The following is a 72,089-nucleotide window of genomic DNA, read 5'->3' as shown; positions in this document are numbered from 1 at the left end:
ATAGTTAACAAAAGGTTGATTAAGGGTACAAACTGTTCAATATACTGCTATTTGTATTGAAGCTGGTTTGTGCGAGTCAGGGAGCAGTGATCTCATATGCTTAATTTGTCTAGGCAGGTTATCTTCTATTTTTGGATAATGCCTAAGTGGGATTTGTTCAATATACTGCTATTTGTATTGAAGCTGGTTTGTGCGAGTCAGGGAGCAGTGATCTCATATGCTTAATTTGTCTAGGCAGGTTATCTTCTATTTTTGGATAATGCCTAAGTGGGATTTGGTTGATAAGTACCTCATTTCATCTTAGAAATTTAGCATGAGTAGCTTAGATGTTAATTACTTAATTTAGCATGAAATTAACTTTATATATGTTCCATCATTGAGAGTTGTTGTCTTGGTTGATAAAATGTTACAGTACCTTATTTCATGGTATCTTTGCTGCTCTTGTATAATTCCTTTATATTGTTTAGGGCGCTTGGCTAGGTATTGGAGCTGTTTTGTATTGATGTATTACCAATATACTGCTATTTGTATTGAAATTGTTCAATTATGTCATTAAATAAGAGTAATCAACCATGTAGTATATTCTTAATTTTTCAGGGACTTCTTGGAAATATTAGAATGGTGCTGGCTTGGCGAGAAATCCTAAAGCGTTCAAGTCGTGTCTTGGTTGCTGCATTATTTCTTCTTCTGCATAGTATTATTAAGTGTAGGGATAGGCATAGGATTATTAAGTGTAGGGATAGGTGGGTGATTATCATTAGCAGGTATAGCACCTTTGTATTAGCCTTTGGTGTTCTTATTATTTATGTATCAGCATAACTTTGTTTTGGTGGGTGAGTCTTGTGTATTGAATATCTATATGTATGTCCAGCCCTACAATCTTTGTATACATATTTTGCTTCAATTCAATTTTGTTTTTCCAAAAAGAAAGATATATATGAGAGTTTTTATTTCACCATATCATATTGGAAAAATTGACAGCTGAAGGTGTATTTTTTGTTTTTTAAAAAAAGAACTTACAATAGCAATTTTACAAAAAGCGCTGTTAAAGCGTATAGAATATGATTAATGAAAATCAAGGGTATTATTTTTTAAATTCCAGAGCATGTCAAAAGCAAAAAAAAAAAAAAAAAAAGTAATGACATACGAGAGCGCTTTTTGCACGGGCGCTATTAAAAGTTGACCTAGATTATTTAAAAAAACGGACATATAATAGCGCTTTGGGGACACGGGCGCTATTAAATATGTACCTATGATAACGTTTATAAAGCAAAGCGCTATTAAAGCACCGTTTCAAAAGATATCCTGGGCAGTGTTAACAGCATACTATAGCGCGTTTTACTAAAAGCGCTGTTAAAAATGCACATTTGATAGCGTTTTAAAATGCTATTGTAAGCACCCAGACTTATAATAGCCGTATCAGTAATAGCGCTTTAAAACGCTATCAAAAGTCAAAACAAACGCTATTAAATGGGCTTTTTTGTAGTAGTGTATGTTAGCCCCGTTTCCAATACTCCACCTACAACCGTTCATAAGAATTTGTCTAGCTTTCCAAATACCCCTACAAGCATAACTAATACTATAAATTATATATTAATTAAACATACTTTTTTATGTCATTTCATATTTATATATGCTAGTTCAATTGCTAATTTTATCTAATACTATAAATTCAATTAATTATGAACTAATATTTACATTAATACTTGAACTAATATGTGTACCGAGTTACTTATAATCATCGATAATAAACTCTAAATTAATATTTACATTAATATTTGTACAAATATGTATACTGAGTGATTTAAAATCATTAATAATACATTTAAATTAGTACCATATATATATAAAAAATATTTTTTTGGGGTGGGGGTGGGCCATGGCCCACCTCAACCCACCCCTAGGTCCGCTAATGACCACTATCAAATGTTGTTGTTAATCACGCTTTATAATTTTGTAATTTTTATGTTTTTGTGAAAGGAGTTCAAATATGTATACAAATAGTTTAGTTGGCTTGTTGTTGAAATCTCTAAAAGGAAAGAAATAATAAAGAAAGAAATCTCTTGAGCTAGCTGGTTGTGGTGGTCTCCTGCGTGACTCTAATGGGAGATGGCTAACAGGATACTCTCGCAAAATTGGAATATGTGATGCTCTTGGCGCTGAGATGTGGGGGATGTACTTGGGTATGCAAATTGCATGGAGACAAGGTTTCAACAATCTTCAAGTGGAAAGCGACTCAAAAATGCTAGTTAACATGATCACGGGGAAGGCCAGAATCAATGGTAAACCACCTACGTTGGTTCGTCGTATTCAGAAGCTTTTAAAGTTGAATTGGCAGGTGCAGATCAATCATACCTGGCGGGAGGGAAATAGATGTGCCGATTGACTGGCAAATTTTAGTTTTTCTTTGAATTCTTTTCAAATTCATGTTATGGAAACTCGTCCTAGTGGGATCTCAAGTCTCCTTTTTGATGACATTTCCAGGGCTTGCATGCCTAGGAACATTCGTGTAATTGTTTAGTTTTCTTTTGGGCTTTGGCCCTCTTTCTTTACCAAAAAAAAAAAAAAAAAAATTTGACGCAAAAAAAAATCTTCGTTTGAGGTAGTTTCAACAAGATAAAATTATTAACATTGTGGTGGTTAGAGACTAAAGAAAAACTTTATGTTCGAATTAAATATATGGTGGTATAATAGTTTGTTTGAGGTGTAGAAATTGAATAATGAGAAGTAGGTGCTTTTATATTGTTTTTTTTAAACTCTTGTATTTTCAATAATTAAACACAGTACACACCTTTGATGGGGAATTAGCACAATAATAATAATAATAATAACGAGCAATATGCAGCGGAAATAAAATTCCCCAAACTTGTAAGAACCTTGAGGATCAACAACAAATAATATGGCAGACAATAAAACAAAATAAAGACATCGGAATTTTAACGTGGAAAACCCTCGATGTGAGAGTAAAAAACCACGGGTCGTCCAGACCAAAGAAATAGCTCCACTATAATCAAATATGGGTATAAAAGAGTCTCAAAGTGATGCACAAAACAAGTGCTAACAACCAATTACACAACAAAACACAAAAGCTTTCAAAACAAGAACTAGAAGATTAAAAAATTCCCAAAAATACTGATGCACTGCGATCAAAATATCTCACGATCCAGAACTGATTTCGACGATCCGAACGGTGAAAGTGTATCCCCGGAAGCTGCGAACACGCCCTCCAAATTTGAGCCAATTCCAACGGTTAACGAATCGGGAATCACAGTTTTAGTGAGACTGCTGTGTGGAATACGAGATTAACTTTCTCTCCTCTTTTCTCTCTTTTTGAAGGTTGTTCTTTCACAAATTTTACTCTCTTGATGACCACTCTCCACTTATATAAGTGAGACATAATGGACTAATAAAATTGGACTTTTCTCCGCATAGGAAGGGAGCCCAAAACCCAGCAACCTTATGCTTAATTTTTATATATATTTCATTTGACATCTAAAAAAATATTTAATTTAAAAGTTATGCATGATGGTTTGTGTTTGGATGATAATAAAGCATTTTATTAATTAATCTTAAAATTATTCTCAAAACATTTTCCTCACTGGCTATAGGAGTTTACCCATTCTTCGCTTTGAATTCCTCACTTGATTTGTGTGACAATACGATAAGTCCTTCAATTTCTCGGTCAAAAAAATCCTTCAATTTATTTAGGTGAGAAATACTCTATAGTCTCTGCTATTAGTATTTGATAATTCTAGAATGAGAACAAGCTATATGAATATATTTGTATATGATACTCACAAGTAACTTGTAATCAACTTTTATTACATGCATGCAACTTATTCTTATCAGTTATCACCCCCAAATTATTAAGGAGTGAATTAGAAAAAATCATTTATTTTTTTTTAAAAAAAACTTGGTTAAATTTTCAATAAAACAATTCTAATAATACATAGTTCAGTTACAAAATATAAATAGAATCTTAGTGAATACGTCACAAAATACATAGTTCAATCACAAATCTCCCACGAATGTGTCTTAATAGCTTATTGTGTTGTAAGAAAAGATAATAGGGGAAGAAAAATAATTTTTTTTTTTTATGAATTTCAATTTTTAAAAAAAATTAAATTTATGGATTATTTATATGATACAAATTTTCAATTCAATGATAAATTTTATAAAATTAATCTTCCTTATAATATTATTTATTAGTTATACACTAGGCACTACTTAAGAGACTTTTGACAAATCTTATAATTCTATATTATCTCTCATTGAAAAATGGTTTACATTACGATTTACGAGCATGCATGCGGCTGGACAAAACGACATCAAATTATTTTAACTTTTTTTTTTGACAATACAAATTATTTTAACTTAAAGGTCAATTGAACTTACTTCATACTACTAAGTTGAGCAAAAACTTGATCTTGAATTCAACACTCTTATCTATACGTTGAGACGAATACAGAAAAATATTTATCAAGCTGCGGCAGGACTGAGGTCACTCAAAAGACTTTCGTAGTTAAAAAACTAAATTCAAATCTTTGATTATTACTTTTCCAAACGCAAAGTATTATTTATTAGTTTTCTTGCTGAATTTTCTTCTAATGAATTTATTTTTCTAACCCTAATCGATCGTTTATGTTGTTCGTAATCTTAACCATTAATAATATATAAGTTTGTCACACACACACACACACATATATATATATATATATATATATATATATATATATATATATATATATATATATATATATATATATATATACACACATTTGATCCCTTACGTTTATTTAAGTTTCAATTTGGTCTCTTACGTTTAAAAAGTATCAATTTGGTCCCTTAAGTTTATTTTTGATTTCAAGTTAGTCTTTTTCGTTAGTTTTGTCACTGACGGTCGGCTCTGCAAGTGCACAGAATCGCTACCAAGTAATAAAGTGATAAGTTTATCGTTCTCCACAGGGATTGTGCCAAGGTTACTAGTTTCGCTTAGGAATATGATAGTTGCCTTCGCTTTGTTTGTTTAGAAGGTATCTTTGCGGGTACTTTAGTAAAATGCAGGAAATAAATGACTGAAAAGTAAATGTGTGTTTGTGACCACACAGGGTGATTAAGTGTGGTCGGATCCCTCCCTTACTCCTGCTTGGTTGCTCAATTATATTTTCCCCTTCTAGGATTAAGACTATTGAGAATAGGTGTGACACTTATTATATGTGTCTATTCCTATTACACGCTCTACAAAGCCTAGTTAGAGGTTACCTTTACTTTATTTAGACATCATTATCCAGGACTCCACTTTGTTGTCGAAACGTAGGTCTCATCACCCTGGTGACCCCTAAATTATAAGTTGTCACGTTACCTAGAACTAGTCACCTACCCACAGGCATACTCTGCAAGATAGAAATTATCGTTTTGTTTCAATCCTATACTAAGACCTCAGATACTGAATTTAATGCTCTCATGTTGGCCCTAGCAAGTTGTCCTTCGTTCGGGATTACTAGCTTCGTTTCCTATGCGATATCCACTAGGTCCTTAGATTTTATTCTAAAGTGGTCAGTATTAAAATAACTAAAACCAGACAATCAAAAGAGTTTCCATTGGAAATAATTGAATTTACATAATATAAACAGTACAACCAAGCATTCGTAAGGGAGTTTCTCGACTCCACCTAACCTAGGAAAAATAAATTGCAAAGACAGAAAGAAAAAAAAGAACCTTGTTGGCCTTGGAGTTCCTTGACCTCCTTGCCTCCTCCTTAGAGTTCTCCTACTCTAGAGTGAATATTCAAAGTGTTGAATATTTTGGAATGAAGTGGAATGAATAATTGTGAAGGAGTAAGACTTTATTTATAGTTTTGCAGCTAGATTTAGACTTTTTCTGCACACCCATCGCACTCATCGTGGCCACGATGGCGTGTATTTTCGCCTCATCGTGACCACGATGGATCCTATCGTGGTGCGATGGAAGATCTTCTCAGGATTTTCTGCGTATTTTTCAAGTCATCATCGTGCCACAATGACAAGCCATCGTGCCACGATGGTAATTTTTTTTGCAGATTTTCTTCAATTTTATCCGTTTCTCATCGCGCCACGCCCAGTCTCATTGTGGGTACAATGGTGTGCTGCTTTATTCCATTTTTTGCCCTTTTTTGCTGCTTTTTTTCTTGCTTCTGATCCTTGTGTCTTCATTTTTCCCGATATTTGCTTGCTTTTAGTCTTTAATTAATATAAAAACTATACTAATCTACTACTAAAAACATCACATAATTGACTGTCAATATAACTCTATTTGCTTGTTTATTTTTTTAATAAATTAGATTCACTTTAGTTTGACATTAGAATCGATTCAGCCTCCTACCCTTTTTATTTATTTTTAAAAGTAGAGCCGCATAGTATTACTACTGCTCCTAATTTCCTAAACATGTAAACCACAATATACTATTTTTAAAATTGCTATTTTTTATGTTTAGTTATTTGTTTTAAGAATATAATTTTATTATTTTAACTATATAACTATATTAAAAAAAAAAATTATACGGACGTACTCATACCTTAATTTTTTTAAAAACACCGTACCACATACTAGTACCGGATACTGATACCGTACCCGCACATATGCAACATAGAATAGGAGTATATCAAAAGATTCAGATACATAAGAAAAATGTTAAAAAGGTAATAACAGAAAGCAATATTATAACGTACAGCAAGTCTACATTTGGCAAATAGCAATACGTTGACATATATGGACTTTGATTTTTTTTTTTTTCCTATATAGATCTGATGTGTATATGTGGACTTTACCTACATGTTGTACGAGAGATGTTACATATCGTTACCGTTGATTTTCCCCTCCAATTACAAACAAACAAACAATAATACACATCCCGGTATAAAATACTTGATGAACCATTAATTTAACTAACGTACACACATGCAGCTTATATTAAAATATGAAAACATTGAACTCTAGATATACGATATGACAAGAAGTTTATTTATTTTTTAATTTTCACAATTTTAACTTGGTCTTTGAAATTATTCTCCACTTGTAGTCTACGTCTTCTCTAAGTTATTTTTGTGTATGTTAAAAATTTATAAAACTTGTATCACCTTATATTTCAGTCAGTATAAATAAGGCTAACATGATACAAGCTTAACCAATCTAAATTTTAACACCAAAAATAGGTCCAGAAAATTAAACTACAAGAGTGAAAAATGTATAACTTTATAAATAATACAAATTAAAACTTAAACAAGAACTTAAATATTGAACCGAAAAAAGACTTGGTAGTATTTTTCAATCACGACATGATACATGTCATGCTGTAAACGAAAATAACATCAAACACAAACAATATTCATAGTACAATTGTTAAGTTTTCTCTTATATTTTGCCCATCATAGGTTCAGTCGTGAATTGACTTCCGTCTGCAAAAATTTCTTCAGATCCTGAAGTGGAAGGATAATGAAACACGTAGACATTATATTCCACGTGAGCATCACCTTTATGGTAATCAACCGAATGTGTTTTCGCTTGAATATAGCCACGTGCAAATCGAAATTCCCCTGTTCCACCAATTATAGGCATTTCCCTAACGGGGGCTCCAATTGTGTTGCGCCCCAACACACTTAGTGTGCTACCGTTGTATTTTCCTTCTGTAAACGCAAAGGTCATTCCCATAACAAGTTCTAATTCAAGCACAGCATCTTGAGACACGGTTAAGTAAAAACCTTGAGCTTTTCCAATTTGATTGGATTCAAGCTCAGGTCCAACGGTTAGTGGGTCTTCCAAAACCACTATGGCTCCAAATGGTAAGGGTGATTTGGATTTACCGTTTAAGGGAGACTCGGAGGATATGACTACAGTGGGCTTTGGGCCTGTAACGATGTCATGCAAGAAGAAATGGATGTGAGTGAGTTTTTCTTGCTTGAAACCAAGGAATGAAGGAGAGATATTTTGGTAGTAAGTGGCATTGACAAAGGAAGAGAAGAGAAAGGTTGTGAAGAAGGCTATGGCTATGGATAAGAGGGTTTTGGAGTTAGCCATAGTGATATTATTATGTGAAGTAAGTTTTGTTGGTACTTACTTAGCTAGCTAGTGATGCTTAATTCCAAGGAGAAGAGGATTGTATTTATAGAAGTATTTGGAGTGAGTATCTATATATATCTAGTGTATACTGTGCATGATGCCGGTCTAAGGATCAAAATTGAATTCAAAGAATATATAGTCAAAAACAAAAACAATTGAATTCAAAGTTAAAGTGATTAAATAATCATTAATCCAAAGTATAGAGTGTAATACGTTTCGTCGTTATTTTTTTGTTCTATATTGCAATCAAGGAATAATAAGCCTAGAGAAAAATAATCAATTCAAAAATAGGAGTAATTGTTGTTTCAAGTTTTCTTACATTTTTTGGTTCAAAAAAAAAAAGTTTTCTTACATTTTTTCTTAAACTTTTATTGAAACAAATTGCTACACAGATAGGAATAACCTACTCTTCCCTTTAATAATTTGGGGTATTTGTCCAACAACCAATGAGAACAAACCACATATATAGATTTTCATGTGGTACCTACAACTAACTTGTAACAAACTTTTATTTAACATGTACGTATATAGTTTGTTCTTATTGATTGATGAGTAAATACTTCCAAATTATCATTGAAAAAAGTTTTAAATTTTGAAGAAATTAATTAATGCACGAATTTATGAGTTCCTTAACATATGTTAGCTTAGTTCAGTTGGTAGGGACATCGCATTATATATGCATGAGTTGGTGTTCAAATCTCGAACACTTCACTTATTCACTTTTATACAATTAGATAAAAACTTATTTCTACCAAAAATCAAATTCAAATTCTCCTAACAACTTGTTTTAGGAAAAATTCATTAACCGGTTGAAGTCAATTACTATTTTAAGGTCTATTTTTTTTTTCATTTATAATGGAGTAGATAATCGAACTCAGGACCTCATGCATACTACTCAAATCTCTCACCACTAGTACTATTTTAAGGTCTATTGACAATAGAGTGTTCACTGTTCACTTTAATTTTTTTTTTTTATAAGTAAAGACCATCTAAGCATCAAAGATTGAGTAGTTGTTCCAACGACATTGATACATCTAAACATTCCTATCCTATACTTATAACTCACTTTAAATCCATTTTTGAGACAAAAGTCTTTCGATTTTCAAAGATTTTTTTTTTTATTGACACATATTCATTCATTCATTTTCCTGATCAATTATAATCACTGACCTTTTTAATTTAAATTATAGCATTCAAATAATATTTAAATACTGTATCACTAATCAGTAAGTTCTATCTCTCAATTGAAAATACTAATATTATTGAATTAGATATTTTCTCTCATATTTGACTTCAAAATCTCGAAATTTACTGGCAGATTTATTGGCGGATGTTAGAATATTTTCTAATATTCTGTGGGCTGCAATCAATTGTGGGTTTTGGTTTTAATAAAAACGGGTTGATGTTGTTGTGATCCATTTGATGATGCTTAAGCCCGATAATTGTGATCAGTAATAATGGGCTTGAACACTAATTCTGATTTGTGTAGAAACAAAGTGTAGGCCCAACTCTAAAGTCCATGATGGGTGGTACTAGGGTTGTTATCTTATAAATAGATAGGCTAGGTCCCCTTTGCCGTCACGTTGTAAAAGCTAGCAATAAGCTGAACGCTCATTTGTTGTCTTCCCCATCAAAGACCTCAAAGACTGGAGCATGTGATTAGGCAGAGGAAGACCTTGTCTAGTATATCGATGTTTTCGATATTGGTGCGTTTCCGGTAACGATGGTTTGTGATTATGATTATCAAGTAAGTGTGTTCTAATTTCATATAATATATCGATCTCTAAATTGTTAATTATTACATGTGGTATCAGAGCCTAATATTATATGAGTTAGAACCTTTTTTTTTTTTTTTGCTGAATTAGAATTTGTTAAAACCATAATTTGATTTTGGGTTTATGTTCGGCTACTGCCGTTCGATCTTTATATTGGTTTTTTCAAATTTGATGTTCGGTGTTGAATTTTGTTGGAATTTGATCGATGCTTTATGCATCTCTCATTAGATATGTGCTTTATGAATCACCGTTTCTGGTCGAATATATAATTCTTTGGATCATACGACTCGGATCATAAGTGTTTTTATAATTTGTATTTTTTTTTTTTTTTTAATCGTGAAACCATAAAATTTTACTTTGGTTTAATATTGCTATATGAATCGTATGATCGGTGATTTATACATGGGGTTGCATATTGATTGAGTTTTGTAGAGTGAAACCAACGCAATTATTTTTATATTGATATCCTTCGGTAGATAAACCGTAAATAAATTGGTATGGCTATGCAACTCTTTGAACCAAAATCGTGTGCGGTGTGTTTTTATTTTTATTCATTTTATTAAATGAGAGATTGAAGAATCAAAATCGTTTACAAATATTGTTTTAAGAATTTTGTCAAGCACATGGTTTTATATATGACTAGTTTTGTGTACTAGTTCTATGCTCAATTCAGTCATATATTTTCTTGTTGAAAATTCAAATTGATCAAAAGGCACTATTTTTTAAACAAAATTTCTTGAGGAATTCGGTTGTTTGATGCATCATAATTCACACATATTATACCGAAAGATCATATGTTTTTATGGAACCAATCAAGAGACATCACCAATTTGCTTTTTCGAAATTCCGAGAATAAGTTCGGTTCTATGTAAGGGTGAATCCCTATTTTTCATTGATTTGCGATTTGTGAATCCCTATCATTTTGATTATTTCTCAAATCAATGAATGACAGTATAAATACATTAAAAAACAGGATGGATTTTTGTTTCAAGTTTGATTGTAGAAAAGGAACATTAAGGAAAAGAAAGGAAGTAGAAATCACTGATTGATTTAGAACTCTAATTTTGGTTGAAAAATCAAAGAAGAAAGATTCTGGGCATTTATATATCATTTTCTCCCACTGATTTGCTTAGTGATGATTTTATTTGTTTTTTAATTTTCCTTATTTTTATTGACACTTTGATAAATATCACTCTCCCAAATTATGTGTCATATTAAGGAATTTATTCCATAATCATCTAATTCGATTTTTGTTTTATTTATGGAATAAAATTGTGATTTCATTTATGCCCAAATTTTCCTTATATATAATCAATTCAAGAATATTTGATTGATTTGAAAATTATATTATTAGTTTTTAGGAATGAGATTATTTTGTTAAATTTTTAAGTATTTTGTGTTGATTAATGTGAGAATCGTATACAATTTTTTTTTAAAATTATATTCTCAAGTTTCGAGCCTAAAACATTATTTAAGAAAATCTCTTTTAAAGTTGTAACACTAATATTGTTAAATATTTTGTTAAGGTGTTACAAGTGGGAAATTAGTTTAGACTCAATTTTATTAATTATCACACCAAATATTTTAAGTTGCCTTGTGTTTTCTAACATGTTCACTTTTAAAAATTACTTATAATGTTTGTGAGCAATTATTAATTAAGGCAATTGGAAATTGAATTATCCTTGTATTGTTTATTATTAGAGTCGTTTTATTATGATATAACGGTTTATTGTTGATTTGTGAACTGTTTGAGATGACACCGTAAAAGACTTCATGGTACTCTCGGATCATCAAAGTTCATTGACTCTATTTGCAAGGATGTAAGTCACACTCTTGAAGGTTAGTTGTGCAATTATTTTTCATGTTGTGACTTATTATACAATTGCATATAAGGAGAAATTTGTTTTCAATATCGTCTACTCCTTTTGAAATAATAAATGTGCAATTATATATGAAATTTTATTGTTATTTTCCAGAATATTCTAAAATTAGAAACTCTCTAATCATTGATTGATTTTTTGTTGTATACTCCAATTTTAAAAACTTTACTTTATTGAGTGGGAGTATTTTAAGTTTAATATTTTGAGAGTTTTATTCTGGATAAAATACAATTTTAAATTTAGTGTGACATTACTTGTCATGTCCATTGTGTGATAGAGAAAATAGTTGAATATTTGTTTAAATATTTTAACACTTTTGGATTAGTAATTCAACTATAATTCTCTATCAAGTGGGAGAGTTTTACATCCCAACTATTTATAAATGTTTATAGAGACTTATATTGAGGAGTCCTATGTTATTTATAAAAGTTCGGGACTATTTGCTTTATATCCTCAATAATATTTCAAATGAAGTCTCATATTATTCCGCTGCATAAATTATGTATTTATTATATTGAGTTGATTGTTTCACAGTAATGATCTCTTATGAGTTGACTGTTTAACAGTAATGAGCTCTCTCCCCAAATAATAGCACATAATATATTAATATTTTTTGTGCTTTTCTAATACCACTACGAATGAATAAACGACATGTTCAAAATGCAAATTAAAATAATGAGTGATCAGTTTAGATGCATTTAAATGATGCATATTTTTACTGAGTCGTATTTTGACAAGAGACAAGAGATAATGATTCCTATGCAAGAGATTTCATGCATTGATACAGGCCGTCACCATCAAAATGAGACCGTTTATATTATTGATTTGATGAAATTTTCTTTGTAGTTTGAGGAATGTCTTTAATTATTGATTCCTATGCAAGAGATTTCATGCATTGATAGGCCGTTACCATCAAATTGGGACCGCTTATATTATTGATTTGATGAAATTTTCTTTGTAGCTCGAGAAATGTTTTTAATTGTGACATGTGATTTTCTGCCTAAAGGTGATGATTATATGTTATAATTAAAAATTAATTTGAGATGAAGTTATTGGAGAATGCGTTGAACGGAGAAATTTGTCAGCCCAAAGGTGACAACTTTCAAAGCTCAAGGTATACTCATTGATTAACTCATATGAGGTTTTGACTAGGGTTTTTATCCTTAGTTTGTACATTCTGCCCAAAGGTGATTGTACTATTATATTGGCCTCGTTGTGATAGCTTCTTGATTTTGAGCTATATCTTGTCTTAAAATAATTGACTCATGAGGTTTTGATTGAAACATTGATCTTAGTTTGTGCATTCTGCCTAAAGGTGATTGCACTATTATATTGGCCTCTTATGATAATATTAATCCAATTTGGTTTTGATTCAAAAAAATGAATTTCTCCAGTTATGTTTCCATTGAAATGTTGAACATCATAGATCACTTGATTAGTGGGAGATAACTTATATTCTTTTGATACACTTGATTAGTGGGAGTTTAAAATTTTATATTAACTCCTTCATAATGTTGAAATTATTTTAATCAAATATAAATAAATATTATAGCTCAGTGTTGTTGGGATCACTATGCCGGTGATCAACACTATTTTGGAGCTGAGGCATTATGTGTAAACATAAATAAATTTAAGCTCAGTGTTGTCGGGATCACTTAGCCGGTGATCAATACTATTTTGGAGCTGAGGCATTATGGTATCTTAAGGACCATGTAATTTCTCTGGCTTTAATGCATTTGAGAGAATTTATGTCTAAAATATTGGAGCTCGATGTTGATTAGATCATTATACCGCGGTAGTCAACATTGTTTTGGAGCTTGGACTTGTGGTATCTTATGGATCATAGAATTTCTCTGGCTTTAAGGCATTTGAGAGAAATTGAGGACTGACGAAGAAAATGATAGTATGGTTGAGATCACAAACATGTCATTTTCTCGCTACACTCTACACGAATGACTAATCGACGGAGTTTGGTGGTATTTGTAACTATGGAAGGTATTGTATCAATAACGATATAATTGCCGCCATGATTCGATATTATTTAACTTTTGTTGGATGGAGTCTTAATTAGATGTTGCATCTTGGGATCTTTGTGGCCACGTTAAAATATGTTGTCAACCCGAGAGTCGTTTTCAAAATGTTTTCTTCAAATTAAATATACACAATTGATTTTGCCCAAGTGGGAGAATGTTAGAATATTTTCTAATATTCTGTGGGTTGCAATCAATTGTGGGTTTTGGTTTTAATAAAAACGGGTTGATGTTGTTGTGATCCATTTGATGATGCTTAAGCCCGATAATTGTGATCAGTAATAATGGGCTTGAACACTAATTCTGATTTGTGTAGAAACAAAGTGTAGGCCCAACTCTAAAGTCCATGATGGGTGGTACTAGGGTTGTTATCTTATAAATAGATAGGCTAGGTCCCCTTTGCCGTCACGTTGTAAAAGCTAGCAATAAGCTGAACGCTCATTTGTTGTCTTCCCCATCAAAGATCTCAAAGACTGGAGCATGTGATTAGGCAGAGGAAGACCTTGTCTAGTATATCAAGTAAGTGTGTTCTAATTTCATATAATATATCGATCTCTAAATTGTTAATTATTACAGCGGATACACACATATTATCCGCATTTACTGGCGGATTTTTCCGCCACAAAATTTAGTGGCGTTCGTTTTAGTGGCAGACATGTTCCGCCACTAAATTGTTAGTTAGTGAGGGAAAAATGCACTTAGTGAGGGAATAATTCCGCCAAAAAAGGGGTTTTTCTTGTAGTGTGATCGCAGTTGCGGGGATCGAATTGCGGTCTTTCATATTAAGTTCAATGTCAATCACCATTGAACCAACTAATGATTGATATATTTTTATTAATTTTGGACAATGACCATGTTACTATTAAATAATCCGCCACTCTGTTATTGACTCTCTCAAACAAAATATTTTATGGTTTTAGCTTTGAATATTTTCAAAACATGATCACTCGTGGAGTTTCCCGGTCAAGATCTCGTGTATTGATCACGTAGTATAAGTATTTTGTTTATATAAAGTAGTTATAAACTATTATATGTAATGAATTCTAAAAACTAGTTATGAGATCTTTTCATGATCAAAAGAAATAAATTATCAGATATTTTCTAATGTTATATATCACCTATCAGTGCAAGTTACTTTCTCCATGCATTTTATCATAGAACTATTTGTTCTTTAATAATTTTTTAACACACGATTAATGTTGCATTGAATTTTGATATAATAGGAACAATTTTTCTTTTACAAAACCAACAAGTAAAAATGAATGGAGAAACCGATTATTAGTTGGTTTAGTGGTGATTGACACTGAATTTAGTAGGAGGATCACGGTTCGATGCCCGTAACTGCGATCGAGAGGAAACTGAAACTAGAAGAATGTAATAAATTGACTGCGGGAACTGCATGCAGTGTCTTATGAATTCCGTAAGAATGTTTTTATTGTAAATATAAACGGCAAGTATACTGTATACATTTGGCAAATAGCAGTACATTGACATGGACTTTAATTTTTTCTATACAAATTTGTATATATATATATATATATGGACTTTACAATTGCACATTACATACCATTGATTAATTTTCCCCCTCCAAACTAACAATGATACACAACCCAATATAAAACAATTAACGACACATTAATTCAACTAACGTAGCAGCTTATATTAAAATATTATTACTCTAAAAAGTTGAACTCTAAGGTATGACAACAAGTTTATTTATCTTTTTACAATTTTAACGTGGTCTAGAATTATTCTCCACTTGAAAGTCAATATAAAGCTTGTTTTTGTGTAAGTTAAAAAATTATTAAACTTGTATCACCTCATATTTCTGTCAATAAAGCTAATTAACATGATACAAGCTTAACAAATTTAAATTTTAACACACAATAAATAGGTCGAGAAAATTAAACTACAAGAGTGAAAAATATATAGCATTATAAATAATACAAATTTAAATTCAAACAAAAACTTAAATATCGTACCAAAAAACACTTGGCATTATTTTCCAACGACAACATGACACATGTCATGTTGTAAACGAAAACTAACAGCAAATACAAACAATATTCATAATACAGTACTTAAGGTTTCTCCTTAAAAGTTTTATATTTTGCCAATCATAGGTTCTGTTGTGAATCGACTTCCGTCGGCAAAAATCTCTTGAGATACTGAGGTGGAAGGATAATGAAACACATAGACATTATATTCTACGTGAGCATCACCTTTATGGTAATCAACCGAATGTGTTTTCGCCTGAATAAAGCCACGTGCGAATCGAAATTCCCCTGTTCCACCAATTATAGGCATTTCCCTAATGGGGGCGCTGATTGTGTTGCGCCCCAACACACTTAGTGTGCTACCATTGTATTTCCCTTCCGTAAACGCAAAGGTCATTCCCATAACTAGTTCTAATTCAAGCACAGCATCTTGAGACACGGTTAAGTAAAAACCTTGAGCTTTTCCAATTTGATTGGATTTAAGCTCAGGTCCAACAGTTAGCGGGTCTTCCAAAACCACTATAGACCCAAATGGTAAGGGTGATTTGGATTTACCGTTTAAGGGAGATTCAGAGGATATGACTACAGTGGGCTTTGGGCCTGTAACGATATCATGCAAGAAAAAATGGATGTGAGTGAGTTTTTCTTGTTTGAAACCAAGGAATGAAGGAGAAATATTTTGGTAATAAGTGGCGTTGACAAAGGAAGAGAAGAGAAAGGTTGTGAAGAAGGCTATGGATAAGAGGGTTTTGAAGTTAGCCATAGTGATATTATTATGTGAAATAAGTGATTAGGAATAAGTTGTTGGTACTTAGTGATGCTTAATTCCGAGGAGAATGAGGATTGTATATTTATAGAGAGTTGTAGTAGTATCTATCTAGTGTCTACTGTGCATGATGCTCGGTCTAAGGATCAAAAATTGAATTCAAAGAATAGTAAAAAATAGGATAATAATTTGAATTCAATGTTAATTAAATTGATTAAGTAATCAATCCAAATTCCAAAGTATAGTATGTACAAGTTTCGTCGTTTTATTTTTTTTGTTTTTACATTATATTGCAGTCATGGAATAATAAACCTCGAGAAAATATTTCGTGTATGCATGGATGAGATCATGGGAATAATCAATTGAAAAATATATAGGACTATAGGAGTAATCCTTATCTCCCAAAAAAAGAAAAGATACAGGAGTAATGGTTTATTTCAAGTTATGGTGCGAGAGACAGGATATTGATAAAATTATCCTATCCTATTATAATTCTTTGTTTGGTGTACCAGTTAAAACAAACATATACTTATCCTATCCTTATTTTATTTTTATTCTTATTTTAAGCTAGGTTAGCAACATGATAAATTAGGCTAATCATATTCGCGCTTGTCCCGGTCTTCGATTCCTGATTAAGGCATTTTTTTTTTTGGTCAAGCCTGATTAAGGCATTTTGCTGCATTTTTTTTATATTATGACGCTTGCTATGATATATGCATATAAATTTTTATTATTTATTAATATATTAATATTGATCCACACGTGTTGCTTGATTGCTCACCCACATACTTTTCTTTTACTAAGCTTTTTATGTCTATATTATATTATTATATTCAAATTATATCAAGAACATGTTAAAATAATCTCCGGACAAAAAGTGAAACATAATTTTTTTACGACATGAAACAGAAAAATTTAAGAGGACAAACATATCTGATTTTTATTTTTAGGAACTAAAAATCTTAAAGTACAAAACACTTATTCAACCATTTTTTAATATCAATTAAAATATTAAATTATTTTATTTTATAAAAAATGTGTATACAATAATTTTGTCATTACTTCTTTTATTGTTCTTAATGTTTATTAAAAATATAAAATTATTTGGTTTATAAAAAATGTATTTTCTTCACAAGAATAGTTTTTTCATTTAAATATAACACTAGCAGGACACCCGTGCGTCCGCACGGGAATCGCGGCGTTGCCGCTCCTCTAAAATGAATATAATATTTGGTAAACAAAATAGAAAGGATATAATATTTGGTAAACAAAATAGAAAAAACACAATGGTAAAACCATCACAAAAAAACCTTAGGTCTCCGTATTAATATAGGAATATAAATATAGATAATGTAGAAATTATGAAAAAAATAGGCTACCTTATTAATATATTAGTAAAAACATAGGTCTCGTAAAAATCACCAAAAAACTTATGTCCATGTATTAATATATGAGTATAAATATAGCCACGTGAAAATTATTAAAAAATAGGCAATCGTATTAATATGTTAGTGAAAATATAGGTCTCACAACAATCATCAAAATAATTATGTCACTATATTAAATGTGAGTATAACCTGTAAAATTGTAAAAAAAAAATAGACAACTTAATTTTGGTGAACACTTCGGTACACATATTATGTGGATGTGTACCGGTACACGGCTGAGGTGGTTAACAAGTGGCAAATATTTAATGCAGATTTTGTTTCTTTATTAAGTTTTCTATATTAAATCCTACTTTTTAATATTTGCAAATGTATCCTTTACATAAATGTAATCACTAATTATGTCCCACAATAAATCAAAGTATGCATCAAATCTTTCAACTTAAATTTTCAAATTTTTTTTAAGCAAATATTTTCTTTTTACAAGATTCAAATATTATAATATTATTATATATCCTGTAAAATATATGATTTTTTATTATTTAACAACATCTGGTATTTTCTTTAAAAAAAACAACGGATAAATTTATATTTTTTTTGCATCTAACGAAGATTTTAATATTTCAATATTATTTATATTTCCATTTTTTTAATATCATTAGTTTGTAATGTTTAATATTTATTTACCTTTGAACCATTAATAGATATAATTATATATTATTTTATGTAAAAAAAAACTTATAATTCTTAGTGTGTGTATATATATATTGACTCCAGGAGTAAGTCTCCATTGATTTACTAAATAACTCGATATCGGCATTATATTTCTTTAATCCAACAGTTGAATTCAAATATCTCATTGAGTAGATCAACTCCACAATTTTTTTTTAAAATTCAAAATCGTTTGATACTTTTTTTGACAACTTTAATTGAACGTACGATAAACTTTTAAAAAAAAACGTTGAATTTCAATTGTCTGAATACATAACTATATATTTTTAATTTTTATAAAAATTTGTGGAGTTGATCTACTCAATAAGATCTTTGAATTCAACGGTTGGATTGAAGAAATATAATGGCGATATCGAGTTATTAAAGTGGGTTAAATACAACTAAATTAAATTTTTCGTATACATAAAAAAAATTTGTGTTTTCATCTCTTCAAACTGTTTATGCATGCAGATAGAGTCATGGTGTTAAGTTGACGTGTATTTTATGATAATTTTGCAAATATGTATAGAGCATTATAAAAAGTTTGTCCAAAAATAAAGAGCACGATATTTGATTTTTAGGTCAAATGATTTTTTAGACAAAAGGAAAAATATATTAAGTAAAAATAAAAAATACAGAGACCGGAGGACATTAAACCTAGCCTGGCTAAAACCTAAACGGGAATACAACGTGATCAAACAAACAAGGTAGAACAACCCTAATCAATCTAACAATACAAACAAATAAGATTTTATGCAATATTATATAAGTTTTTCAAGGTAGTTTATGAGAAATCAGCTTATAAAGATACAATTCTTGTTGGTGAAAACTTATCAAAATAACATAAATTTTATTTATTTGAATAAGTTATTTTCATAAACTAAAAAATAAGCTGAATTCAATCGGGCCCATAATAACAAATAGGTTCAATTAACAAGATGATTATTTGTCTTGTTGGTAAGTTGTATGTGTTGTTAACGTATAGTCTGAGTTCTAATTCTAATCCATCATGGGCCAAATTTTATAACGCTCTATACATATTTGCAAAATCATCATAAATACACATAAACTTAACAACATGACTAAAATTGCATGCGAAAAATTAAATTTAGTAATTTTGCAGAGGCAAAAAACTTATTTAACCCTATCAAATATTACCAATCACTAAAAATTAACAGACTTACAATAAAATATTTAAACATATTAAAAATTATAAGTTTTTTTTACAAGAAAATAATTGTATTTAATAATTATATGTATTAATTGTTAAACGGTAAATAAATATTAAACTTTATACACTACTAATATTAAAAAAATTGAAAGGAAATAATAATAAAAAAAAAGTTATTAAAATCATACGTGTTTTTTAAAGAAAAAATATCAAAATGTTGTTAAAAATACTAAAATCATATTATTTTATAGGATATTAAAAATATTTTTTTAAATGGAAATTAAATAATATTAAAATATTTGAATCTTGTTAAAAAAAATGAAAATCTAGATCGAAAGATTTGATGCATGTTTTGATTTATTGTGGGACATAATTAGTGATTACATTTATGTGAAGGATGCATTTGCAAATATTAAAAAATAGGATTTAATATAGAAAGCATAATAAAGAAACAAAATCTGCATTAAATATTTGCCACTTGTTAACCACCTCAGCGATGTACCGGTACACATCCACATAATATGTGTACCGAAGAATTCACCCTTAATTTTTATTTTATTTTTGTTACAAACAACTTAATTAATATATATTAAATGTATAAGTCCCGTAGAAACCACACAAACAAAAAAGTTTCTATATTAATATATGAGTTTAAATATAGGTCCCGCAGATGTTATAAAAGAACGGACAAACTTATTAATATGAGTAAAACACATAGGTCCCCATGTACCAAAAAAAAACACATAGGTCCCCAGAAAGATTAGGATCTCGTTTTAATATATAATTATAAATATAGGTCTAAAAACAATAGTAAAAAAAACTTCAGTAATAAGAGTAAAAAATAGGCCTCGCAGAAATTACAAAAAGATTAGATATTTGTATTAATATATGATCATAAATATATGTAATGTAGAAATTATGAAAGAATGACAACTTTATTAATATATGATTAAAAATATAAGTCTCGTAGAAATCAGAAAAAAAAAAAAAAAAAAAGGTTCTCGCATTAATATCTGAGTATAAATTTAGGTCCTACATAAATTATTAAAGATCAGGAAACCTTATTAATAAGAGGAAAATCATAGGTCCCGCAGAATTCACACAAAAGATTATGTCCCCGTAAAAATATATGAGTATAATACATAAAATTATAAAAAAAAAATAAACATCTTTATTAATAGAGTCAGGATCCGTTGACACCAACTAGTTTGACACCAAATGTTACACCTCTCAATAACGTTTTAACCGATATAAATTTTATAAAATCCACCGTTGGATTGAAAGTTTACATCATATAGATCATTTGTGTAAAATTTCAGACAAATCCAAAATCATTTGATATGCTATTGAGACACATAAAGATTAACGGCATTTAAAAAAATACAAAAACCGTTAATTTTGATGTATCTCAATAACATATCAAATGATTTTGGATTTATTTGAAATTTTACACAAATGATCTATATGATGTAAACTTTCAATCCAACGGTGGATTTTATAAAATTTATATCGGTTAAAACGTTATTGAGAGGTGTAACATTTGGTGTCAAACTAGTTGGTGTCAACGGATCCTGACTCTTATTAATATATGATTAAAAATATAATGGCCGTAGATATAACAAAAAAAAGGGTTCCCGTATTAATATGAATATAACCCGTTGTTTACGTGAAAATTTGGTAAACAACCGCTAGTTTAAGTATTTAAACTCGCGAGACCAACTAGAAATCTCAGGACAATTTTGTGTTTTGTTTATTTAGAAAAATGTTTGAATGTTCGTTTTCAGAGAAAAAACAAACATTTAAGAATTAAATCGTTTCAAACAATCAAAGAAAGTGCAGGTTCGAATCGCCTCAAAAACAGCAGTTTCTTAAGAAAACACTTAAATTAAACTAAAGAACATTGCTGAAAAGTAAATTGCATTGAAAATAAAGCAATTACAAGTAAATGGTTCACAAAACATACATTTCTCCTCAGATATTCCTTTCGTTCGAACGCTGAGTACTTAGAATTTCAGAGAAAGCTTTATGTAAAATTTTGTGACCCTTGTTCTGAATGAAAAACTGCTATAAATACTAAAGCAAAGTGGTAACCGCCTCTCGATCATCTGGACGGTCTTTCGTTTGCCACGTCGACCCACGTTCTCCACTTTCAATCTTCATTCCTTCAGCGCGCGCCAATGTTTATTGGGCCTTTACCACTCCTTTTGGGCCTGGCCCAACTAGCCTTTCGACTCCATTTGCCCTTTCGACAAGCTTTTACAAAGCTTTTTCCAACCATGTCCTTCTAAGCCTTCGAGACTTTCTTTCATTTCGACATGATCGAAACTTCGACACAATATTTGAAAGCCACATTTTACTAATATAACCTTCAAATAAATAATGGACCTACTAATTAATTTTTAATTAATAAGCACCAAATTTATGCCCAACACCCGTAAAATTATTTAAAAAAATAGATAACATAATATATTAGTAAAAACACAAGTTCCATGAGAGTCGCAAAAAATAGTAGATTTTCGTATTAATATATAAGTATAAATATAGACTTTGTTGATGGTATTGAATAGTTTTTTCATTTAAATATAACATGTATCTTATCATGTCAATATCAAGTGTGCAACAAACATTTGATATGATAAAATAATGCTATCATTTTTTTATCATGTGTGCACCAAACACATGACAGGATACATGTTTATCCTGTCACTATCCTATCATATCCTTATCCAGCTTCTTATCATATCATATCTCTATTCTATCCTGCGCATCAAAACGAACCCTTAAATTTTTTTTCTTAAACTCTTATTAATCAAACTACTAATGAAATTTAAATACATGTCATACCATCAATGTGATGGTAGTATTACTAATTTTGTTCTTCATATTCCTCAATCTCAATGGTGGGACACGGTTCCTCTTAGTATTGGTAATGTCTTTGCTAGAAATAGATTTTGTTTCTCTAAATATAGATTTTATTAATCTTGTTTGGAATACTGCACTATTTTTTCCTTCACCTAGTTTTTCCCTCGGGGTTTTACATGTAAGGTTTCTAATGAGGCAGTTGTATATTTTCAAGCTCCCACTTGTGTTTCAGTCTAGTCCCCAAGTTTTTTGTATTTGTTTTTAATAATATATATTGTTTCTTGGGTTAGTAATGTTGGAAAAATATTATGACATAGAATTATTATCAAATAAATAAATAAGAGAAATTATTATTACAGATAAATAGACTTATAATAAAATAAAATATAGAATGAGAAGAACTTATCGATTTGACTGAGGCGTGCAAATGCACTGGGCTTAAGAGTATTTCGCCACCACAGGTAAGTTACCCGGTGCAGTTGGTCTCATAGCTAATACCCTCCAGGATACAACAGTCACATCTTGCTAGCACTGCACGTGAATTAGCAAGGTCTCATAGAACTACTTTTTGGATACTCAAGGGAACTTGTAGTATTATTATTATAATTTTCTAATATAACTCTTGTTGTCTACCTTATTCATTCTACTCCCTATATCATTTTAACCATCGTGTCCCTTATATAATAAGAATTTCTAGGATACCTCTTGCATTCACTTGCCAACCAATAAATCTCATTAATATGGATTAATGAGTAATACAACCAATGAAATAGAAACGGCTAACTTGAATAACCAATTATGAAACGTGCATTATTATTAATAATTAAAAAATAATGATTCTTAAACTTAAAAATAAATTACATATAAAATATCCTACAATCCCCCACAATTTATTTTAAAGTTTTAGATTTTAAGTTTTAGGTGTTCCCAAGAGCGTGAAAAATCAACGCATAAGCACCAGTGTCTTTTGGACTATGAACTAGCACATAGAGCAAATGAAATTTGATCCACTAGAATGTCGGTGAGATTATAACCTCTATGAACCTCATTCCGTATGTGAAACAGTGACTTCATCACTCACATTGATCTTTCGTCCAAAGTTGTTCAACGCGGTTTGGTGCATTTTGGCCTTGCACCTATACCTGGATTTCATGAGTGGCTCTAGAAAGACTGCCCAAGCTTTCATAAAGGCGGCCCCACCTCAACACTCATATAGGTGAATCTATCAAGTGTACACCACAGTCAAGCACACCACTCATTCATGAGCTATAGATTCATTAAGAGATTAAACTCAACCTCCAACGCTGTAGTATACACTATCCTACACCATACTACACCATAGGGATGAACTCAAATAGAAATTGGATAGTGTCTTCTCAAATTGACAAGTGACTTGTTCTTACCCATATGAACATAGCCTTGCAAATTTTCACAATCTATGTTGGGTTACCATCACTTTCAATTTTTGTAGTGGACATAAATCCATCCCCCTCGATGTGTATATCATCCACTAGTTTCTTGCTTAGTGGGATTATCACTGGATCCTTTATATATATCATTCAACAGCTGTTTCACAAAATTATACATTGACTAAGACGTCTCTTAATCAATATTCATCCATGATATATTATCATAGGTTTACTTAGATAAATTCTAAGCAACAACATTCTCACAAAAAGAGAAATTCAATCTATGTTTAGATTTATTGTACAGGTATACTTGAAAATTTTCAAGCGACAACGCCCCCACGTTTGGTAGAATTAATTTTCCAAACAAATTATTTATCCAGGTCTACTTGGAAAAATTTGAAGCGACAAACCCCCACATTGGAAAAATTAATCCACACAAATATTAATTTTCTTATCGAAAGTTTTGTTAATCATCATTGTATTATTCTAATACAATGGATACTCCACAATATATATATTTTTCTATATTACATAATATCTCTTAAATATTAAAATCTTGGGCTCAAATATGCCCAATGGTTTTTCAATACATAACAGATGCAATTATCCTTTCTTTGAATAGGGAGAGACGTTGCCAAATTTCAATATTGCTATGCTTCAGTGGCAACTAAAACTCAAATTATGATTAGTGCACACAATAGATATTAGGCAAAATAATCTTTCATGATAAAAACTTTATCAAACAATACTTTTGATATACACACACATTAACTTTAATTCTCCAATATAAAAATACCCCCACATCAAAATATATTTCACACAAATTCAAGTGAACATCAATTTAATTTCTACTCAATAAAATTTCAACCGTAAATTTATTATCAATTTTGCACAATTAAATCAATTAAACTATTGAAAGTAAATAATATTAAAACCGGTAAAGAATACCAATTAAAAATTTATCACCATGTTATAATATGCAATCAACAAGGATGAACATACATCAATCTATAGCTACACAACTTTTAAAATTAACAAACCATGTTTAACAAAACCATAGCTCTATTTTATTGAAAGTCGACAGTGATATTCAAAACCACAAGTGTGTGCACATATCAATAAATTGTATCACATTTCAACTATACTCATGCTTGCATCCATAACATTCTCTTAAGCAAAGACATGACATGAAATGTTTTTCGGTGGAAATATGAATAGCACTCAAACATCAAGACATGGTAACACAAATAAATCATCCTTGAACAAAGAAAATTAAATGAGTAGGTATAACTTTCAGAAATAGTGACAATACCCCACAGCTAGAAGCGTAAGCCATTCGCCTGAGAAGAAGCAGCGCACCGAACGAATGCTTCCAACATTATACCATCTATGTTTCATAAGCAGCTTGCTGCATCATTTAAATAACAACTAGTGCACACTATACGTGATTAATAGTGAACGATTAAATATATAGTATTATGTTATCACGGAGTGCAAAACCAAATTGTAAGTCATATAGAGATAGAAATGCTTTCAAACTATTCTCATGGTCACCATATATCAAACAATCTTTAATTAATTATATATGAGGCCAAAAACAAATTTCTCCAACATCATATCATACTGATCAAACATATCAATAGAATAAAGAAAGAGCTCTTCAAATTTAATCACAAATTCATACACATTCAAATCAATTAATCAATACTATGACAGATTATCTGAAGCTAAAATCAATCCACAAGATAAATTATCATGTTAGACAAACTCCAAACTTACATACATAGTATATAGTATTAACATAGGTATAAAATAACTATACCATAACAATAAGCAATTCAATATTAAACCAGCATGAATAGTATTGAATGTACACAACATTTTAAAGTCTAAAATCACATAGTGTTAGACGTCAATGACACTTAAATATAAAACCTTTTCTAAAACATTGACGTCTTTAATTTCAATGCCCACATATACTTTTGAATAAACAGGACTAGTAATTTTATTCAGCTAGAATTAGGAACACTGATCGAGCAAATCATAGCAAACATAAATAGACACCCAAACTCATGTACATAGTTTGCAGTTAACACTAATAAATCATATTTGAGCAAGGAAAAATAGATAAAGTGAAATAATTAGATAGAACCTGGATGAAACTCATTCATCATTTCTCTATACAATCAAGATCAGCATGCTCCTAGAGTGAGTAGCCTCAAAATTTGCTTTCCATCGATATCATATCTAACTTCATTTCTTAAACTAAAATTCTTCCTTTTCATCAACAAATAATTCTATTACCAAATCAAAATTAAAATTAATAATAATTCTATGCCAAAGAAATACTCTTAAGATTGTTGGAAAAATATTATGACATAGAATTATTATCAAATAAATAAATAAGAGAAATTATTATTACAGATAAATAGACTTATAATAAAATAAAATATAGAATGAGAAGAACTTATCGATTTGACTGAGGCGTGCAAATGCACTGGGCTTAAGAGTATTTCGCCACCACAGGTAAGTTACCCGGTGCAGTTGGTCTCATAGCTAATACCCTCCAGGATACAACAGTCACATCTTGCTAGCACTGCACGTGAATTAGCAAGGTCTCATAGAACTACTTTTTGGATACTCAAGGGAACTTGTAGTATTATTATTATAATTTTCTAATATAACTCTTGTTGTCTACCTTATTCATTCTACTCCCTATATCATTTTAACCATCGTGTCCCTTATATAATAAGAATTTCTAGGATACCTCTTGCATTCACTTGCCAACCAATAAATCTCATTAATATGGATTAATGAGTAATACAACCAATGAAATAGAAACGGCTAACTTGAATAACCAATTATGAAACGTGCATTATTATTAATAATTAAAAAATAATGATTCTTAAACTTAAAAATAAATTACATATAAAATATCCTACAATCCTACAAGTAAAGGAGTATCGACCTAGTTGAAATATCTTTACATATCTCAACTAAGCTTTTCTCTTCTCTTAAAAAAAATACAGGTCATTCCAATATCAGAGCCGACCCAAGGGCAAGGCCATCAAGACAACCGCATGTGTTTTAGGCCTCCAAAAATATTAAAACAATTACTTAATAAAAGGCCTCATATTCATTTTTTGGGAAAAAAATCTCATGTTCTACTATTTTCTAAACTAAATTAATAGAATAGCTTATCTAAAATGAATTTTCTCTCCACAAACATTCACTTACTTCATTATCAATTAAGAAAATAGGAAAAACTAACTAATTGTATTGGTTTAATAAATAATTTTATTTTTATAATAATAATAATAATAATAATAATAATAATAATGTATTTTTTTAAAATCTATGAAATATTAATTTTGTTTTTTAAAATCTATGAAATATTAATTTTGTTTTTTAAAATATATGAAAAATATTTTTATGAATTTTAAGTCTCGTTCTTAAATTCGCCTTCGGCCACCTAATGTGTTGAGCCAGCCCTGACCAATATGTACAAGGATATGTTAAACCATTCGTAAAAATATATATTAATTATAAAAAAAAAATATTTAAACCGTTAAGAATTTAAATGCATGAATTTTAAGATAATATTGTTATATCCAGTTCTTTAATTTGTGTTGCACATCCGCATATGTCATCATTTTTCTTCAAATGCAAGGTATTTTGTTTCTTATATTTAGAGGGAGGGGAAGGAAGGTAATGCATTTTAATTAATACGTGTTTGGTTCAAAAGAGAGGAGAAGAGGGGAGGTGAGACATTTTAATTGAATATATGTTTGGTTCACAAGGGGGAGGAGAGGAGTTTTATAATTAATTTACAATTTCAACCTTATAATAAGAATATGCACAGTTCCAAAATAAAAATTATACTGTTCAAAAATAAACATAGGTGCATTGTTGTGTGTATTAATGTGCGGTGTGGATTATTAAAAAATAATAAGAATTGTATGTAACAAAAGTTTCAGAGTAAGTTCTTAGAAAAAATTTAGTGATAACTTGTAAATAAAAAAGAAAAAAAATTGTATCATGAAAGAATAAAATCCAAACATAAGAATAAAATACATAAGTTTTTCTAAAAAATATACTACCACATAATAGTTTGATAGAGAAAATAGCAACGTACAGTAATAGATAAGGAATTGATAGAAAAAAAATAAGAAATTAAATTGTGGATTAGTTGTAACAACGTAAATTGATAGAAAATAGCAACGTAATTGATATAGAAGAAATAAAACATTTCTGTCAAAAAAAAAAAACAAAAAAAACAAAAAAACAAGAAATTGACAAAGTGATAAAACGAAGATCATAAGGATAGTTTTGGAAATAAAATGAATAAATGTGGATAATAATGACATTTTAATTAAATATTAAATAGCTTACCTCCCATCTCCTCCAAAACCTTCTAATTTGGGGAGAAGCAAAAAATGGATCTAGGAGGGATTTTACTCACCTCCTCTCCCCTCCCCTTCCCTCCTAAAAATTGAACCAAACATAAAAAATTAAAAATATCCCTTACCTTCCCTCCCCTCCATTTACCTCGAACCAAATGTGATTTTTTTAAAATATTTTTTATAAAAATGATAGGAGGAAATAGTAATTAATCTCTTAAAATTATACCGTTATATTTGTCTAGTTTCCTGTAATGTTATAATTTTCTGCGAAAATTTTGGATAGCTTAAACTTTTTGAATCATATTATTACCTCTGTCCCTAATTATACGATCATGTTTGGCCACTGCACGTACGTTAATGCACAATTTTGATCACTAATATTTTTAATTGTCTATTGATAAAAATTATAAAAATTTAATATTTTGAAAATACTCATCAAAACAAATTGAACAAGATCTTATATATTAATTGTTAATATTTTCATTTATATATTATTAAAAAAGTACAGTCAAAACAAGATAAATGAATAATACATTTTTGTCAAACATGATCTTATAATTAAGGATCGAGTTAGTAATAATTAACATATAAGTGTGTTTTTTTTCTTTGACGCAACATATAAGTGTTAGTATTAAATAAATTTGGCCAGCTTACATAACATAGGACAAGAAACGTTTTTATAAATTTTTGACAATGTTACTATATATTAAAAAATTTGCCACTTGTTGTAAAAAAAAATAAAAAATTTGCCACTCTTTTATTGACTCAGACATATTTTTAAGGTTTTTTTAGCTTTGAATATTTTCAAAACATGATCACTTATGGAGTTTCCCGGTCAAGATATCCTGTATTGAATTCTGCTTACTTTTTATGCTTTCTTTTTATTTTTGTACTAGTTGATATACATATTTTATTGTTTTTCTTATAAAAACTACTTATTGATTTATTCATATAAAACTATGTATATTGAATTCTAGCAATTATTTAATTATGAGATATTTTCATGTTATTAGTGAAAATTACTATCTCCATTCAATTTTACTCGCAGTTGATATATCTCAATATATTTTTTCAAAATAGACTTTTGAGCCAATATTAGACTTAACTCAGTTGATATATCTCAATATATTTTTTCAAGTGTGAGTCTTTCCACGTCAATGATCCATCACCATTCAATTATTGTCCCCCCAACCGAGCTTTGATACCACTATTGGGCCGTCCATGGGGAACCTCACTTATATGTAAAATCTTTTGACACCACACATTCATGTAAAATCTTAAGGCATTGAGTTTATAGGTCATCTCACTTATATGTTGCTTAACATCAACTTTTCATACCTGATGGATCTTACCATCTGTTGGACCGTAGAAGGGGAGCCTCAGTAGGGTTGGATGAAAAGATTGGGCCAAAAGCAACCACACAAGTGATTTTTTTTATATCACACTTTCACTTAAAATCTTAAGGCATTAGATTTATGGATCTTCTAATTTATATGTTATTCAACATCAACTCTTCCAACTAATGTAGGATGTAACTCACACTTGACACATCTTAAAAGTAAATAACATTTATTTTAAAATAATTTATTTTGTTAAGATAACCACTCATTTTAAAATAGATAGAGTATCTTTTATAATTTAATTTGGGCATTTTAAATGAGTAATGGCTTCACTTATTATGACATTGCCTTGGATCGTATTACATATACTCCCTCCTTCTCCATTTTGAGTTTTGCCCACTTATTAAAATGATGATTGATTTGTGTTAATTTCAATGATAAAATAAGTTTTATTTACTTAAATATTCTTATTTGTCGTAGTTAGTATATTAGTTAGATGAGTTGAAAATACAATAAATAAACTATTACTAGTATTGTATTATCTTGATATTCTAAAGGGATCCATGTAATTTGAGATATTAAAAGTTTGAAAAGAGACACTTATATTAATCTTAAAACATAAACTTAGATTTTATTAAATAAATAAAATACACTTATTTTTTACTACATCAATTTCTTTGAATATGAGCATCTCTGTCCGCTTCAATCTCATGAGCTTCCTTGCACTTGAAACACCTCATGATGTTGATACTTCCTTCTATGATTGTCCAGTTTTTTTTGGGTACCAAAAGTCTCAGAACATACATCGCACCTAAAAAGGGTAGGAAAACACTTGAAAGTCCTAATGGGGGATGAAGGAGTAGATGAGAAACAATTTCCCATATTGAGTTATGGTGAAAATTGTACGTTGAGTTACGTAGTTGAAGGAGTAGTTTAAAAAAGGTGTATCTTTGGGAAGATTTCCATGGGATGATTGACTTGTTATGGAACTCTATCTACAATTAGTTGTATATGAATATAAGCTATGGGAAGATTTTACCTTGGATACTCTTTACAAGTCCCTATCTATATGACAACACACTACCTTTCTCTACTGCATGATGGTCCTTCCTCCCTTTGAAAACAATGTCGAACTCCCAATCACCAAGCAATAAAGGAGAAGACAAGAATTGATGTTGAAATTAAAGATGGCAGAAATTTATGATTCAGACTCCTTGGCGTGAAAATCTTTTCATGTTCTTTTTGGTGGATGGGGTTTAGCTTCACTCTCTCCAATCCAACTAGGTTCAATTATTCCCCGTCGCAATTATGTTTAATTAATTGCACGTTCGAATTAGTAGTATTTTCGACACATAATATATAAATTAATAGATTAAACTTACTCTACCCTTTTATAATTTGAAAGTATTTATTCATCGACCAATGAGAACAAGCACATAAGTGGTTTTGCATACCCACAATTAACTTGTAACAAACTTTTGGATTTGCATATAAATATACTAAGCATAAGTTACCCGTACAATAGATGGGTTAGTTTTTGCTTATAAAAATATAAATTGTTTTTCATGATATAATGTTTTTAAAAGTATTTAAATAATAATTAGCAATTAAATATACATATTTTTTTATAATAAATTTGAATATACATTTGATTACCCTATTTTTGAAGGTGTATATAATTTTTTTTGTGTTAATCCTCCGGTTCATATAAAAAAATAATTGTTCCACCAAGGAACTGAAGAATGTATATAAAATTTTATACGCAATGCTCAGAGATCGAATGTTCGAATATTAAATCAATTATGATAGGCGTGACTTTGTCAGGGATGTTCTTTGTGATATTTTTAAGCGCGCAGGTGTATCGGTGAAGAAAGAAGCGCTTGTGAACTTTTTGACCGACCCACAAGAAGAGAGATCGACACTTAGACCTGTAGATGTTCTCGTTTATGGTTGGATAGGAGGTAAGCATGCATGTGTGGACTTGACTGGAGTTTCCCCACTTGTAGAATTGAGAACGGAGGATTTTATTGTGGGTCAAGCGGCCCTCAAAACTGCTTCAAGCAAAGTGGCCAAACATGAAAAAGCGTGTTCTGACAATCAACATGCTTTTATACCTTTCGCATTTGACACCTTTGGCTTCTTAGCACCAGATGTTGTTGATCTTTTGAAAAGAGTTCAGGGTCATGCATAACAATGTTGTCTCTCCTAGGTCTATGAATGTTGTTTTCAAAAGGATTGGCTTTGCCATTCAGAAAGGGCTAGCGGCACAGCTTGTTGCCCGTTTACCTTTCGTTAATATGTAATTATGTTTGATATATTAGCAGACGGCAGAGCTACAATATGAAAATTGAATTTTCTGCAACCTTATACTTAGTGAGCTTATCTAGAGTATATTATCTGTATGGAGAGGTGGAACAGACGGTTTGTTGGATGAAGTGGGAGACGATGTGTTTACTGATAGAGGGAGTTGGTTTAGGAGTAAAGAATGAAAATGAACTCAGAGTATAAGCTAAAACAAATAAAATATGGCAAATGCTAAATAGTGTCCCCGGACACTTTTTAAGTCCTTAAATAGTAAGTTTTTTATAGAATTTTATCGGAATGCGTAAAGTCAACGCATTGGAAATTGTAGTGTTTAATTTTTTGAATGAAAAGTTTCTTTAAATGGAATGCTTAAAGAGTGCCCCGGGGCACTCGTTAGCAATACCCATAAAATATATACCAAGATGGTATGGTTACATGTGAGTGCCTCCAATGCAAAAACCCAAAAGTCTAACCAAGTTCTTGTGCCCCACATGACCAGCCTCAACTTCCACTCTAAATTCCTTTTCAGCTTGTCCACTGCATGATGAGCATATTGCGATACAGTTACAGAGAGTCATATACCTCTAGAATCATTATATTGTGATCGCAGTTAATGATAGCATTTACTACTTCGGAAAGAACTACGTTCAGAACAATAATAGCAAGAATGTTCAAGCAGTGGATAATAAGGATATACCAGAATGTGAAGTAATTGATGTCATTGCAAAGTTCCTAAGCCTTGTAATCTCTGTGATAGTAGTTGCCTTCAAGTTTTCAGGAAACGCGTCTCTTCCAAGCTTTTGAACATCATCATTTCCAATGCAACGCAAAGCATTTTCACATGCCTATTTGCCAAACAGTAATTAAGCAACAAAAACAAAAGAAACTGAAATTTCGATTTTCAAACTAGAAGTATCAAAGACTACATAATTTTACATCACAATTTTATAATATCATGCATTCAATTTATTCAAAACTAATAAGCCTGTTTGATAAAAAACATTAACTAAGCTAAATCTCAAATTGCACATTATTACAAACAAATAAAACACCTTAATCGTTACCTTAACTGCAACTGCATGAAAACATTCTGCGGATTTGATTTCTCGCATAGCTAAAGCCTCGTATCTCAAAGCCAAACAACTCTTCAAATTCGAAATTCGAAAACACAAAAGCAAAATACGAATTAGCATATTGTTATACAAACAATTGATATAGAAATTGATGCTTATAAAATAAAATAAAAAATTGATATACAAATTGAATCATTACAATATTATTAGATCTATGTTATTCCTAGAGTTACGATTTCAAAACTTTTTGTGTGAAATACGAACAAATCAAATACATGAAGAATTCTAGAAGATTCTGAAACTCGTAAGTAGTAGAAGTACCTCTAGATTCTGAACATGACACCAATTTTTTTGAAGTCTACACTTTGTTGATCCCTACACATTTAAAATCTATAGAACATAAAAAATCATGCACTTCTCCAAATTCATTAAATTAAAGTTGCAGTTTTTCACATGATTAATTAAGATAAACATTTTTTCACAACACTTTTTTATTAAATTAAAGTGATTAGTTTCTTCTCTAAAGCATATAATATTTAATAATATGTCATTTTTTTCTTCTATTTGACACTTTCTCACCACATATATACAAAATTAATTCATCATACCATAAAATTACATATGATATACATTAATCAAAGTTAAAAACAGTGGTAATCATGACCCTTCTTCTCACTAGAAGTTGGTAAAATTGATTATACCTGAGGTGTAGATCTTCACTATAGTTACTCTATAGTTAAAATTGATTGGAAATAAAATGCAATAGTATTAATAAGATCAGTAGTGCATCCAGATCAGTTACTCTATAATGGAAACAATCATATAATTGCAAAATGTGATACTTGTCTTGTCTCCAGGATCATGCTTATTGACATATTTGAGAAGTTTGATCTCATCAAGGCAAGGTCTCCAGAAGCTCCAACTACAGTTATACTAAGGTTTGATCCTGTGGATTCAGAGTCTGAAAAGGAAAATGATTCTTCAACTTGTTGAGGCTGACCATCTTCTTTGGCCATTGAACTTCCAGCTAAACCTGCATAAATATTTTAATATATGACTTTAGCTAAACATTTTATCGCTGTAACACTATAACTATAACTTCAATCAAATATTGCACTAATATTTACCAGTCATATAAACACTTATTGCAAACAAGTAAATGAGTCAGCAACATATAGGACATGAGGACAGAGACCAAGATGTTTAAGGAGCAGATGACACAGAATGATGTGATCCAATGACAAACCAAAAACAAAAGAAACTAGAATTATATAGATATACCAATAACATCCACAATTTAATGTGTATGATGAGGACGAAACAAAAGACATATAGTTGCATAAGCTGATTGAAGTATAAGTAGACAGTATGAGAGAATAGGTTCCAAACAACAACAAACAAAAGAGGGAAAAGGAAAAGGAAAAAAAGAAGCCACCACAACGATGTATTGAACATTCAAGATAACCATACCTCGGAAACTCCAACTAGGTGCTTCATGAGGGTTTTATAGACTCCTGTTGCAGAGCCAAGCTGAGCTAAATAAGCCATCATAAATAGCAGATGAGGAATCATCTTAGAAGAAGAAATAGTATATATATAAACTAACTTTAGGCATAGACTAAAATATGCAGCTGAGTTTTTTTGGTTATTATCATATCATAAATATGATGCAAATTTAGTTTCATTTCAGGGTGTGTGAGATATGATAGATCAGATGTTGCCAATTAGGAATTTGTGTCATATCCTAATTATTGGCAATGGTAATTAACATTTACAAAATTCACATTCAGAAATTTTGTCAGATGCTAATTATTGGCAAAAGTATAAGGGCATGTCATAGGATTAGGATTATTGTCTTCAAGGTAGGAGCAGACAGAGAAGCCAGACCTGTTTTTTGGTGACAATGTACACTCTTGAGCTTGCAAATTTTAATGCATCAGTAATACCAAGATAGAATCTGGAGGTAAATCATCCACAAATTAACAATCTGAACTTTAAAATTCATAACAAGATATGTTTATTTAGTAAGAAGGTGCAGATTTGCATGTAGAGCTCAAGATACTTGTGTAAGAACAAAATCTTATTTTAATGTAAGATACTTGACAATATTTCGTACTAAATAGAGTATCATTGAAGAACAACAATTTGTTAAAATTTTGCGGCACTGTAACGCTATAACATTTTATTGGACTACCTATTAGCTTGAATCCATCCAGTGAAATCCTTCTCCAACCAATCATCTCTGACCTTTCCAAACAGTTCTATCTGATCATCCCTATTCTCTTTCCACTATTCCATGACAATAGGCTTCAATTGGAAGGCAAAGACCTGCACCAAAAATAAATGAAGCCACGGTCTATAGTTCTATACTCACCGGAGATTTTCTGATGGAAGAAACTCTTGTCTCGAGCAACAACCTCACAAGTAAAAGAGGCATAAATATTCAAACCAGCCACAAAGTTAGTAGTTTCTGGTACACACAGTCTAACTCTAAAGTGGGGTAGAATAAATAACCAATCGGTAATAACAAGATAAAATAAAACAAAACTAGCCATAATTAAATTATTTACTGTAATCATTTGTTCAACAATCCAATCTTCTGTGGCTGAATCCACATTGTCAAACAAGGTTGGCCATCTCAACTTTGCAGCCTACAAATCATCAAACAAAATATGAAAATTGCTGGTTACAATCAGAAACTTTCTACTATTTTCAGTTGTTTTCATCAATTTTTATTTGTAACAAAATCGTAGAAGATACAAGGTGAGAGAGCAATAACCTTGAGAGCAGAGATAGTTGTCTCTCTACAGGTAAATTTCGCATACCCATTAACCATACTAGTCGACGAGTAAATGTCTCTGGTTTCCATTCTATCAAAAAGCTCTTTAGCATCAACCAAACTACCACCTTTCACATACATATCCAACAAGGCATTGTGCAAACTGCAAACTCAAGCTACATCTCATATTCTTCTCTTCTATTTTTCCACAAACTCTCTTCCCCATTTCAAGGTCACCAATCTCAGAGCAAGCTGAAAGCACCGCAATCAAAGTCACCTCATTAGGCTCAACATCACCTAACAACATCAATTTGAACAACTCCATAGCCTGATCTGAACAGTTATGCGCCGCATACCCATCAATCATAGTAGTCCAAGTAACTTTCATCAAACACTTGGTGTGCATTTTTCAACAAACCACATTCAGAGTAAAAATGAATGAACGCATTTCTCACAAGCAACTGAGAATCAAACCCGATTTTCCAAACAACAGAATGCACAAATTCTCCTACAAAAAACCCTTTAAATTGCTCACAAGCCTTAAGCGCAAAAACAAAGCTTCTAGAATCCATTTCAACTCTTAGTCGAATCATAAACAAAAAGAAAGAAAATGCAACAATGGGTATTCGAGCATTTCAATTATTCTTCTGCTTGCACTTGAAACACCGGATGACACTTCATATGATCGTCTAGTTTTTTTCTGGTACCAAACGTATGGATCAGTGCTAGTGGTGGTGGTTAGTTTCAAAAACTGTGTATATTTGAATTGGTGTTGAATGGGTAGAAAAAAGTATAGAAGATGTACCTTCTATATATAGTGGACTTTTATTTTATTTTATTTTTGACACAAGTGGATTTTTAATGCGTAAATATATATACTAATTAACATATTATAATTAATAAAACGGGACAACAAGTTCTTAGAGTAGGCACCCAAAATCTCACGGACGGCACAGCACTGATTCGACTCATAGTTAATACTCCTTAATAACATACAGTAAGTGGAGTAAAAAATAGACGTTTTGCCTTCTTTTTTTTTTTCTTTTTTTTTCTAATCACAGACATTCAGACAAAGACAAATATATCTAAAATTATTCAGTTTTTTGTGATTTTTGATTTTTTTTTTTTTTTGATTGGTTTGAACTTTAAGCACTCCTAGTTGTTAAAATACACTCTTTGTTGCTAAACTCATCAAATTTTAACCACAATTGAAAATTGTTCTTTAAGACCCTTAAAATTGTCTTTGATATTGTGAGTATATGAGGTGATCCAAAGAGCAATTTTTTTTTTTCGTACTCCAATATACTTTGAAATTCTAAAAATACTCAACTTTGTATTTTAAAAATTGGACAGAATTTGACTGAATTTTAGAATTTAAAATTTAAAAACATGAACCCATAAAAAGAATGTGTATAAAGTATATTTAGGTTTGTGGTATCATCAGAGTTTGGATATCTCTATTTTTTATTTTTTCCATTTTCTCCGTTACTATATAGTTTTGAAAATATAAATACGAAAATATAACATTAAATGAATCAAAATCTCTTTTATACTCTTCAAAATATTAAAAAAAATTGGTAATGGAAGAAATGAAAATCATAGAAAAATGAAGAGGATCCTTACTCATATCATCATCAACACACTCAAGGCCTATTAAGAGAGATATTTAGGGTTCATTTGTAATGATTTATTTTTAAGTTTGTGCGAAATAATTTATACAAATAAATTGCCTTTTATGTATTACAATATTATAAGTTTTTCAAGCAAATTTTTGAGAAAATAACTTATAAAGATACGATTTTTGTAAGTAAAAAACTTATAAATTAACATAAAAATTTATTTATTTGCATAAATTATTTTCAAAACTAAAAAAATAGAGAAAAAAGAATATGCACCGACAGTGTAAAATATTTGTACACTGTCAACCAATATCAATCATGTTTTCCGCCACATTATCGCACTAAACCCCACTTTCTTAATATGATGTGAAATAATGTTTCATTCTTATTGATTGTCAGTGTAAATTTGTGTAGTCTTTAAACTCAAAAAAATCAAATCCTTATTAAAAAAAAAATCAAATCTTAACGGGCCTTAATAAAATAAACGGCCCATTAAGCAAAGGGATTACTAAACGCACGTGCGCATTGTGAAATACATGAAGAATATAAAAAACTCATTCTTTCTTTTTCTTCTTCAAGAAACAAGAACAAAACACGCACAAGAACACATTCTGGAATTTATGGTGTTGGGTGGATCAAAGAAACTTGTATTATGCTCGATTCGCTACGGTAATTTTTTCTCAATCTTCAATCTTCCGCTTCATAAAATCAAAATCCTTTTTTTTTTTTTATATTTATGAAAATGAGGGTATAAACCCTAAATTAACCTTACCCATTTTTCTCAATCTTATCATTCAAGAACATTCAATCTTTTACTTGAGAAAAATAAAAGAACCTTAATTGTGCAAAAAGTGTTTGGTACCAATCTTTTAAAAGACAGTTTTTGGACGCTATGATAATGGAGTTTCACATGCTTTTGGAATTTTCATTCCAACATATTTTTCCCTATCTGATTTATATATTCGATACATACTGGGAATAATGGTGGGATTTTCATTACAACATATCGGTTTAAGATTGATACCGCTTTTTTAATTCCTCATAATTCAAGAACATTCAATCTTCTGCCGGAAACAGGAAAAGTTAATTGAGGAAATCATGTTCTGTCCCAATAAATTTCAATCTTCTGCTTATTGGAAATTTCATTCCAACATAATTGGTTTATAGTCGAGGAATCGTCGATTTTTTTATTCTAGAGTATTTAAGAACTTTCAATTTTCTGCTTTGAAAAAAAAATGAAGCTTCAATTTTCAATTTTTGTAAGGGATTGGATGGTGGCTTCGATGACCCTTAGTCCCTAAATTCAATTTTTGAACTGCAATTAGATGCGATTTTGCATTATGAACTTAATGACCCTTGTCCCTAATGTTTCATAAGTTTTATAATGGATGGATGACTCAGTGACCCCTAAGGAAAATGCATTATGAATTCTTTATTCATAATGGAAAAATTGGATGGTGGCTTAATGATCCTAGTCCCTGAATGTAAAATCTGGTTGTTGCCTTAATTGCTACTCAAGAAATATTCTCTCTATCGGTGGCCTCTTTTCTATTCAAAAAATTATGATTTTTTATTCATAATAAATAGTGCATGAATGGATCTATATATTCTGCTTCGATGACCCTTAGTCCCTAAATTAAATTTTGCAACTGCAATTAGATGTGATTTTGCATTATGAACTTAATGACCCTTGTTCTTAATGTTTCATAAGTTTTATAAGGGATTGATGCCTCAGTGACCCCTGAGAAAAATGCATTATGAATTCTTTATTCATAATGGAAATTTTAATATGAAATTTTATTCAAAATGTGGATGGTGTCTATTGTCTTTTTATGACCCTAATTGTGAAACTGTCACTAGTTGGTATGCACGAGCTCACTAACTCCAAATTCGACAATGGGATGGATGATGCCTTAATGTGAAAGATAGTTGTTGCCTCAAATGCAATTTTAATATAAAAGACATGGATAATATTGTGCTTTGATGACCCTAGTCCCTAAATGTAATTTTTTGCAACTACCATATGAAGTGATTTTGCAAATGCAAAAGGAAGTGCTTCCTTGTGTTTGATTAGCCTACTAATAAGGGTTTCAAAGGAATTCTCAATTCTTTGGAGTCTAAACTATTTCTTATAATATCTATCTGGTATATATGGCATTATGCAGACAACCTATGCCATATAAGGGTGTTTGCATTGTGATCAATGGAGGAATCCATAATAAAGTTGTGTCTGTTAGTCTTTTTTACTGCGACCTATTGTGAAATCTGATAAAATTTGGTGGGTATTGGTATAAGAATCAGATAGTAGCACTATATTTGTGTTGATAATCATACATGTAAGTCTTGGATTTAGTAACTGAAAAAAGGTAGAATCTTGCCCATTTTTATCATTCAATACAATTCAATCTTCTGGTTGATAAATATGAAACCTTTTATTGGCGAACATAGTGATGTCCAGGTTCAACATGCTAATAAGGTGGTTAATTTCCAAGGTTCAACGGTGATTTTGAAACTGAAATCTCACGGAACTATTAGTGGAGGACTGTAACTGAAGTTCAAAGCATGCTGGTGGATAAAGGAAGTTTGATGGTTAATTTCCAATGCACCAATGTAAATATAAGGAATCTCTTTATGGGCTTAATTTGAAGGTTATTGGTTGAGAAGGGTGTTTGTGTTTGTTTGAAAAAGGTGGAGGGAGAGAAGATGGAGGGTGAAGAAGGAGGTGGTGTGAGGTTGAGCAAGAGATTCAATGATGACAAAGGTGGAGGAGAGGTTGATTATAAGGCTAAATCGGGTACCGCTTGGAGACATAATTTTCTTAACCAAAATTCCTGGCATCCTTTTGTTGTATCCTAATCAATGGCATAAGTGGATTGCTGAACAAACTCATGCTCAGCGCGAACAGAAAACTGAAGAGGTTGCTTGTGAGGCAAGTAGCTTTCCTGCTTATTATTCCCTTTCCATTTCGCTCAATTCTGATGTCAATTACAGTATTACATAACCCTCTTATTGTGTTTTGCAGTATGCTCAGGAGCAAGAGTTTTATCGCCAGACAGCTCTTTTCTCCAAGAAGGATAAGGAAAAGGTTTCAATTTGCACCATACCCTTTTTTTTTTGTTACTTTGTTTCTCTTTTGTTGGCTGCAATATGGTTTTTCATATTTGTGTTTTTTGTGTGTGTGTAGGTGGAGCTTATGCAAGCTGTTAGCTTATGTATGTTCGTCCTCCTGGTTACAATCCTGAAAGTGCTAAGGCTGTAGAGAAGAATGATGAGAAGAAAAAAGAAGATATGGTGAATAAGGAGCCCACACAAACCAATCCCGATGGACCTTCCTCTTCATTGTACTTCTTCCTCACTTTGCCATGTTTTCTTTCCCCTTTCAATCTAGTTTCTCTGTGATTTTTTTTTCTTTCATTTCTGGTGTCATTGAATGTGTTTGTGAATTACTTAATTCCTAGGCCGCCACATGGAGAAGAAAAAACCAAGGCCAAAAGATGTTTTTGGCTGTGCTCTACCAACTGAAGAAGAATTCGAAGTTTTTAAAAATGCGCCAAGGTATGTCAATTAGTAATTTTGTTGTTGTTTTCTTGCATGGATAATTTTTTCTCACGGCATTTCTGATTAGTTGGGTTGCTTGGTGTTGCAAACCAGAAGATGGAAATTCTCCCCTCATATTTAGTTGCAATTACTGTAGAGATACGTATTATATATTATACGCAATTTCCTGATCACACTAGGATCTTGGATATTGGTTTTTTATAGCATAAGCCTCTTCGAGATTGCCATTGTTGAGGTTTTTTTCTCTATTATCTGTTGAATATGACAAACACAACACAGGGGCAAGCTTACAAATTTGTGACCGACTCACTTGGCTGCTATTGTGTTTGTGTGTGTGTTTTTAATTGGCTAGGAACAACATAGAGTTGAAGTAAGGATAAGCTGGAATTGTTGGTGAAAAATGTCCCAGTAGATGAGCATGTATTTTATTCTCTATATTTTGTCTAATGTTGAATGGATAGAGTAGACCTGTTCTTTTCAAAAACCTTTATTTTCCCTCTGTTAAGTTAATGATAAAAGAAATAATAAATTAGTTTCGCCATCTATGTTGTCTATAGCGGCGCTATAGCGTGCAATGGCGGAAACACATAGCGGAGCCGGTGGCCACTGTGACGCCTTCAGCCTGCGAGGCGCCTTGCACAGCTGCATATTATGTCTGCTATTAAGTTTTCAGGGCCAAGTTTCGAACCTTATTTTTAAAACGTTGTCTATTTTTTAAAAGGTATAATTGTCCTTTCGAACCCTTTAAGTGATCTAATACTTCATTTACTATTTCAATTCCCACATTTTCTTTCATCTTCCCTTCATTTCTGATAGAAACCAACTTATATATAAGAAAGAAATAAGGAAAATCCCTTAGATTACAAGAATGATATCGCAGAACTTCGAGGGTCTGCACCTCCCAATGCCAAAATGACCCCTTTCCACTTAAATTCCCAGATACCCTCTTTCCCAATCATCCCTTTTATTTATATTTCAACACTTATGTGACAGTTATTTTCTATAAAAACTGTCTAGTCTTATCTAATTACTGTTTATGACAGTTATTTTCTATAAAAACTGCTAACTAATGATAAAAACTACTTCAGGCTCATATCTAATTACTAACAAAATGTTTTTATAATAATTACTAACAAGGCCCATTATTATTGATATCCTAATTAAGGCCCATATCTAACGATACTCCCCCCCCCCCCCCCCCCCCCCCTCCTCCTCCTCCTAAACTATCACCTTGTCCTCAAGGTGATTAAAATATAAAAAACAATTACAAAACTACTTTACTAGCATTGTCATTAAAACCAATGTGTTTTCTCAATCTTGCAGCCCAATTTAACCCCCTGGGTCCCACGGATGAGAGGACAAATCACATTTGTTGGCCTTCCCCTGCAAGTTGGTGAACGCGGGGAATCTCTTTGTCGTCTTTGTGCGACAGACAACAACACCCATGTCTGGCAGTTTCAGCGGTAGAAATATAGTAAACATGCAAGAATTCTTTTTTTTTTTCTCTCAACCACCGACTCTTCCCCTCCACCAGCAAACTTGCGGCCTCCTTCTTTATCAGGGTTCTCTTCTGTGCGCTCTTTTTTCCGACCATGGATGTTCTGATTTCTTGATACTTTTCTTGATTTCACATTCAAACTTAGTTCTTGATTCCCTACCGAATCAGTTTCTTGATACTAAATCAGAACCGCCTTTGTAAAATTAATGAACATTTTTTTTTCAAGAGAAACTGATATGCTATGTGCCGAGACCCTCAGGTTGAAAGATAAACTTTGTTTGCTATGGTAATTTTTTATTTTCATTCCACATGTTTGCATTGATTCATATTCAGATACTCATTTTCTCATTCTTGATTATTTTTTTGTATCCATCATTCTTGATTATTCTACAACATTCAATCTTCTGCTTGATAGAAAGAAAATAACGTTACTAATTGAGCAAAAGGTGGTCTGTCCTAAGACCCTATTTGGTACCAATATTTTGAAAGGTAGAACTTTTTTGCTTGCTACAGTAATTTTGGAACTTTCAAGCCAATATATTTGCATTGATACATGTTGTTATACCCATTTTTTTATTTAGTCAAGAACATGCAATCTTTTGTTTGAAAAAAGGTAGAGCCTTGCCCATTTTTCTCATTCTTGATTATTCAAGAAATTCAATCTTCTGCTTGAGAAAAATAAAAGAACCTTGTTAATCGAGCCTTGGTACCAATATTTTGAAAGATTAACTTTTTCGTTTGCTATAGTGTAATTTTGGAAACTTCCATTCCAATACATTTGCATTGATACTTGTTGGGATACCCATCTTTTTCATTTTTAACTAGTCAAGAATATTCAATCTTCTGCTTGAAAAAAGGTAGGACCTATTTTTCTCATTCTTGATTATTCAAGAACATTCAATCAAACTTTAATTGAGCAAATGCACTTTGTCCCAAGAATATTTTGAATGTTATTTTTTTTTCGTTTGCTATGGTAATTATAGGATTTTCATTCCAACATATTGGTTTACGATTGATACCTGTTGTGATACGTGATACCGATTTCTTAATTCTTGATAATTCAAGAACATTCGATCTTCTGCTTGAAAACAAGAAACCTTAATTGAGGAAACATGTTCAGTCCCTAGAATCTTCAATCTTCTGCTTATTGGAAATTTCATTCCATCATATTTTTCCCATCTGGTTTATAATCGATACATGGTGGGAACGATGTTGGGCTGCCGATTTTATCATTCTTGATTATTCAATAACCTTTAACCTGCTGCTCCGATAAATAGTGAACCTTCAAATTTTGTAAGGGATATGATGTCTTGATGCCCAAACAATGCTGGATAAATTACTTAATGACCCAAGTTTCCTTGATTGCAACTCAAGCAATTGTCTCTATCGATGTCCTCTTTTCTGTCAACAATAAATTATAAACTTCATTCATAATGCATGAATGGATATCTCCCTAAGTTCAATTTACTATTACAACTAGAAGTGATTGTGTTATGAACGTAATGACCCTAATCGTGAAATGTCACTGAGATGATGTATAAGGCACAAATGTTAGCATTTGTGCTTTGATGACGTAGTCCCTAAATGTAATTTTGCAACTACAATATGAAGTGATTTTGCAAATGCAAAATGGAGTGCATGCTTGTGTTGGATTAGCCTATTGATAAGGGTTTCAAAGGAATACACTAAGGAAGAAACAAATCAACTAAAGCAAAGTACAAAGAAACTAACTCTTTGGATATCTATTTTGATTTAATTCCTACTTTTTATAATTCGACCCAACTGGAGCTTTTTCGTTCTGATTATAGTAAGGAATTCATACTTGATGTTCTCAACCACTGTCCTAAGCTTCAAAGGCTTGACCTTGTTGAGGTTTGTTAAGGATCTTAATTCATTTATCTTTTCATACCATACTCTTAGAATTTGGGTTGGATCTAATTCATTCAGTGTGGAACCTATAACGCGCACCTTTATGTTTTTTATCTTATGTGCACTATTAACAGTTTGACGCAAACAACAAGGAAGTATGTGCTAGAAAAGATGACAAAACAAAAGTTGGGTATTCCCAGATGTTGTTCCGCAATCCCTTTCACTACACCTAAGAACATGGTAAGCTTATGCTAGCAAGTTATATTTTGAAGAATCCAAGTGTTGTACAAACCATGAAAATCTGGAATAGTGGAAAGCGAAAGCCCTGCAATAAAAAGAATATTTTCTGAAGTCCCCAATGGCCTCTTCAATGTGTAAACTTAGGGTTTATAATGATTCATGATCCATGTAAGTAGTAGTTATTCTGTCATTCCTGTCATTTAATTAGCTAATTAGCTTCTTCCATGCAATTGCTAGATTTCATGATTTGAACGAATTTTGATGCTCATTAACTTTGTCTCTGGTGCATAAGTTTAGGAAAATTGTTCCCTATATGATTTAGTACTTGCTTGCCTATTTTCATTTTGCTATAACTTCATATCCACATTAATCCATTTTGTAAGTAGTTTTATGCGAAATTCTGGTTTGATGCATAAATATATGCGAAATTCTCAGAAGCACATATGTAAGGACTGTTTGGACAATGAAATAAAGAAAAGAAAGTGCATATGAACAGAGGGGAATGGAGTAGTGGAGCGGAAACTATGCAGACCTGTTTGTCCATATTCTGCTTTCTTGTAATGTATTGAAAGTGTCTTTGGTGTGTGATAGCAAAGGAGATATGTGGCTGAATTGATTTTTCATTTTACTGTCATAAATATGGGTTTAATTTTATTGTTTGAAGGTAGTGTTTTGTTATGTTGATGAGGTTCTTTTTTCTTCAATTAGGAATAAAATAGAAATTGCCCTTGAGGCATTTTAGAACAATGCAGTTGCTGAAGTGAAATTTCCCTCGAGTCTAAATCTTAATGTTGCTAAGCAGTGAGCATATTGTTTTTGCATACTGTTAATTATTTTCATTCCAACATATTGGTTTACGATTGATACCTGTTGTGATACGATTTTTTAATTCCTGATTATTCAAGAACATTCAATCTTCTGCTTGAAAACACGAAACTTTAATTGAGGAAACATGTTTTGTCCCAAGAACTTTCAATCTTCTGCTTATTGGAAACCAATAATTGAGGAAACATGCCTGAATGTTCTGTCCCTGAATGTGAAATTTAGTTGTTACCTTAATTGCTATATGGATCAATGGATTTTTATTAAGAAAATCATGAACTTTTCTATTTAAAAAATTATGAATTTTTATTCATAATAAATAATGCATCAATGGATATATATTCTGCTTCGATGACCCTTAGTCCCTAAATTCAATTTTGCAACTGCAATTAGATGTGATTTTGCATTATGAACTTCATGACTCTTTTCCCTAATGTTTCATAAGTTTTATAAGGGATGGATGCCTCAATGACCTCTGAGGAAAATGCATTATAAATTATTTATTCATAATGGACAAATTGGATGGTGGCTTTCAAAGCAAAGCAATTTTAATATGAAATTTTATTCAAAATGTGGATGGTGTCTATTGTCTTTTTATGACCCTAATTGTGAAACTGTCACTAGTTGGTATGGTATAGATGAGCCCACTACCTCCAAATTTTATTCTATAAAGGGTGGTATGGTATTTATGAGCTCACTAACTCCAAATTTGACAATTAGATGGATATACTTTGTTCCATGAGGGCATTGTCTTGGTGGCCCAAAAATGTGGCATTATGCAGACAACCTATGTTATGTAAGGATGCTTGCATTGTGATCAATGGAGGAATCAATAATAAGGTTGTGTCTGTTAGTCTTTTTTACTGCGACCTATTGTGAAATCTGATAAAATTCGGTGAGCGTTGGTATAAGAATCAGATAGCACTATATTTGTGTTAATGATTATAATTGTAAGTCTTGGATTTAGTAACTGGAAAAAGGTAGAACCTTACCCATTTTTATCATTCAATATGATTTAATCTTCTGCTTGATAAATACGAAACCTTTTATTGGCGAACATAGCGATGTTCAGGTTCATCATGCCAATAAGGTGGTTAAAATTTCGAAACCGATATCTCTTGGAACTATTAGTGGAGGACTGTAACTGAAGTTAAAAGCATGCTGGTGGGTAAAGGGAAGTTTGATGGTTCAGGTGTTGGTGTTGATGTGGCTTCATGCACGAATCAGAGAAACTTTCTATCCCAAATTTGAAAATGAAAAGTCAGATCAAGAGGTATACGATTCTTGTCTCAGTTTTTATGTTTATATTTTTTTTCTTCGTAATAATTGTCTGAGTCTCAACCTTATGGCATATTAGACAATCAAACACAATTTTTTCAAGAACATTCAAAAGAAACTGATATGCTATGTGCCAAGACCCTCGGGTTGAAAGATAAATTTTGTAACGGACGGATCATAGATGCCTCAATGACCATAGAGTAAAACGTTGGATGAACTTAATGACCCTAGTCACTAAATGTGAAAGCTAGTTGTTGCTTTAATTGCCACTTAAGCAATTCTCTCTTTCGGTTTCCTCTTTTTTGTCAAAAAAATATATATGAATCTTTATTCATAATGCATGAATGGATATCTGTTGTGCTTTAATGACCATTGGTCCCTAAATTCAATTTTGCAACCGCAATTAGAAGCGATTTTGCATTATGATCTTGATGATTGTGTTCTTGGATGTTTCATTAGTTTTTTAAGGATTGGATGCCTCAATGAAACAATGACCTCAGAGTAAAATGCAGTATGACCCTAATCGTGGATGGTATTTATTGTCTTTTTATGACCTTAATCGTGACACTGTCACTGAGATGAATATTTTTTCAGTATATAATAAAGCATGGTGTGGCAAACATGAGCCCACTAACTCAAAATTTAACAATAAGATAAATATACTTTGTTCCATGATTTTTGTAAGGGATTTTCTTGATGGCCCAAAAATGCAGGGTGATGCTTTATTGTAAAAGCTAGTTGATGAGAAGGAATTCTCAGGTGCTGAGCTATTCAAGTTTTTGTTATGTATTTGGGAGATTTGGTGCTTAATGCGGTCTATTTTCGTTTTTGAGTTAAGGTCTATTTCAACGATCAGATATTATCGAGATTAGATTAGATTATGATGGTTGCTGTATGATGGTAAGTATAGTTCAATTTTCCCTTTTATTATTATTGGACTTGAGGATAGATTCAAAGCTCACAAGACTGTATTTTATAAAATTAGTCCATATATCCTTCCAAGTACAGATTGTTCTGTATATTGATTGATTCTCTAATAAGCTAAATGGTAGTATGATCTCACCTCAACAATTATAAAACAGTCTCGGTTTACAATGTGAAATCTATTGTAGTTATTGGTTGAAAATATTATTCTTGTTTTGAAAATATTAACAATTAGTGACTATGACATCAAAGTAGTTGATGGAGTTCTTCAAAGAAGGAAGAGATAATAGACAAAATGCCATATAATTATAAGCTCCAACAATTTAATATTCCTGTCATTTGGATTTTGGAACAAATTGTAAGAGTTATCATCTGAATAATTGTGTATTAAAGTTCATATAAATAATAAACTACGAGATCATTATATCTTGAATTAATACAAAGATGAGGAAATTAACTTATTTGTGCCGAAGTCTGAGACATGAGCTATATATTCCAAATCCACAACAACATTCTTGTTGGATATATCTCGATGAACAATTGCAGGTGTGAGTAATCATGATGCAATTCAATTGATAGTTCATCATCTTTCAAAATCTTGTCCAAACTGCCCTTCTCCAAGAATTCATAAATAAAAATGAGTGTAGAGAAAGTGAACAAAACCCATATAATTTCACAATCTTAGTTGCAATGTCGAATTTCTATCAAAGCACGAATTTTAGTTGCAAAATCTTTTAAATTAGACACTTTTTCAACTTGAACTGTAGGCAATTTTGCTTTGTAAACATTTCCATGTCCACCAACCCCAATGAGATGGTTATATTCAAATTCTTCGGTAGCTTCGATAAGGCTCTCATGCCATTTTTCCATCAAAACTCCATATAAATATTTGTAGCGTTTGATTCTTCTGCAGCCTTGTATTCTTTGGTGCTTGAAGTTTGACAAAGATGATAAGACAACCCATTAACAAGTAATTATAACAATAAGGTGCCTAAAGTGAGGGGCAAAAGGGAATGACACCAGAAAGATTATTATGTGAAAGATTAAGGCCGACACTGCACAAGTGCAGCGTGAGCTACGCAGCCGAGCCTCCAATTTTTTGGGGCTTAAACAAAAATTACATGGTAGTTGGTCTCTAAAAAAATAAAGAGGCTGATTTTGAAAAATAAAAATAGTAGTGGATTTCAATTTGAAGTTTTACTTGTGCTTTACTGTATTACAAAAAAGAGTTAATGACTTAGTATTGATAGAAATTTACAATGATCATTTAAAAAATATATAATATGAAGACTTGATCGACAAATTTGCTTCAAAAACTGTTGGAATGGAGACTTTTGTAAGTAGTTAGAATGTATTTTGTTTTTAACATAATCATCTACAAGAAACTCGAGGCTATCAAGGGTCACATGTACATTTGTCATAAATTAACTTATTTGGCCACCTTAAAAAATAGTTATCGTACCCCATCTACCTAAGTAGATGAGGTACGATAACTATTTATATGCATAAATAAAGACCATAGCATATTCATGTCACATATCAATAACTTAAAATAGGTGCCGCCCCACTTTAATTTCAAAAGGCAAGAAAGAAATAAGAAACACTTCTAAGTTACATAATATTTCTGGAGTTCAGTACTACCAGTCTACCACCTCCTCTCTTCATGCATATTGTGAAAATATTTAGTAGCTTACAACTCACAGTTACAATTGTTCATACTTGCAAGTGATTGCCAAAGCATCTTCATAAGGCAAGTGATTATTGATGCATCTTCATAAGGCAAGTGATTATCGATGCATAGCTACCATCAAAATCATTATCCTTCCGAAAAACGGTTTCCTTCCCTATAAAACAATATAAAGTTGGTAGCAGACACCACTGGAACATACCCTTCCTAAAGTATTCGGTGAAATCAACTTTCATTGTTGAATTTACAGCATGTCATCATCGGTTTTCTCCTTGTTCTCTGAAATCAATAGAAAAAGAAAAGATAAGTAAAAAACTAATAGATATTGCTTTCATCATTGTTCTTCTTTATGCCAATTGCCAACAACCATAATGATTTAAGCCATGGAACTCACGGAGAAAGCCATGATTTTATTTTTTTCTGTCAAGCATCCTAGTGGCTAAACTCACACACTTAAAATGTGGAGAAGTGGGGAATCTGGACCTCAAACCCCAGCCCCTCCATTAATGCTATAGCTCGACTGTTGCCCAAACTAGGAAAATACTATTGCAGTATTACTTCATTGTTGCATTAAACCATTTTATTACAAACCAAAATAAAGTACATTTTCCATTTTATAGCACCTATATATATATGCACACAACCAACTCATGTTAACAATAAATCAGTGTGCGCAGCATCTTAGTTGGGGCAACAATAGTGGTAATACTACAGCTAATAAAATTGTTAATTACTGCAGAATTCATCATGCTGCAAACATAAAAGTTGAAGATGGAAGATAGTGTAAAAGAAATAGAACTGGATTATATTATGTGGCTTTACTGTTTCATTGTTTCTGCTCTATTTCTCAAGGTTGAATCTGTAGTTTTTTCTATTAATTTTTTGGGTCTGGCTAATAGCAGACAAGGATTGGAGGCACTAGCTTATATTTTGGACTTGAAGGTAGCAAAAGTGATGGTGCACAACTAAATAACACAGTGAAAAATAACAGGAAAAATACTGGGAAAGAAGATAAAATGCAGAATTGTATTATAAGACTGAATGCAACAGTGACCTGACCCTCAGCAGCTATTAGCCTGTCACTTATAACAAACTAACTATTAGGTGTGGTCATAGCAATTATCTGTTCAGAGTCAAAGGTATTCTTATTAAGATATAACAATAACTAGAAGAGATAAGACTGCAAATTGGTCTCAACCAAACCTCACTACACACTCTTCTTCTTCATGTCTGATAAACATAAAGAACCTTACAACCAAGATTTTATGCTAGATCATAATAATTATCAGAAGACACTAGAATTAGGATCTAATAACATGTACTATGAAAAACAATTTTCTACCTTTCCTAATTTAGTTTCATCACAACATTGCTTTGATCCATCATCTTATAACGAGCTTCACGGAATGTTTACAAGGAAACATGGACTACAAATTTATTCCTTCCCCTGAAATGGATTTCAAAAGTTGTGTGATATGTGAAATGCAGATACATATTTATCGTTTAGCTCGATAGCATATCATGCCAATCTATGTTATTTCTCATTTATGACTTTCCATAAACCTCCCATTTGTTTCATGCAGTAGCACAAGTGCACATACATTTCTGCTAACCTATCCTCTTCCTAACTAACTGCCTAATTGTCCCTAACCTATTTTTGTTTAGCATAATGTCTAACCCCATTAGCTTGTTTGGGCGAGATGAATTGATGCAGATCTATTTGAGAGGTTCATTGAGTTGTTGACTTCTCCCAACAAATATTTTTTTCATAATCATCGACTAAAGACTATTTTATATTCATGTTAATGTCAATGTTATAACATTTTATATTCAAAATATGTTCAAGAAAGGAACAATTATCACTACTAAATATAGGATTTAGTCACTTACCTAAAGTTTACGGAAATACTAATTTAAAAAAAGTACCATGCAACTGTTAACATTTGAAGCAAATTGACTTTGCACCAGGCAAATAATCCCAATTAAGCTATTGTTCCTAAGAAAGAAGCTTTACATTTGCAACAAGTAGAAACCCAAGGATCATATAGTTTTCACAAGCCAAAGCCAAGGTTTTGGGAATATCATGGAGAGAAATATGCTTCTGCCATTGAAGACTATAACTCACAACTATCTTCCAATTTTGACAACAAAAGCATTTCATCCAGTACTTTGTAAATCTCCTCAGATTGAGGGTGTGATTCATCAGCCACCAAAAATTCTATAAACTCGCCATCTATATCTATTAAGCTATGACCAGGTATCTTCTTCACACCCTTGTCTCTCATCAAACTTCTTACCCTCCTTACATCACTCCATTTTCTATCATTAGCACACGTATTTGCTAGAAGCACATATATTCCACTGTCTTCAGGATCCAAGCTTAGAAGATTTTGCGCCGACAATCTTGCAAGCTCGACATTGCCATGCATTCTACAAGCATTTAGAAGGGCTCCCCAAGCAGCCTCACAAGGTTGCATTGGCATATTTGTTATTAACTCATAAGCTTCTTCCACGAGTCCAGTTCGACCTAGTAGATCAACCATACATGCATAATGTCCTCTTTGGGGTTTTATCCCATAGTTTCTCTCCATGTTGTCAAAATATTCTCGACCTTCGGAAATTAAACCACCATGGCTGCAAGCTGTCAACAAACTCACAAATGTGATATTATCCGGCTTAAATCCCATATTTATTATCTGATCAAATACATTGATGGCTTGCTCTGCTCTACCATTAGCAGCATACCCTGCAATCATGGAATTCAAAGAAATCAGATTTCTCTCTGGCGTTGTACTAAAAACTTCTGCCGCTGCATCTATGCTTCCACATTTGGCATACATATCTATAATTGCATTTGCAAGAGTAACACTAAGGGGGATTCTTTGCTCAACAACAAAATGTTGGTGAATCCAATGACCCAAATTCAAGCAAGTGAGCTGGCTACAAGCAGAGAGTGCACTCACTAAGGTCTGCTCAACGGGAACCAGACCTCCCCCAATCATTTCATGAAACAATTTCAACGATTCCTTGGGTTTGTTATTCTGAGAATAACCTGCAATCATTGCATTCCAAGAAACCACATTTTTCTGAGGAGTTAGATCAAAAAACATCCTAGCAGATTCCAAGTCACCACATTTCGCATACCCATTAACCATACTAGTCCACGAGTAAACATCTCTGGTTTCCATTCTATCAAAAAGCTCTTTAGCATCAACCAAACTACCACATTTCACATACACGTCCAACAAGGCATTGTACAAACTCAAGCTGCATCTCACATTCTTCTCTTCCACTTTTTCATAAACTCTCTTCCCCGTTTCAAGGTCACCCATCTCAGAGCAAGCCGAAAGCACGGCAATCAAAGTCACCTCATTAGGCTCAACATCACCTAACAACATCAACTTGAACAACTCCATAGCCTGATCTGAACAATTACGCGCCGCATACCCATCAATCATAGTAGTCCAAGTAACAACATCCTTATCAGAACTTTCATCAAACACTTGACGTGCATATTTCAACAAACCATATTCAGAGTAAAAATGAATCAACCCATTTCGCACAAGCAACTGAGAATCAAACCCCATTTTCCAAACAACACAATACACCGATTCTCCTACAAAAACCTCTTCAAATTGCTCACAAGCCTTAAGCGCAAAAACAAAGCTTCTAGAATCCATTTCAACTCTTCCTCGAATCATAAACATAAAGAATGAGAACGCAACGATGGGTATTCGAGCATTTTGATATCCTCTAATCATAGTGTTCCACATAAACGTGTTGGGTTCTTCGACACGATTGAAAAGAGTATGAGCGTAACGAATATCTCCGGAATCGGCGAGTGCGCAGAACGCGATTACTCTGCTGATTGGAAACGCGTCGGAAATGAGACCGGTGATAGTCATGCGTGCTTGAATCTGTTTCAGTTGTCGCATAGTTGAACATGATTCCATTATTACGAGGGTTGGGTTTGTGATTATAACGTTGGTTGGGGAGCTCCATTTTGGTTTTTTGGATGCAGAGGAGAATGGTTTAGTGTGTTTGAGATTGTGCAATGATTTGTGTCGAAGAGAGTGATGAACAAAAAGAAACAAATTTTTCATAAGACAACAACGACCAAGAGAAAAAGAGAAAGAACATTGATTGGGTTTTTAACCGAATAATAACCTGTATTTTGCGGATAAAGATTGTATATGGTGTCACTATTTGTTGCATAAATCGCAACCTTTGGTTCTATCAAGAGGAAGTGGATCCTCTCTAGCCACTTATCTAGATTTATTGTCTGCTAATCTAACGGTTTTCAAATAGCTTTGTGCAACCAATATACAGATGATTAATTAATTTGTGTATTGTGCTATATGTTTGGCTGGTAGGTCATTTGGAGGGATTTGAATTCTCTTCAGTTTGTCATCTATTATTTTTCATTATGTGCAATCTCGGTCTTTTAATTAATATATGATTAAAAATTATGTTAAATTATTTTTTGTCAGTCAACTATTGGATCAATTTCAATGACACTGGAGTCAAAACTAAAGAAGGACGGGAGGAGGATCATGATCCCAGACCCCAGTGTCTTTACCCTTTGGGCTCGAGGCTCAAGGCTTGTGTTCAATACGAAGCATTTGGATCCATTAGGTCGAGCTCATACCACGCAAGGGTAGCCGAGCGAGTAATACATGAGAGACCAATAGCATTGTGCAATCTGAATTGCTCTAAGGCCCAAAAATGTATTAATTCAATAAAGAGTATGTTTTATTGAAGCATCTCTCATCTTCCCATAATTTTACTCTCGTACTATATTGTGTATAAATAAACTGACTTTGACATTGAAGTGTCTTTTGTAGGTACCTCCTCTTTCCTTCCAATACCACAACCATCAACCACCCTCCATATTGATGTGTTCTAGACCAGAACACTATTCAATTCATTAGACACCCATCCAATCATCAAAAATCTAAACTCAATTTCTAAGATTCCATCCATTGCTAATATTTTAAGTTGAATGTACTGTAGTGAACAAAGTTAAGTTGCAATTGCAATCATAAATTAAGTACATATCCATAGCTTGCAATGTAAGTGCGACAGTAACAAACCATATTTCACACATAGACACACAATGTGAGATAAGTAACCAGAAGTTGAACAGATCTTATTTTTTTATACACCAAACATTGGTTCATAATCATCAAAAAGTTAATTTATAATTAAGAGATCACTGCTATTTTATTAAAAAGTTCCAAATTATTAGTATTGATTAAATTTACTAAGAACAAACAAATAGTATTGGTTTAAAAACAATAAATCAGAAACTGAAATTAAACCAAAATATGAAATTATATTAATCAGAATTAAGAGCTATACACCAAGCAACATAAATCCTAATCTCATCAGAATTAGAATACTAACATAACAAGAAAACAGAAAATTACATCATAAGCAATAATCACTAATCCCTAAATCTTACTTAATAAAACCCTAAAACTCCTGACTAACAGATCCAATCTCCCCTTTCCCTTTTCCAACTTTCTTAGGCAACAAATTCTGATGAATGTTAGGCAAAACACCACCATTAGCAATAGTCACAGATCCCATCAACTTGCTCAATTCTTCATCATTCCTAACCGCAAGTTGAATATGCCTCGGCACAATCCTCGTCTTCTTGTTATCCCTCGCAGCATTTCCAGCAAGTTCCAAAACCTAAACCACAAAAAAATCTCAAAATCCATGTTCAAATTTTCAAAATCAAATTAAATTTTCAAAGAAATAAACAAAACAAAAATTACCTCTGCGGCAAGATATTCAAGAACTGCAGAGAGATAAACTGGTGAACCAGATCCAACACGCTGAGCATAGCGACCGGCTTTGAGGAAACGAGCAATGCGACCAACAGGGAATTGAAGACCGGCTTTGCTTGATCTTGAAACGGATTTGGTTTTTGTTTTGCCTCTTCCACCTTTCTTGGTTGTTGCTGTTGCTGCGTCTGAAGAAGCCATTGGAGAGTTTCTTGTTTGAATTTGAAGTGATGGGTGAATGAAAAGAAAGAAGATGAGATTTTGAGAAGTTGTGGAAATTTTGAGTGTTTGAGTTTGGTTTATATAGAGATTGTGTTCTTGAATCTGATTGGTTTAGAGGGGTTTCACGCGGATCGCCAGCGTGGCAGAGTAAAAGAAGTTTGAGTTTTGAGCGGGAATGGAAAATATTTCATGCTTCTAGTTTTTCGCCAGCGTGGCAGTTTAAACCATGTTTGAATTTTTGACTTTTGAGTTTCGTTTTCTAGCGGGAAGCGAAATATTTCTCTCCAATTTTTCAAAATTGGTTTATCTTTTCTTTTTTCTTTTTCTATGTTAAACAAAGTATTTGTTTTTTTTTGAAAAAAAATACTCCTATTACTTATTTTTTATCCCCAAAAGTTTTAAATATTTTACAATGTATACAAGAAATTTGAACTAATTTAATATCTTACTACACTACACATACATTACAATTGTCGCAAATAATTTGGAGATACTGTTATTATAATATTAAAAATTAAACTCTAATAGAAAACACAAAAATAAAATTCTCTATTTAAATTATAAATACAATAAAAAATCGTCATTATTATTAATAATATAAAAAAAAAAAGATATATAATAATCACTAACTACAAAACAAACTTTGAACTAATATCATTATCAATAGTTTAGCTACTTAGAAGGAGTCTTTTAGCTACTTAAATTATCACAAGTTTTTGTTTGAGAATGAGTTAATTCATCAAGTTTTTTCTTTTCGTTGTGCTTTTCATGTCCATAATAAAATTTTATATTCATACGAGGCATAGATGAATAATGAAAAATAAATTACATAAAACTTACATAATTATCCATTTGCTTCTATATCTATATTGAACATAAAACATAATTTGTGTCAATTTTGCATAGTCTAATATTATATTCCTTGATTCCCGAGTTAACTCAATAACAACAAATAAGTCCAATATTTCAGACTTATTTCATCATGGTCATTCATTTTTACGATCACACTCTATCAAGGAGCCCAACATGTTACTCGTGTTATGTAGGAGGGGAAAATGTCATCTAGGTCACTCATGTTCCTCAATGTAATTCATGGCATACTCATCAACCGACTCCACATCAAAAGTTCTTAATGGTTTAAGGTCGAAGAGTGGCATAAATCACTATCACTATGAAAATAACTCATGACAGTTACATAACAGACTATGTAGGATTCTCATGCAGGTCAATCCAATATAAATATTACTCTTAATATTTATATCTATGTGAGAACTTGATATCTTATACATGAGTCGCCTGTGAGACGTGGTCATCAATCTAATCACATAATAGTCTATGTGTTTTACTGTTATCTCACATCATAGTAAAGTTTGATTACAAATATTTTAAGAATATTGTATTTATGTTTAATGTGATTTCACGATTAAGTCATACTTAATGTTTCATTAAACGGACTAACAATTATAAGGATGTTATTACTTTGTAAGATACTCCCTTCGTCCCAAAATATAAGGGAAAATTGATCATAGAAAGTTGATATATTCGGTTAAATATTTGGCCTAAATACATTAACTTTATTTGACCAATTTTTTCTTATATTTTGGGACAAATTGAGTACATAATAAAGAAATGTCTTATATGTTTATATATCAAACCTAAATATATACGAAGGTCATGATACAAAAGAAAACATGATCGATAATGATTGGCTATTATGGCTTACTCCAAAACTTTATTCATGTGTTATGCACCAGAAGTGATTCCAATGTGGATGAGAAAAATGAAAAAACATCAGTTTCATTGTTAGCAGGGAAACGAAGGTGTAAATGAAAAAACCAAAAGAGTCAAGTGTTCAACAATGAAGAAAATAAAAAGATGTGGAGTCCATGTAATCCAATCTCTCAATGCAGTTTAATTTGTTCTGGACAGAAGAAATGGTTCATCTCTTCCCAAACTCTCTCTCCCTTGTTACTCACTCAAAACAAACAGAGTGTAAGGTAGTGAAATAATTTTTGCGTATATCATTAATTCACCTTCTAAAATTATAAGCATAAGACATTTACACGCTTGAAATTTGCGAGTAGGCGAATAGATGATTTACTCGATAGTTTATTTTTAATAATGCTAACATGTCACTCTTTGACACATATTTTCAACGATCTCTCTTATCGATTAAAATTCATGAAGCTCACCAAATTTATATGAGACCCATGATTTAGTAGGAATCATGTGAATTTTAACTTATATGAATAATGTTAAGCTTAAATATGTTACTAGTCCCTGCAGTTGTAGCATATTTTGGTTTCAGTCCTTGTAATTTTTTTTGTTTGGTATTAGTCCTTACACTTTGAAAAACTTTGTTTTTAGTCCCTGACATTGATGAGTCTGTTAAAAAAAGTTAAAGTTAACGGAGTGCCACGTGGCCCAATCATTTCATGCCACATGACCCTAAACATCAAATATTACACAGATGTATTTTTTGTTGTATAAATACGGTGAACAATACTTTCTCTTCTTCTTTTTTACTCAAAAAAGAAAATACTTTCTCTTTTTTTGTCAACTTGTTTTCTTCAACTTATTTGACATAGTTGACGACACATATATGTCAAAGAGTTGGTTAATGAATTATACTTTTTGGGTCAATGAATTGATAAAAGTGAGTAATAAATTATATATTGGATTATTGGTTAAAATATATGATCCCAAAAGATTTTGATTTATATTAAAGGTCAACAAGTCAAATAACCTTGAGTTGAGAACCTCTTCTATATTTTTGCATTTTGACACCCCTACAAATTTAGCTTTGTCTCATCAAACTTTCCTAAGCTATAAGCTGTGTCTGGATTGCGCCTGTGAACTCTGAAGTATAAAATTGCTAATTATGGACATGTTTGTTATAGATTTTTTCAAAATAGATTCTTGTAGTGTTACATAATTTTGAGTAAAAAAAATTTACCAACAATTTTTTTATAAAAGTTTCAAATGAAAATTTGGTTTGAATAGTTATTCTTAAAATGTTATTTTAGGTATTTGATCATTTTATTGAATTTTTTTTTTGGATATCAAAATTTCGAAAAATCACTTAATTTCGAAGCTATTTCAAATAGATTTTCATAAAAATCATTTTTGAAATACAACTTTTTCAAAAAATTATGATTTTGACTATGTTTTGATCTTCAATAATGTGTGTTCATGTTATATGATGTCAAAATTAGTGTTTCAATTTAGAAAAAACGAATATAAAAAAACTTGCAATATTTTGAAAAACGGTTTTAAAAAATCTATTTTCAGAAATACAAAGGAAAAATCCATTTTTTAAAATCTGAAACAAACAGATCTATATTTCTCATATTTTATTTCCTATAATAAAGATAATATTCAATCTGTTAGTATAACTCAATTGATAAGGATATTGCATATAACATTTAGAGAGAACAATGTTAGAACTCTAGTACATCCAAATTTTCATCTTAAAAAAGTAAAACTCTAGTTACTAGACTACTCGATAAAAAATAAGGTAATATTCAATTTTGGTGTCAGAATTTTTCAAAAAGCTTAAAATATATGGTTTTCAAATAAGCTTCAAAAAAACAAGGTAATATCATATGAAAAACTAGATCAATGGTCGAGTGTATCCAAATACATTTATTGTGTGAGTTTTGAGTCTCCCACATTGCAATCGTAAATCGGCTTTGATACTATTGTTGTGTCTTCTGAAAGAGCCTACAATGAGTTGGATGGCCACATTGAGGTAAAAACAATCGTACAATTGTGTCTTCTGAAAAAGCCTATAATTAGTTGGATGGTCACATTGAGATGAAAACAATCACACAAGTGACTTTGAACACATCATATTTAGTCAAAATTCTTAAAATACTAGGTGTAGGAGTCTTCTTACTTTTATGTTGTTAAACATCTACTCTTCAATCAAATAAGAAATTTCTAACTTTGATACATCAACAAACATCTTCTATGTGCCATATGGTTCTTAATTTCAAGTTTGTAAAACAACTAATGATGCCTTTATTTCAAAACTTTGAAGATGCTGAATTCATTGATGCTCTCCACTTTGTTGAGGTTCTATGACATGGTATAACTTAATTAAAAAAAAAAATGAAGAAACAACAACATTCACTCCCCCTAAATTTTCTAGAATGATGATATTATATTATAGTGATTTTGCTTTTGGTCAAGGAAGAATCTTTTTAAATTGTCACACTCACACAAATGCATTGCATGCACCCCAAGTTCGGTGGGTCTTTTGCTTTATACAACAATTCAAAGATCACAGGAGGAAAATTAATCCAAAACCATACATTCATTGCATGTAACAACATTTTTTGTCGTTATATTCAAGATGAAATTGCAATAACCCTTGTGGGATTAATCCCTAATTAAAGGTAACACTTTGTACATTCATATTATTACAATATTAAAATGCCACTTACTGTATATATGAATACAGTACGGAAACATTGACGGTGTTATTTGTTTTTGCAGAAAAAATAAGCATAATATTAATATAATTGGAGTATATTATTTGAATAATATATTGTAATGATCCATAATGGTTAGTGGTAACCATGATGTATGCACAAATTGATACCACATGCTTCCTTCCAATATTATCCATCAAAGTGACATGTTTATGATAGCATCCGGTAGAAATCATCCATTTATATCGATGAAGATTGGGTCTATTAGAAGTTTTTTTTTTTACTCAAAAACACAATGTTTAGCAGAAGTGTTAGTCTCTCATGAAAACAATAAATTAATGATTGAATATCTACGCCTAATAATATTTATATTTTGCGACAAAAAAAAAATAAATTATATTTAATGTTCAACACGATTCAAATTAGAGTATCTCAAGTGGATATATAACCTAAAAAAATCGGGAGAAAATGAAACATTTATTTGTAGAAATGTACATGCGCGTATTTTTAATTTTTTTCACTTTGTGTTATCAATAAATCATTAATTACTATGCTCCTTGACAAAAAAAATTCATTAATTTTTTCATATGGTTGTGTAAAAAAAATAGTTCATATAGTCTAATCAACTAACAAATATTGATATTACTTGTATTAGAAGCTTTCACCCCGATTCGAACATGTGACTTAGCAACTGTATGTGAGATCCAATGGTGCTTATTACTTCGTCTGCACATCTAACAAAAAAAAGTAAAAAAAGTTATTGATTACATTTTTTTCACCACCACACCAGTATCCAACCCACTGGACTGTCTAATATGATTCTGGGATCAGTTCTGACATTTCTGTTTGGTAACACAAATAAGCTAGCTTATAGCTTATTATATGAGCTTATAAGCTTGTTTCAAAAAATTAGAGGTGTTTGGTAACAAGCTTTTTGTACTAGCTTATAGCTTTTTTTCAGATGCTATTTCAAGTAGCATTTGAGCTTATAGCTTATAGCTTTTTACACTTTATTCCATTTTTACCCTTTAATTTAATAACTACTCACTCTAAAAAATAAACTACCAACTATCAATTATGTAATTTTATATTTAATAACCACTTTAAAAGCTAATTTATAAGCTAGTTTTTCAGCTATCAGCTATAAGCTAGCTTTTCAGCTATCAGCTAGCTTATCAGCTATCAGCTAGCTTATAGCTTATTTTTACCAAACAGACCCTAAGTGGTTTCAGTCCCCTTCTGATCGCATGATCGCGTGGACCACTTGAATAGGTTGTCTACTGTGGACCAGTGTCAACAAATTATTAGAAATTCTAATAACTCTCTATGATAATCTTAAGAAATAAAAACTCATAACCATCATATTTTTTTATAGTTTAAAAGTGACTTAATTGACAATAGTTGGGTTTTTGTGGCATAACCATCAATCTGAAAGCTGAATTATTATTCAGTGTTCACGATCTTAATTTGGCTTGGCCAAAAGGATACACTGAAGTTGTCTATGAATCTAATTCCAAAGTCTCTATCGATCTCATCGATCAATGAGTTTTGAATACTAATCTTATGCACATGTGGCGAACCGGATTCAAAATTACAAGAATCATGCTTGGTCTCTTCATTTTCAACATTCATTGAGAGGAGAGAAGACAATTTTTGTATTGATTGGCTTGCCAAGTATGGCTCTAGTATGGATCAAGGTTTAATGGTTTGAAAATCTTGCCATCTTGCTTTATTCATTACCTTGTTATGTGATGCAATTAGTCTCTTGAGAAGCACTAGACGTTAAATTGTTTCATTTTTCTTTTCTTGTTTATTTTCTTAAAAAATCAAACGATGCCAATTTAAGTCATTTTATTAATTAATTGTAAAATTCATGAAAACCATTAACTTTTAAATCTAAGTCAAATGTTACATTCATCAATTTTATTGAATTATGTCTTTTTTCCTTTCATTTCCTCTCTTAATTTTTTATCTCTTTTTTTATTTTACTCTCTCTCTCTCTTGAATATCTTTTTATTTGAGAGAGACAGAAAGAAGAGAAAACGAGTGAAAAGAGAATGAGATAATCTATATTCATATGTTCAAAACAACATTTATTGATTTATAAAATATTTACTACCTTGCAAGATATATCTCGCTCTAATTATACCTGCCTCCACCTCACGAGATACACCCCCTTTTGCATATTGTCATCTTTAAATTATTCTGTATACAAATTCGTACATATATTAATGTAAATATTAGTTTAGATTTTATTATTGTTGATTTCAAGTCTTTGGTTATACGTAGTTTATTATTTTAAGTTATATGCTTTAATTTTATAATAATCAACTTTGACTTTGTTTATTAAAAAAGTAGTAGATAACTAATTAAATTTATAGTATTGAGTAAAATTAACAATTGAACTGACATATAAATATGAAATGATATAATACAATATGTTTAATTTTTCCAAAGAAGATGATATGGGTAAATTGAAATAAAAATTAATAAGTTATAAACTAATTGAATATTAGTTTATCAAAATAAACTATAAGTCAGTATAATTTTAGGTTCTAAATATATATATATTTTGGTCCTGGGTAAAATCTTGTGCTAAAAAAATTTAGCCCCACCGATAATTTTTGTTTGGGTTCGCCCCTATTCCAGCCTCAACCTCCACTACTAAGAATTTCTTCCACATATCCACTACGGTGAGTCCACCTCCTCAATCTCTGAGTTCTATTCGAAATAATAATTACATTCTACATGAGTTAATCTTATGATGAAGACTTATGTTAGAATCAAGATACAAACTAAAAATAATAAAGGAGGCAATTAGGGTTACATAAAATTAGAATTGCATTGCTTCATAAAATAACGATTACAAGACAATTTATAATAATTCCTAATGGACTACTAGATTACTAACATATAAAGCCCAATACTTAAAGCCCTAATAATATTATTATCTAACACTTCCCCTCAAACTCACGATGCATTATCAGATAATCATCGAGAGTTTGTCAAACAAAAAACGAAAATCAAACTACTCTAACTAAATATTTTATTTCTAATACTACCCCTCAAGCTAAAGCGTACTAAGCTTTGAGCTTGTTACAAATCAACCCGAAAATAAACTAAATTAACTAATAGCTTCAAATTCAACTTCTTCAGATTTCAGACTTCGAATTGTGAGTATTCCTTCACCGGATTCAATGTGAGTATTCCCTCACCGGATTCAATGTGAGTATTCCCTCACCGGATTCAATGTGAGTATTCCCTCACCGGATTCAATGCGAGTATTCCCTCACCGGATTCAATGTGAGTATTCCCTCACCGGATTCAATGTGAGTATTCCCTCACCGGATTCAATGTGAGTATTCCCTCACCGGATTCAATGTGAGTATTCCCTCACCGGATTCAAATTGTGAGTATTCCCTCACCGGATTCAATGCGAGCTTTCGCTCACCAGACAGATATTCAAACGTAATCAAATATAACAAAACAAAACCAATTTAGTCGGAACCAAATCAAATCAAACAGAACTGAACTAAACCGATCAAACCGGACCAAACAAAATGGAATCAGAGAAACACAACAGCAGCAACCGTACCTTCCAAATTCAAAGCAATCAACCTTAGAATAAAAATACCAATTTCACTAAATTGCCGACATGGCCGATCGAAAAACATTATACTCCTCACGTAACAATATGCCCCTCAAAAGAAACAAACCAAAATAGTACCAACGATTGCAAATTACACAGAAACTAGAAACTAGGAAACAACACATGATACTTACGGTGCTAACAATTTCAACAGAGACGAGAAACAATTTCTTTGAGAACATGCTCGACAGGACGGCGGAAACAACAAATATATTCCCAATTTTTTTTTTTGGGAACTCGGTAGCGGAAACAACAGGTGCTTCAAGGCGGATCGAAACAAGCTCTCGATACCATGTTAGAATCAAGATACAAACTAAAAATAACAAAGGAGGCAATTAGGGTTACATAAAATTAGAATTGCATTGCTTCATAAAATAAGGATTACAAGACAATTTATAATAATTCCTAATGGACTACTAGATTACTAACATATAAAGCCCAATACTTAATAATATTATTATCTAACAACTTAGACCTGTGTTATTTCTAAGACTTTAGGTTTGAATTGTTTCTGTATCGTTTTAGTTTTGGAAGTTATTATAAAAAGATATATAAGTAATTTGCACTTCCCTTCATGTGAAATAGTACTCCATACTCCTCCATAGTGAACAAACAAAATAGACAAGAGTAATTGAATGAATCCCTTTCCATTTGGCAAGATGGAGCCAATGAGCACAAAAGGCTGAAAGCTAGCTATTCCTAGTTGTTGACCTAACGCACAAAATGCCAAACTCGAAGGTGGCCCTCAACCTTATGCAAAACCAAGAAGAATACAAAAACAAAGACAGAGAAGAGAAGAGTTCATTACCCAAAAATAAACAAATGGCACATTGGATGGGAAGATGGGATTATCTCTTTCAACGGCAATGTTGACGTAACAAGTACTATTAAAACTAGGGGTGTGTTCGCATTGTGGTTTGGTTCGGTCTTGAACATAAAAGTCATTATAATTGCGAGATAAAAATGTATGTGGTTCAGTTTAGTTTGATTGATTTTTAAAAAGTTATCTAAACCAAACAAAACCAATGCGGTTAGGATTTGTTCGGTTTGTGCGGTTTATCTCATACGATATGAAAAATATGACAATATTTTCAACTTGTTACAAAATAAACATAGGAAATTTAAATTTATTTTATTGTTTTACATGATACAATATGCATATACTGAAATTACATATACATAATAACTTATTTTTAATACCAACAGTATAGTTCTGGATCGCGTGAAATGATATGTTTTGACAGACTATTGTTTTATGGACTCAATTTGGGTTGATTGCTAATAATTGATAGAGCTAAGTTAAGTATTGCGGTTTGGTTTGGTTCGGTTTTGTGAAATGAAAACCGCAAACCAAACCAAATCGTGCGGTTTAGAAAAATAATAATTCGTGCGGTTAAAACTAAATGCAGTTTTTTGCGGTTTCGGTTTGGATTGGTTCGGATTACGGTTTTACTTTTGGATTGGTTCGGATACGACCACCCTAATTAAAAGCTAGTTTAATTTTACTATAGGGTCAAATATAGATATATCTAGTTTTTTTTTTTTTATCTTAGATGAAGTGGTAATCCCCTGAAAATAATCTCACATATAATTGTGAGATTCCGGGTTCAAACCCGGGTCACGATTTCCGGCCTAACAATTTCGCTATTTTTGTCGGCGGAGAATGTATGGGACTAATTGATTTCTAGTTACTTTAATTAGTAATGTACGTATATTTTACTATAGGGTCAAATATTACTAAAGTAACTAGATATAAAATACACTAATATACTAGTTTAATTTTAGTATAGTATCAAACAAATGTAGGAGAAAGCATCGATGATTGAAGCAAAGATGTCAAGGCTCTTTGTATACACTCCAACAATCAAGTAAGAAAAATTTGTGAATGTGGTATTTTAGGGTTTGAATAGTGCTTAAGTTGATTTATATGCCTTAGAATCTTCTACATAATAGTTGTCATTGTGGATAGGTGCAGAAAGATTGCATTAGACCTTTAATCTAACGTTCTTATGTGGGTTCATTGGTTCTGCTTCAATGCGCTTCAAGAATTTTTTTTCTACTGAAATCTCAACCCTTTATTGTTTTCACCACTTACAATTTTAATTATTAAAAAATTGAATTATTGGTTGGATGAGCACACTTGAGGGTATCCAGTGAAAAGTACACTGGAAACAACCCTCTCTCCTATCTATATTATTATTATGATCCACTCTAACACTAGTGACTAGGGGGTTATCGATCCAATTTGGAGATGTGTTTTGACCTACTCCAAAATAACACTTAAACTGGTACTCTCTTCGTTTCTTTTTAAATGTCGAATCTATATGTTAATACTATGAAGGACCAATTTTTAAGTAAAAAAGTGGCCTAATTTAAATCTTAATCAATTATTAAATACTCCATCCGTCCCAAATCTTTAGTCTTTTTAACTTTTTAATTTTGTCTCAAAACTTTAGTCATTTTAAGAAACCAATGCACATTTAGTCATATTTTACCATTTTACAAAAGTTAAAACTTTAATTAAATATATTTTCTCTTTCTTAATAAAGTAAGGGTAAAAATGACTTTACTTAGGGTGGGATGGGTATGGTAGCTCAACTGATTAAGCTAGTTGAGCCAGTGGCGGAGCTGGCCCAAAAAGTTGGGGCGGGCCGCTGCGAATATAAATCGAATATGCAAAAAAAATTACTAAAAAAAGATATATCATATTGAGGGCGTGTCTAATATAGATATCTCAAAAAGATTCAATAGGTGAATCATTACTATTTTCGATAAATAAATTTAAAATTTTTTAACAAAAGATTGATCAAATATGAATTTTTTATACACACTCTATTTTAAATAATATACTTTTTTCTCAAAAAAAAATACTTGAATACTTTCACAAAATAAATTACACATTATAAAATTTCAATAAATATTAAACAATAAAACATTAGAAGGGATGCTTCAAAAAAATAAATTAAGAAGGATATTTGAATTATTAATTTAGAATTCTGGATCGTCCAAATAGCGGGGGTTTGAAACACCCGCAAACTAGAAACCTGTTAAAGAATTCTGGTGGTCCAAATTGAAGGTGCTTGAAACCCCCGCAAACTGAAAATTAACAAACTAAACAAACTATTTAGCGGGGTTTTAAAACCGCCACAAATTAGTATACCTATGGAAAAAAAATTGAAAATCTTGGGACGGGCCATGGCCCTGTCCAGCCCATGAGGGGCTCCGCCCCTGAGTTGAGATAATGGTTAAGGAGCAGGAGGTTCGGGGTTCAAGTCCTGACAAAGGAGAAAAAACTAACATAACATAGTAATACTAACAACTAACATTGCTTATAAAAAAAAAATTTACTTATCATTTCTTAATCTCGTGCAAAACTTCAAAAAAACTAAAGTTTTGGGACGGAGGGAGTATAAAGTGTTGAAAATATTTTGTTACAACCAATCTCATATTCAGTTTTAAGCCTCTGTTTGGATTAACTTATTTTTGAGTTTATGCAATTTTTATGTATTATTGTAAGTTTATCAAGGTAGTTTATGATAAAATAGCTTATAAAAATACAATTTTCACTAGTGTGAACTTATAAAATAGCATAAAACTTAATTTATATTGCATAAGCTGTTTGCATAAGCTCAAAAATAAGCTAATTCAAACAGGACCTAAATTATATTTTATAGGATAACTGTGTTTTTTTTTATCTATTGGTTTTTTATTTATCTCGCATTCACATAAGAATTTTAATCAGATAAATAAGATATGATAAGTTTTATTATTAATTTTTAGTATTTTGTCTTCTAATTAAATACTTGAGACATGATACAATTATTTTATATATATTATGTTTGTGATCCTAACCACCAAATGAATTCTAGATGTATCCTAACCGAGCTATATTTATGGGACAAATTTCCAATACTTTATTGACTTAAATACATGTTTAGTGTCCCTATTTTTTAAAAAATGAAGTTTTATCCCCCATTCTAAAAACCATTTGTCATTTTGGGGATATGTATCGCAATCAGCTTTAGTTTTGCAGGCTGGGCCGTGTAAAGGAAATAAAACCCTTTGTCTGTATAGAATGAATGAATTTCTCGGCAGGAAAAATGTTTCTTTTCTTCATTGGGTTGGAACAAACAAGAATACTCTTTCTTTCCTTACCTTGTTTGTCCAGTTAAACACAATCAATACGTATTTTGGCACCAATATAGAAATATTAGTATTTTAATAATTATTCTAAAAAAAATTAATTAGGGTTAATTTTTTAAAAAATTGCTTATAAAAATGTAAAACAACTTTCGTCTTCATTAGTATTAATTAATAATTTTTTTTTTACTAATTTAGAAAATTATTCAACAAATAAAAACTGAAATAAAAAAATTGGGAGAGAAAATGAAACAGAACCAATAAAAGATAAAGCAAAAACATGAAAAAAGGAGTTAAAAAAAAAAATAGTTTCTCAATATATATATTTTTTGACACAAGTTTCTCAAATTACATAAGACTTCTACTCATATAATCTTTTTTTTGAAGAAGCTAAATTAGCCCACTCAAATTGGCACCAGAGAGAATCGAACCTCAGACCTCAAGAGGAGCACACTCCCAGGTCCCAAGCCAATACCAATGCACCAACCCAAGTAGGTTTCTACTCATATAATCTTGAATTTAATTAATCGTTAATACGCATATAAAATAATAATGTGCATATAAAAAAAAATGTATTGCTATCGGTGACTTCAGCCATATCAATAATGTGCATATTAAAAATTTTTTTTTTTTTTTTTTTTTTGCATTATTCGTAATCCGGGCAGAGACACCACCAAGTATTGCATCAAATTACAGAGATGTTTCATTCTTGTATTTTTTTTTTCTTTCCGTTTTTGGTTGCTAATGGACATAATTTCAGGACATGTCTTTAACATTTCTTGAACATAATATAATTTTGACATATATAGGTAAATATAACATAAACACATCTTAAAAATAAATAGTGACAATCTTGATATTAACATTGAAGGTGTGAAAACACAAGAAGGGGGTTGAATTGTGTTTTAGCCAAGTTTTAAAACTTTTTCAAAGTTCTTAACTTAGCTACGATAGTAGCGGATAAATAACACAAAGTAACAAGATACGAGAGAGAGAAATCACACAAGCAATTTATACTGGTTCCTCTCACAAAACGAGAGTAGTCCAGTCCCCTTGCACTTCCAAGGAATTTCACTATAATCACACAAAATTACAAATGCTCAAGCACACAAGCAAGAGACTTCACAACTATGCTTAAGCACACAAGCTTAAGACTTCTCACTTAAGCACACAAGCTTAAGACTTCTCAAAATCAGAGATAATAAAGTTGTTGAAAGAATACAACTGCTCTTAAGAGAACCTTAATAAACAAATACAGTGAGCACAAAGTATTTGGACTAAGAGTTAAAAACACTAGTTCAGAGCTTGTATTCGCAAATATCAATCGTTCGAGCGCGTGTAATAATTGTTGATATCTTGCAACCTGATTCTTCTAGTATATATAGGACTGAGAAAGAGTCGTTGCAAAGATGACCGTTGATGAAGATAACCTTTTGTCTTCAAGCAACTTGTCTTGATGCAGTTTGGTCGTTTCCAAAACAGAGTAAGAGTTTCAGTAACTTTGACCATGTGCAGAGAAGACTTTTCTTATTCAGCTAAGATGTCTGATAACCCACGTTCTCCATTGTGGACAGACAAAATGTAAGTAGCTGTTCTGATCAAGGTTGAGAGGTCCTTTTCTTCATTGGTAAGAGAGCTGACCTTCAAATTCGAATCTTCACACAATCCAAGATATACCTCAGAGCTTGATTCACTTCAGACTTTAGTAAGTTCTGATGTCTTCATCCTCTGATGTAAGTAACTTCTGAAGATTCTTATCTTCTGAGTTTTCTTCAGAGCTTGTCTGAAACTAAGTTCTGCACACTTAAATTAAATTTTTAGTCCTTCCAATTGTATATTAATACTTTGTTATCATCAAAACCTTAATAGATTTAGGGGCAAACATTTTTAAATCAATTTTGTTCCAACAATCTCCCCCTTTTTGATGATGACAAACATAAGTATTAATTGACAATTGTTGTTAAATTAACTTATTATGTTTCTCTTAGGTTTGTGAGGTTTGCAAGCTCCCCCTAAGGCTATGTTTGGATTGGTGGTACAAAATGGAATGGAGCGGAATGAAACATAATGGAATGGAGTGGAACAGAGCGGAATGGAGTAAAGATACAATTCCATTGTTTGGATATATTTTATAAATATTCATTCCATTACATACACCCCAATTTGGAGGGGAAAGAAAATTAGAAGATTGGATGGTATGGGATGGAATGGGTTCCATTGTGTTCCATTCCACTCCATTCATTTTTTGCAAATCCAAACAATGGAACTTAGTTAGTTACCATTCCATTCCATTCCATTCCATCCTTTACCACCAATCCAAACATAGCCTAAGATTGATACTCCATAAAGCCTTAGCTTTAAGATTTATCCATGATATTTTAATTTAGTATAAGATTAAGTAATTAAAATAAAAATTAAATTCCATATTTTTCTTCAGGACGAGAGGTTTGCAAGCTCTCCCCCTAAGTCTCATAAGGTTAAGTTAAAATTGCACTCTTAACTTATCCTTACTTATGAAATTTATTTTCAGTTTAAAATACTCAATCTCCGCAATAAAACAGATAAAACAAATATTTGCTCAACAACTTTAATAACATAACAAACATAAAGCGTGGTTTCAGCTTTGTTTTGAAACATATCAATTAAAGCGTAACTACTCCCCCTTTTGTCATTATCAAAAAAGTAAAAAGCAAAAAGTTAGGAAACCAAGACAGTCAAAGATAAGAATTGGTTGTTACGGAGGTGAAATTTATTTCAAAAGCAAAAACCAAAGCACCAACGAGGCTATAAATAGAGAACCAGTTAACAAATATTCTTCACAACTAAAACAAACTCAGTACGCAAAAACAAAGGTTTGAAAAAGAAAAAAAATGAGAAGAATCATCACTCGTTGGTCAGAGTTCCGTAGAAGAAAGAATGAAGAACGAGAAAGAGAAGAGAAAAAGAAAGAAGAAGACAAGAAATCACAAGAGCCAGAGATAATCGTCATATCTTCAGAATCTGAGTCTGAAGAAGATGAGATTGATGCTGATTATGCTGAATTTTTAGCAGGATATGTTCCTGAAGAGGAACAAGAAGAAGAAGAAGAACAAGATCCAGAGCCTATTGAGATTTCTTCAGATGAGTCTGAGACAAAATCTGTGATTTCTTCAGAATCTGAATAGGATTAGATGTTCTTTTTCTTTTGCTAATGTATTCAAGATCATGTTCAGCTATTTTTAATAAAAAGATTTTAATGAAATTCTGCTTGTGTTTCTGTGTTTCTTTCTTTTGTTAATAGCAAAGAAAATTGAAAAAGAAAATAATACGAATCAAAACATGCAAACAATATAAGTAAAAACATAATAATTATAAACCAATTGTTCAGAAAGTAAGAAATTAACCAGAAAGAAAAACAAACAACAACATAAAAAGTGCTTAGAGGCCTAGGGTTTCTTAAGAAAAGCTATGATGGTATCAAATTTGTCGTTCAGAGCGTCCACTTTGGAGTCCAGCTTATCCACTTTGGTTTCAAGAACTTGGTGATCAGACCGCTGTCTTTCAATAGCCTGCTGCAAGACACTCAGATGATCCACATCTGCTTCCAAAGGAGCCTTTCCTTTATCAGAGGAAGATCCATCATCCTCTGAAAACCCAAGCATAAGAACTTCTTGTTGATTCAGCAACACAGCCTCTTGAGCAATCCTCTCAGTTTCTTGAGCAATCCGTTCAGACTCAATCTTCTGATCTGCTAAGCTCTTGAACAACTTGGAGTCCACCCAGCAATTTTTGAAGACATTGAATAACATATTATCAGCAGTTTCCTTTGCCAATATAGCTGAAATTCTAGCATTCTCAGCCTCTTCATGATTGAACATGGTTAACCGCTTCAGACTTACCCTTGCCAGAGTTTCCCTCATAAGATTGACGACCTTCAAATCCCTCTTACCAATCACAGCCTTGATGTCTTCACCAACTGAATCCAGAGAATTACAAATCTTGGCCTTGATAGCAGATACCTCAACATCCACATCAGAAGGACAGACCAAGAACCTGTTTTTGATATCAGACAGCCTAAGAAGATCATCATAAAGCTGATTGGATAGGTTACCAAAAGGGTCAGATGATGATTTGGGAGAGATATAGGGAATTGTGGAGTGTTGGGGTGATTCAGGAGCAGGGTTGGTAATAAGAATAACATCTGCTTCTGAAGGGCATGGAGCACAAGTGTGAACACGTTCAGGAGATACATGTTCAGCACCTGAGTTAGGGTTAAGGTCAGGAGCTTGTTCAGATGATGTGGGTTCAGAAGTTGGTTCAGGGGATTTTCTAGGAGAGGTTTGTTTGGTGGGAGAGTTAATGGGTGCAGGAGAGATATCTGGTTGAGGATCAGATGA

The 72,089-nt window shown here is 31.6% G+C and overlaps 5 protein-coding genes, 1 long non-coding RNA gene and 1 pseudogene across 12 annotated transcripts in view; 2 read left to right on the top strand and 5 right to left on the bottom strand.

Moving 5' to 3' along the window:
- Positions 1-926, top strand: part of LOC123889097 — a 4,067-nt gene extending 3,141 nt beyond the window's left edge. For both annotated transcript variants that reach the window (XR_006802419.1, XR_006802420.1), the window contains exon 7: positions 598-926. This is a non-coding gene — a long non-coding RNA (uncharacterized LOC123889097). The remainder of the gene's footprint in view (positions 1-597) is intronic.
- A 6,288-nt stretch (positions 927-7,214) lies between these two features.
- Positions 7,215-16,585, bottom strand: LOC123889094 (pterocarpan synthase 1-like). Of its 2 annotated transcripts, none has more exons than XM_045938293.1 (2): positions 16,529-16,585; positions 7,215-8,041 (listed from the first exon to the last, which is right to left on the bottom strand). In XM_045938293.1, the coding sequence occupies exons 1-2, from the start codon at positions 16,537-16,539 to the stop codon at positions 7,390-7,392; spliced, it is 663 nt and encodes a 220-aa protein (XP_045794249.1). In that variant the 5' UTR covers positions 16,540-16,585; the 3' UTR covers positions 7,215-7,389. The 2 variants fall into 2 exon arrangements, with proteins under 2 accessions (XP_045794249.1, XP_045794250.1); XM_045938294.1 differs by having other exon boundaries at positions 7,215-8,066; positions 16,554-16,583.
- Positions 15,756-16,539, bottom strand: LOC123889096 (pterocarpan synthase 1-like). The gene has a single exon (XM_045938295.1). The coding sequence runs from the start codon at positions 16,537-16,539 to the stop codon at positions 15,883-15,885; it is 657 nt and encodes a 218-aa protein (XP_045794251.1). The 3' UTR covers positions 15,756-15,882.
- Positions 16,586-32,012: 15,427 nt separating the features above from the next.
- LOC123889093 lies at positions 32,013-36,772 on the bottom strand. 3 transcript variants are annotated; one of them, XM_045938292.1, is made up of 10 exons: positions 35,980-36,772; positions 35,771-35,851; positions 35,395-35,528; positions 35,088-35,157; positions 34,671-34,714; positions 34,043-34,233; positions 33,522-33,575; positions 33,192-33,272; positions 32,825-32,972; positions 32,013-32,664 (listed from the first exon to the last, which is right to left on the bottom strand). In XM_045938292.1, the coding sequence occupies exons 6-10, from the start codon at positions 34,214-34,216 to the stop codon at positions 32,459-32,461; spliced, it is 663 nt and encodes a 220-aa protein (XP_045794248.1). In that variant the 5' UTR covers positions 34,217-34,233; positions 34,671-34,714; positions 35,088-35,157; positions 35,395-35,528; positions 35,771-35,851; positions 35,980-36,772; the 3' UTR covers positions 32,013-32,458. The 3 variants fall into 3 exon arrangements, with proteins under 3 accessions (XP_045794248.1, XP_045794247.1, XP_045794246.1); XM_045938291.1 differs by having other exon boundaries at positions 34,671-34,735; positions 35,395-35,851; XM_045938290.1 differs by having other exon boundaries at positions 34,671-34,730; positions 35,395-35,851.
- Positions 36,773-38,189: 1,417 nt separating this feature from the next.
- Positions 38,190-42,341, top strand: LOC123892868 (annotated as a pseudogene).
- A 6,989-nt stretch (positions 42,342-49,330) lies between these two features.
- LOC123892755 (pentatricopeptide repeat-containing protein At2g22410, mitochondrial-like) lies at positions 49,331-53,834 on the bottom strand. Of its 3 annotated transcripts, XM_045942615.1 has the most exons (3): positions 51,365-53,834; positions 50,817-50,921; positions 49,331-49,753 (listed from the first exon to the last, which is right to left on the bottom strand). In XM_045942615.1, exon 1 carries the CDS (start codon positions 53,575-53,577, stop codon positions 51,589-51,591), a length of 1,989 nt encoding a protein of 662 aa, XP_045798571.1. In that variant the 5' UTR covers positions 53,578-53,834; the 3' UTR covers positions 49,331-49,753; positions 50,817-50,921; positions 51,365-51,588. The 3 variants fall into 3 exon arrangements, with proteins under 3 accessions (XP_045798571.1, XP_045798570.1, XP_045798569.1); XM_045942614.1 differs by having other exon boundaries at positions 50,817-53,793; XM_045942613.1 differs by lacking the exon at positions 50,817-50,921 and having other exon boundaries at positions 51,365-53,793.
- Positions 53,835-54,789: 955 nt separating this feature from the next.
- LOC123889497 (histone H2AX-like) lies at positions 54,790-55,534 on the bottom strand. Its single transcript, XM_045938849.1, has 2 exons — positions 55,258-55,534; positions 54,790-55,171 (listed from the first exon to the last, which is right to left on the bottom strand). Exons 1-2 carry the CDS (start codon positions 55,465-55,467, stop codon positions 54,950-54,952), a joined length of 432 nt encoding a protein of 143 aa, XP_045794805.1. The 5' UTR covers positions 55,468-55,534; the 3' UTR covers positions 54,790-54,949.
- Positions 55,535-72,089: the final 16,555 nt, after the last annotated feature.

The sequence above is a fragment of the Trifolium pratense genome, linkage group LG6 (genome assembly GCF_020283565.1).
Source record: "Trifolium pratense cultivar HEN17-A07 linkage group LG6, ARS_RC_1.1, whole genome shotgun sequence".
Classification (NCBI taxonomy): domain Eukaryota; kingdom Viridiplantae; phylum Streptophyta; class Magnoliopsida; order Fabales; family Fabaceae; genus Trifolium; species Trifolium pratense.
Note: the sequence above shows the minus strand (reverse complement) of the source record. Positions and strands in the feature narration are given on the sequence as shown.

Excerpts from the sequence above, each read along its gene's own strand:
- LOC123889096 (XM_045938295.1), bottom strand. The coding sequence starts at position 16,539 with ATGGCTAACTTCAAAACCCTCTTATCCATAGCCTTCTTCACAACCTTT.
- LOC123889497 (XM_045938849.1), bottom strand. The coding sequence starts at position 55,467 with ATGGCTTCTTCAGACGCAGCAACAGCAACAACCAAGAAAGGTGGAAGA. Across the intron at positions 55,172-55,257 it reads TTGAATATCTTGCCGCAGAG|GTTTTGGAACTTGCTGGAAA; the intron begins GTAATTTTTGTT and ends TTTGTGGTTTAG.
- LOC123889093 (XM_045938291.1), bottom strand. The coding sequence starts at position 34,216 with ATGGCCAAAGAAGATGGTCAGCCTCAACAAGTTGAAGAATCATTTTCC. Across the intron at positions 33,576-34,042 it reads TGATCCTGGAGACAAGACAA|GGATCAACAAAGTGTAGACT; the intron begins GTATCACATTTT and ends TTAAATGTGTAG. Across the intron at positions 32,973-33,191 it reads TTCATGCAGTTGCAGTTAAG|GCATGTGAAAATGCTTTGCG; the intron begins GTAACGATTAAG and ends TTTGGCAAATAG.
- LOC123892755 (XM_045942615.1), bottom strand. The coding sequence starts at position 53,577 with ATGAAAAATTTGTTTCTTTTTGTTCATCACTCTCTTCGACACAAATCA.